Here is a 72,089-nt window from a genome sequence, read left to right as displayed (position 1 = left end):
GACTGTATATATCCAAGTCCAATAAAAAATTTTGCATATGCTCTACTAGCATTGCCTGTCATGGGTGTAGAAAAGATCTACATACTCTGCCAGGCCCTGGCATGGTAATTGGTAGACCAAAGATAAATGAGATGCAGTTGGTGTCTACAGGACACTCACAAATTATTGGGGAAAATAACTATAATATGTTGAATCATATGATAGTAAAGAGTCATACACTCACAGATAATTAAGGGAGCAAACACGACAGTTGATTCAGATAACAGTAAGAGTGGTGGGAAGGAAAGCTCTCTAGGAAAGATTAAGTAAAACTGCATTTTGAAGAAGGCATTGTATTTAATTAGGCCAATAGTGTAAGTAAAGAAATGTCAGGGAGTTCTCGTCGTGGCTCAGTGGTTAACGAATCCGCCTAGGAACCATGAGGTTGCAGGTTCGATCCCTGGCCTTGATCAGTGGGTTGAGGATCCGGCATTGACGTGAGCTGAGGTGTAGATTGCAGACACAGCTCAGATCCTTGCATTTCTGCGTCTAATCGTGGCTACAGCTCCAATTAGACCCCTAGCCTGAGAACCTCCATATGCCACCAGAGCAGCCCAAGAAATGGCAAAAAGACAAAAAAAAAAAAAAAAAAAAAAAAAGTCAAAGAATTTACAAAGGAAGAGAAAGAACATGTTAGAAAAAAATGTAAAAATAATTCACAATGATTGAGCGTGAAAGGGAAGCAGCACAAAGTGAGGTTGGAGAGGATAACCTAGGCACTACCATAAAAGGCCTTCCATATCACACAATGGATTAAGACTTTATCATAAACCCAGTAGAGAAACATTGAAGAAATTCAGGAACATTGAAGAAATTTGGGCAGGTAGAATTATAATACTCATTAACCAGACCAATAAAAAAATCACTATGGTAATAGTAGCAAACAAATCCTGTGCTAAAAGCATAACTCATTTATTCTTAAGACAGTGCTCTGATATACACATTATAATATCAATTTACCAATGAGGAATATGAAGCTTAGCAAATTTAAACATAACCTGAACAAGGTTACAGCTAGTACATATTGAAACTGGTTATAAATCCTATCTATCTCTTTCAAGAATCCAGAATCTTAACCACAATGTTCATATTTATGATTTAGAAATATCACTTTGTCAATAATGTGGAAAACTGATTGAAGGAGGTCAAGCATTGAGGGAAAGACTCTTTTTGGAAGACTATTGCACAAGTATAATTTTAAAAGTTTAAGAGCTCATTCTCAGAGAGTGGTAGTACAGGTAGAGTGAAAGAGATGGATTTAAGGAATTCGAAGAAGAATTAACAGGCAAGAGTTGGTAACTTGTTGGACGGGGGAGATGAGCAGGAGAAGTCAAAGGCAATAACCTAGTTACTTAACGGTTTTCATGATTGTGTCATTAATATAAGATGTGTGGGATGTAAAAAATGGGGTATGATAAAATCAATCTGAGATAAAGTAATTTAGAAATGAAAAAATCAGTGTCAAAGTTGTGATGCTTTTAGAAAATTCACATGGAACTGAATATTTGGAGAAAGACTTGACAGGCTTTAGGATATAGGTTGTGAATATAGCCATGAAGCTGGAAAAGAAAAAGGGGGACTCAGCCAGGGAGAATCTATGGAGTGAATTAGTAAGATAAGAACATAAAGCTGCCAACATCAATATTTGAGTGTATTTTGGATACTAGATTAAGGTTTAGCAAAGTCTGAGAAGGAACTTCCATAGGACTATGAATCTAAACAGAATAGTATTTAAAGAAAATTATAAATAATTTATGTTATAAATGGTGACAAAAGCCACAGAGAATAACTTTTTAGTTTTACATGGAAGAATTACAGGTGATTTTAAAATTATTTCTTCTAAGTTACTGTATTTTATTATTTTAAATATATCTATTTTTAAATAACAGGACAAAACATTTCACATAAAACTAGAAAGACCATTGGTTACCATACAATAGTAGGTTCATTGGAGTGCACTGAAGAGAAAAAGGCACACTGCAATTCACAGAGAAAGAAAAGAGTAAAAGCACATTTCTTTTTCAAATTGAATGTCTAGGAAGAGAGAGACAGGGTAAGAGATGGTCAAGGACATTTAAAGTGTAGGAAGAGTGAGCTTTGTGTTTAAGTTGGCAGATACTTGAACATGCTCATATTGTCAAATCATAAAATACATTCAAGTACAAAAAACAAAGCTGGTCTATCTACTTGCCAGTCAAGGAAGAACAATTCCACTCAAGAAATGTATTTCAGTGAGTCTTCCCTAACAGAAAGTAGAGATACTACACAAAAGGGTAGAGGTGGAATTTGTTCCATATTAGGGGGAATTGTAAGAATGAGGAGAACATTATAAATTTTCCCTTTATAATTCTGTTTGGTCATTCTGTTTTATGTCACAAAATATGGGCATAGGAGAAAGGCTCTATCAAGCTCAGAGTCAAATAGGGACAACTTTCTGTGAGCATTCTTGGGCTTAGCAGATTTTCTTTTAACACTAGCTGAGGGAACAGAGTAAATATATATGAATATATAGAAGATATAGCACAAAGAGATTGCCAATGTAGTCATGTCCTGGCTAGATACATTTTAGTGGATTGAACAGGGATTTGAAGTTTTTTCCACCTCTATTTTTTTGTGAAGTAAGAAATTGGACTTTTCATTGAAGGTATGGGAAATGCAGTCAAAAAAACTTCTGATAGCACCTGAGTGACGAAGTTAGTCCACTTTTCCTGAGATTTTCTGGCTCTAGCACTGAAAGTCCATGTCCTAGAATCCTTCAGTCTTGGGTAAACCAGAATTTTGGCCACCCTATATAAGATTCTGTTAGCTATTGGAGTTCCCATCGTGGCTTAGTGAACCCCTGAGCAATTTCCTTGCTTCTATTCCTTCCTTCTCTGTCTGGCAAACTCCTCATCCCTCACCCTCAGTAGTCCTTCTGGCAGAAAAAAACAAGATGTCGTATTTTTTGCAGAGCTGTTTGCTGTCCATATTCTAAAGCTGGAAACTGATTTCAACTGAAGAGGTGGTGCTTCTCTTTGTGGGAGGGGGGCAATTGAACAGGCATTTGATTATGGGAAAAAAACATTTACAACTGTTTGTCACTGAGTCACTTCCTTCTTGATTTTTCTCCTCTCTGTGTTATTCTTGCCTGGGTTATTTTTCCCAGTCTCTTTCAGCCCTTCCCTGCTGCAATGCTTCCCATCTTCCCTGCTGCCATGCTTCAAGATGCACCCTTGGTCCTGCTTCTATGTCTTTAGCTCTCTGTTGAATACTTCCTCTGAACAAGTTTATCCCTCCCTCCTCTAGGCTCAGGCTACTGCCCATATCCATTTGGTTCTCCAGACTCCATCTGTCCAGCTCTTGATACATCTAGGTCCTATTTCTAATTGCAATGGAAATAGTTGTAAATAGCAATAATGAAAATTACTACAACTTAAGGTTGTTGTTGGGATAAACTGAGATAGTGGCCTTGGAAAGCTTAACACAGTGGTGAGTGCTCCATAATTTTGAGCTGTTTTATCCTTCACAAAAGCAAGAGGATGACAAAAGTCATCATCACCCATGATGGCTACCAAAGAAAAGCACAATATATAAGGCAATATCAGGCAGATTAAAACTCCACGTCAGCTGTGGCCTTCAAACTGTCAAGGTCCACTGAAAGAGTCTTCTTAGTGATGTGGAAATTAATTCTATTGGAGTTCCCGTCATGGCTCAGTGGTTAACAAATCCAACTAGGAACCATGAGGTTGTGGGTTTGATCCCTGGCCTCTCTCAGTGGGTTAAGGATCTGGTGTTGCTGTGAGCTGTGGTGTATGTCACAGACATGGCACGGATCCAGCGTTGATGTGGTTGTGGCGTAGGCCAGCATCTACAGCTCCTATTTGACCCCCTAGCTTAGAAACCTCTATATGCCATGGGTGCGGCCCTAAAAAGCAAAAAAAAAAAAAAAAAAAAGCAAAAAAAAAAGAAAGAAAGAAAAAGAAAAAAATTGTATTAGCTATAGTTATTGAGGATAATGAAGAGATAATGATGATAAAATACTAACAAATAAATAGTGACAAAATAATAATTAGGACCTAACCTAGACTAGAGATCAGAAATTTGTAATAATACCAATCTGTTTGTTCCTATGATTTAGCAAAGTTATATGCAAGCACCAAATATCTCTATTGTTTGTAATTTCTGTGCTTCCTGGAAAGGAGGTGGGGTAAGCCGAGGCCAGGTTAGATGGAAGAAAGGCAGACATAAAAGTTCTGGTGTTTAATCTTCCCCAGAGGGAAAAATTTCACATGGAACTCTCTGCTACAATGCTATTACTAGAATTTCAATTTTCCAAAATGGTAAAACAGATATTTATCCCTTCGATAGGAAGAAACTAGGTGAGAAGAGTTTTAAAGACTTGGATATTATTGAGTTATTGCCAGCAGAGTATATAAGAAAGAAAAATAAATTCTTCCTTGTTTTTAATTCTGGAGCAGAAAATATACAGAGCAGAGAAAAATAACATTTCAAAGTATACAAATGCATCTGTGTTAAAACTGCTTCAGACAACTGAACATGGTTTTGAAAACTGCCTACATGTGAATCACCTGGGCAGCTTGTCAAAATTACAGGTGCCTAGGTGTACTTCAGACTTCCTGTCAGAATTTCCAGGGGCTAAGCCCTAAAATCAATACTTGCAGCAGACTTCCCAGAGTGTTTCTGATGCACCACTAGCTTTAGCACTCAGAGAGTTAGGGCAAGACCTGAAACTATATACAACACGTGGAAGTTGCAGTCAGATCTCTAAGAAAAGAAAAAGAAATTAGAGCCATTCTTGATTCTAACTAGAAATAGACTTCTTTCTCCCTAATTCTTCTTTTATAATGAGTTTTCATTTTCTCATACAATTTTTTTTTTAGTTCTGCTCTTTTGGGGTCAAGGAATGGAGACTAATTCAATCTGCCTTCTAGAAGATGGGTGTTTATTTTAGGACTAAACGTAGACTAGACCTAGGACTAAACAATGTTGAGGGACTAAATCTAAAGCAGTTCTAGGGAAAAATAACAGAAGATTGCTCTCTCCAGGCATCTATGCTTCTCTCTTTAGAGAAAAACAGTAGAAATAAAGGACTATGTGCTATAAAACATGATTCTCTAAAAGGAGAACTTGGAAATAGGCCATTTTCATTAGAAGCACTTGTAAGTATTGGGGTTTGGTGAGAATTTCCAGTGAAAATACCTGTGGGTTTTGTTGTTGCTGTTAGGTATCTTTTTACAGTAGAAAACTGAATAATATTTGCCCCCCCCATATCTTTAGAAATATGTGAACATTGAATCCTATTTATTTCTTCAGATTCACTTCACTCCATATGCATCACTCCTGTTGGTACAGTGAGAGCTCTTTTTAAAAGACCTTTAAAATTTTCCCATTAAAGAAACTATACCTAAGTATTTCAAACTTAACTTGGTGTCTGAAGCATATACCCAGGTAGAGTATAAAGTACTTGAAGTTAGGTTCCTTTCCCATTTCTCCTAACCACATACCTTCATGACTAGGAGAGTCATACTAGATACCTTCTTAGGATATTAGAAATGATAAAGGAGACTCATTGGAATGAACTAAATAATTTTAATGATAAAGAATGATTATAAACTAGGTCTTTTTCATATCTAATGTTTTCCTACTCCAAATTCCCCATGGACTAAATATCAATTTGAGAAAAACCTAAATTTATAGGGCATGGATAAAATCAAATTTTTAGATTAGAGGATAATAAACAGATTTTAATAAATATTATTTGATTCTAACACTCTGAAGTACATCTAAAAAGAAATTGTTTTGTTTGGTATATATTTACATTTACATTATCATTTAGATTTAAAAATTTAAAACAAGTAATTTTATGCTTCTTACAGATTAATATGCAGATTAATTTACTAGCTTATTCTTTAAATTGTTTCCTTTTAAACTGTTGTTAGTTTCCATTGTGATTCAGTAGGTTAAGAACTGGATATAGTGTCTGTGAGGATACAGTTTCTATCCCTGGCCTCACTCTGTGAGTTAAGGATCTCTGTTGCGATAAGCTGTGGCATAGGTTGCAGAGGAGGCTCAGATATGGTGTTGCTATGGGTGTGTAGGCCAACAGCTGCAACCCCAACTATACCCCTAGCATGGGAACTTCCATATGTCACAGGAAATTCCACTTGCAGCCCTAAAAGGAAAAATAAATTAATTAATTAACAAAATACAAACTGTTGTTTGAATCTGCTTCCTCCACCTGTTCTTTTCCCTTAAAATATTAAGGGAAATATTTAATATTAAAATTAAATTAATTTTAATTTAAAATTAAAATTTTAAATGTTAAATTAAAATATTTAATATTAAATTTTAAATTAAAATTAAATATTATCTTCTCAATAACCACATAATTGTGCCAAATTCAAACTGAACCCATCTTTCAAAAAATCATTATTCTGGTTCTATGAGCAAGAAGTGACATTGATGAATATGGTCTCTACCTTCAAAGCACTCACTATCTGTTGGGCAAACAAACACATAAACTGGAAATTGCATTACAGCATTTAAGTGTAATGTCTGATATCCTTGGGTATTATGAGAACACTATATAGGGATTACTTACCACAACCTGGAGGCCAGAGAAAACTTCCTAAAGTAATGTGGATCTGAATCACAGATTTCTTCAAGCTCAGTCCATAACCTGTATTTTTTTTAGGGCCTCACCCTAGGCTTATGGAGGCTTCCAGCTAGGAGTCAAATCCGAGCTACAGTTGCCAGCCTCTGCCACAGTCACTGCAACTCAGGATCTGAGCCACACTTGTGACCTACACCACAGCTCATGGCAATGCCAGATCCCTAACCCACTGAGCAAGGCCAGGGATCAAACCTGCATCCTCATGGATACTAGTCATATTTGTTTCCCCTGAGCCACGAAGGGAACTTCAGTCCCTAACCTATCATAACAGGCTTATGTCTCTATGGGTATTAGCAAATCCTGGTTAAAAAAAAAAAAAAGTGTTGACTCAGAGTTTCCTTCATCCTCAGTGGTTAACAAACCCAACTAGGATCCATGAGGATGTGGGTTCAATCCCTGGCTTCACTCAGTGGGTTAAGGATCCAGCATTGCCATGAGCTGTGGTGTAGGTTGCAGATGCAGCTTGAATCCAGTGTTGCTGTGGCTGCAGTGTAGACTGACAGCTATAGCTCACATTTGGTCCCTAGCCTGGGAACTTCCATATGCTGTGGGTGCAGCCCTAAAAAGCCAAAAAAAAAAGAAAAAAAAGGGTTGACCCCATAAATTATCTCAGTTGAAGTCACCCTAGTCTAAACCACTGTCATTTCTCACCTAGACTACTACAGTACCCTCCTGTCAATGTTCCCTACTTGTATTATTTATGTCTGTACATTTAGTTTCCAAATGGTACCCAGAGTAATAAAATAGATCATGTTATATTTCTAATTCAATCATGACTTCCCATCACATTTCAAATAGAAACCAACATTTCCGCTGCAGATAAGCTCTTATGTACCTCTTTAGTCTCACACCTCATTCTACTTTTCTCCCTCCATACCTTCTATTCCCACTTTCAGTTACTCAAACACAAGTTCTATATACATTCTGGGCTTTTATGCATGTTATTGTCTCTATTTGGAGCATTCTTCCTCCCTCAACCTCTTCTTTCCTTCTCTGGCTACTTTTCTTCTTTCATTTCTGAAGTTAAATACCCATCCTTCATGATTTCTGGTATTAATCAGAAGTAGATCTCCTTGTTACTTATTTTACATCTTCATCCTTTTTTTAATACCTTTGTAGCTTTACTGTAAGTTGAAACAATATGTTGATGACATGTTTAATGTTTATTGTCCATCTCATCACCAGGTTATGATTTGTTACATAAAGGAACACACTAAGTCTATTTTCTTCACCACTATACACTTGATACCTAGTAGCTATAGCCTCCTAACTAGGTGTTCAGAAAGCATTTGTTCCATGAGTGAATGAATACATACACCCTTGATTTACCAAATCTAGACCACTCACTATTTTTCAAAAAACTTCACATTCATGCTCTCACATGTCTCATGAACTCCCTGCACCCTGCCATTGAATCTTCTTATAAGTGGGAGCCATTTCAAAAATCCACTTCCTTCATGAATTCTTCCCTAATATCTCCAATATTGTTCACTATTCTTTCCCATAAATGCACATAAGGATTTTTGCTTCATTTAGACCTAGTAGTTTTTGTGTTCTTGTCTATCTTTCTTACTAGATCATAAGTCTCTTAAAGCTAAGAATCATGGCCTGATCGCCTTGAACCTACCAGAGCACCAGCCTATGTTTACCAACAGTGATCATTCTGTAATGGTGATGAGTGGGCCAAATAATAAGATAATTTTGAAGTTAAAAAGAGAGGATTTTGGAAATATAAGTTAAAGTTAGAAACTGGATAAGGCTCTAGAATCCTTTACTGTGTATCCTGAGATTTTAATCAGTTTTTATTTTTATATTCACTCTAAATGTTTGTATCTTGATCACATTTTGACCTTTCTCAGTGAGGCTGTCAAAGTCCATCTGGGCTTGTCAGCAAGATATTGGCATTGCTGTGACACATTGTCAACTACGACAATCTCTGTACCTGCCATTAAAAAATTAGTGTGTTATATGAAAAGGAGAACTATATAAAATAATATGAAATGATTATTCTTAAAAGAGTCTGTACAATATTTGGAAACAGCCCAAGAAAGTTAAGATTGTATAAATTTCTATTATTTGCTTATCTCATAAACATTAAGCCGAGATTTCAAAACTAGAGATACTAAGATATATTAGTTTTAGATTTAAAAGAAGCATCCCAAAAGGACTTTAATTAAAGAAAATTGAAGCAATAATTATTGTTCAATAATTAAATGTAATTGAAGAAATAATGTGTACACATGTCTACAATATAATTCATCTACCACATACCTTATATCATGAAATTCAATTTATATAACTTAAGTTTTATTAAATAAAAATGTTAGTCACAGTTATTTACAGCACAGTGAATATTGTTAAAGTATAAAACATGACAGTGACCTTTACATTATCCTTTAATACCACCCAGAAAAGGCAATTTATTTCATAGCCTATTTAATGTAAAAGCCCTTTTCAGATACATCTAGTTTAAGTGGTAAAATTGCAGAAAATTACACATACATCATGATAGCTTTTTTCCCTCTCTAAGGAAAGCACCTAAATACTTTCAAGTTCTGTAAAATCATTGCACTTTTAGAATCAATGGTATCCTAAATTATCATAAGCTGTCAAATTTTGCAACCATATGAGATTAGTTTATGGTTAATACATATTTAGTAATGACCATTGATTTGACATAAGCTATAATGAGTATCACACATTGGACCTAAGCAAACCTCATGCAATGGCTTCTAGTGCCATTCTATTAAGAGGGAAAGGGAAAAGAGCAATAAGTATATATGAGAAATTATCCCTCACAAAAATACTCATCATGAAATTATCAGTAAAGAAAACCTGGAGGAAAACATGACCCAGTCGCTGACAGTTCCTAGTTCCTTGTGGGTCTTTCATCTCCAAATTTAAATAAATTCTCTGTTTAAAATATTCTTATTGAAGTAGTATTGGTTTATAACAATAAGTATCATGTGTACAAGAATATAGTCCTGTTTTGTATACACTACCGCATGCTCACTACCAAATTTTAATTTCTGCCACCATGCAGTTTACTCCTTAACCCATTTTACACATGCTTTCCCCCCAACCACTTGCCCTTTCCTTCTGGTAACTACTACTCTGGTCTTGGCATCCCCACGTTAGTTTGGTTTGGCTTGTTCATTTACTTTATTTTGTCTGTTTTCATATTCTACATATAATGAAATATACTGCACTTGTCTTTCTCTATCTGACTTATCACACTTTATCACAAGATATTCAAGAGCCATCTGTGTAGTTGCAAATGTCAATAGTTTTTTTTTTTTTTTGTAAGACTGAGTAATATTTCATTGTATGTATATACCACATCTTCTCTATCATCTGTTGATGGGCACTTAGGTTGTTTCCATATCTTGGCTATTATAAATAATGCTGTGATAAGCATAGGGGCACATATATATATTTTCAATTTAGTGTTTCCATATTCTTTGGATAAATACCTGGAAGTGGAATAGATGGATCATATGGTAATTCTATTAATACTCTGAGGAATCTACTTTTTTTTTCATAATGAATACACCAACTTTAAATTCTATAATTTTATTAACTATACTTTGGTACACACTTCCTCTCTTAATTCTTTATAATTTGTGCACTTGATAGATACCCCATAATTCTAATATTGAGATTTTTCCCCATTAATCCTTCTCAAATTTTGATGTATATTTTGATTTTCTTTGTCATTAACTAATATTCGACTCTTCATTTTGAAGTTCAATATTTCTTTTCCATCACATTTCAGAGTTTAAACATCTCAATCTCCTTTATCACTTAAGTTGCCCTTCCTGGGAACTTTCAAGCTGTAAGGAGTTTCAGTTACGATTCTTTTAACTCAATCGAAGCCAGGTAATTTCTGCTATCTGGGATCTAAGATCATTAACATGTGTACATATCCAGCACAAATGAACAACATCTCCTCAGAAAAGAAAATCATGGACTTGGAGAAGAGACTTGTGGCTGCCTGATGGGAGGGGGAGGGAGTGGGAGGGATGGAGAGCTTGGGCTTATCAGACACAACTTAGAATAGATTTACAAGGAGATCCTGCTGAATAGCATTGAGAACTATGTCTAGATACTCATGTTGCAACAGAAGAAAGGGTGGGGGGAAAACTGTAATTGTAATGTATACATGTAAGGATAACCTGACCCCCTTGCTGTACAGTGGGAAAATAAAAAAAAAAAAGATTTATATATTTTCTAACATATGCAGAAGTTAATGGAAACATTAACTTGGAAATTGTAGATTAAAATTATACATCTCACTTGTAGCTATATAGGCTGCTAATATTTACCACCTGGTAGCCTAGTCCTATCTTAGTGTGTCAGACATCTGTCTACATAAAAATCTCTTCTAATTTTCCAAATCTTTTGTTGGAAATTCCCAACATTATGATCACTTTTTTAAACATGCAAATACTTTATATGAGAAGAATTCTATTAATATATTGTGATCTGGTTAGAGAACAATACATCCTTTAGACTTGAGATATTTCTGTGCCAACAGGTAAAATTTGTCAAGAAATATCTGAGTTTAAAAAAATATGTACAAGGTAGACCTAAGTAAGAGTTTTCAGGGGATAATGTATTGTCAAATACAAACAACCCGTAAAGAGGGTCTCAAAGAAGGCCAAATAAAAAAGGCAAAAAAAAGGAGTTCCTGTCACGGATCAGTGGTTAAAAATCCAACTAGGAATCACAAGGTTGCGGGTTCAATCCCTGGCCTTACTCAGTGGGTTAAGGATCTGGTATTGCCATGAGCCATGGTGTAGATTGCAGACATGGCTTGGATCCCACATTGCTGCGGCTCTGGTGTAGGCCAGCAGCTACAGCTCATATTTTTTAATGTTATCAGTTTGTAAGAGTTAAGCATCAAGTTTAAATTATCATTTATATATATCCCAGCTACTTGTACTATGTATTTTGGTTGGGGTGTTTAGTCCATTCACATTTAAGGTAATTATTGATATGTATGTTCTTATTGCCATTGTATTAATTACTTTGGATTTGTTTTTGCTGCTCTTTTTCCTTTCCTTCTTCTCTTGTTCTTTTCTGCCTATAGAAGTTCCTTTAGTATTTGTTGTAAAGCTGGTTTAGTGTTGCTGAATTCCCTCAGCTTTTGCTTATCTGAGAAGGTTTTGATTTCTCCTTCAAATCTGAATGAGAGCCTTGCTAGGTAGAATAATCTTGGTTGGAGGATTTTTCCTTTCATCATGTTGAGCATATCATGCCACTCCCTTCTTGCCTGCAGCGTTTCTGTTGAAAAATCTGCTGATAGCCTTATCGGGGTTCCCTTGTTCCCCTTATGTGATTTGTTTCTTTTTCCTAGCTGCTTTCAAGATTTTCTCTTTGTCTTTCATTTTGGTCAGTTTTATTAGTATGTGTCTCGGGGTGTTCCTCCTTGGGTTTATTTTGTATGGTACTCGTTGTGCTTCCTGGATTTGAGTGAGTGATTCCTTCCCCATGTTAGGGAAGTTTTTGGCTATTATCTCTTGGAATAATTTTTCTGTCCCCTTCTCTCTCTCTTCTCCTTCTGGCACCCCTATGATACGGATGCTGGTGCTTTTAATGTTGTCCCAGAGTTTTCTGAGACTCTCTTCATTTGTTTTCAATCTTTTTTCTCTTTTCTGTTCTGCATCCGTAATTTCCACTAATCTGTCCTCCACCTCACTTATTCGTTCTTCTGCCTCCTGTATTCTGCTGTTGACTGCTTCTAGTGAGTTTTTTATTTCAGTTATTGTATTTTGTATCTCTTCTTGTTTAAGTTTTATATCTTGTATCTCTTTGGTCAGTGTTTCCTGTAAGTTATCCATCTTTGCCTCCAGTTTATTTCCAATGTCTTGCATCATCTTCAGCATCAACAATCTAAAGTCTTTTTCCTGGAGCCTGAGAATCTCCTGATCACTTAGCTGTTTTTCTGGGGTTTTATCTTTCTCCCTCATCTGAGTTATAGTCCTCTGCCTTTTCATTTTTATAGGTTTTTGGTGTGGTGACCTTTTTACAGATAATAGAGTTGTAGCATCTCTTACTTCCAAAGTCTGTCCCCCTGTGGCTGAATTCAGTATGGGGGCTTGGTGTAGGCTTCCTGATGGGAGGGGCTGATGCCTGCCCCCTGGTAGGAGGAGCCAACTCTAATCCCTCTGGTGGGTGGGGCTTAGTCTCTGGATGGTATTAGAGGCAGCTGGGTGCCTGAGGGGTCTTTAGGTAGCCTGTTTACTGAGGGGTTGGGCTGTGATCCCACCTGGGTTGTTGTTTGCCCTGGGGCTTCTCAGCAGCTGGCTGACAGGTGGGGTCAGATTTTCCCAAAATGGCCACCTCCAGAGAAAGGCACGGCTGCTGAATATTCCCGAGAGCTTTACAAGCTATATTCACCCCTGTTTTCCCAGGATGTCCTCCAAGAACTGCAGTCAGGTTTGACCCAGATTCCCTTGGAGATTTTGCTTTGCCCTCTGACTCAGTGCATGTGAAAGTCTGTGTGTGCCTTTTAAGAATGGGGTCTCCATTTCCCCCAGTCCCATGGAGGTCTTGCGCACAAGCCCCACTGGCCTTCAATGCCAGATGCTCCAGGGCTCTTTCTCCCTGTTCCAGATCCTAAGTGGGAATTTATTTCTGCTATTAGTTTGTTATTGGGAACCCTCATGAATAAATATTCATTGAATAAAGGAGAGACATTGACAGATTTGGATGACATGAAGGACAGAGCCACTAGCTCATGCACCTGCTGCTGGTTCCTGTATCTTCATCCTGTACCCTGGATCCAGTCAGCCCTGACTACAAATGATAAAACACATCATGGATGCCTGTTGTGCCCACCCAAGCTATAACCATGGTGGATATCATAGACCTCAGATAAAAATATGTAGCCCTATTCTGATGGTGACTTGATGCCCAGTGGCCCAGTTTTCAGTTTCTGCTAGCTCCCAAGAGCATGGTATAAGCTTTTTTTCAAGTAAATAGCTGCTTCTCTTCTGAATAAGACATTGTCTTGCTGTACAGCCTACTCCAGCCCCTCTCAACCTCTGGGTTCCTCTCAAAACTGTCAGCATGGAAGGTAATTGATAAATGAATCAAAGAGATATTCCTCAAAAATACTAGGAATCCAACAGAAAAATTCACCTGTTTTTTAGTAGTAATAAGTACAAAGTGAAATAACTTGTCTTTTTCCTTACAAAACTGTCCTAGCATAATCATTGGACCCCTAAAATCTTCACTAATCTGATAAATCTCTGAATTATTGTAGGGGATCTTCCCCATCCTCTGTAACCCTTGTATTTTAGAAGGGCATCAAAGAGAGAAAAATTGGAAAGATACTAGAATTTTTATGGCAGCTAATTTCAACTTTTAAATAATTTCTTCCTATGTTACCATGGGGATCTTTCAGATATAACAGCCTACAATGTGTTAGTAGTTGGGTGACTTGAGCATGCTATTCTTTTTTTTTTCATATTTTCTTGAATATTTAATAAAGCCATTCCACTCAGTAATCTATAAAATGACCATTACTTCTACGTTTTCCCACATGCCAGATATTTCCTGAGTCATTACTTTCCCTTCCACTCGTACATCATCCCAATCTATCAAGATGTAAATTCTTAGTAATTGTTCTGTTACTATAAGCCACCCTACTCACCAGAAAAAAAAAAAAATGTTTTTTGCTACTATCTGATGAACAGTGGATGCATTTCTAGGAGTCTAGCCTAAGGTTGTGCTTTCTAAGGCAACTACCAATACAAACTATCTTAATTTGGGTTACTCTGAAAGTAAATACCAAGCAAAGGGCCATGGTTGCAGATAGTTTATTTGGAGGAGATCTCAGGAAACACAAGTGAAGGAGTGAGGAAAAGATACAGAAAAGAGAAAAAAACAAATTATACATTAATGAGTGCAACTGGGCCTCAATCCCATTGGGGAACCAACTGGAAAATCATTTAGAATTTGCCTCAGAATTTTTTCTCAATGATGGAGTATTTATCCTTCTCTTATTTATTGAAGTTCGAAGACTTGCTACAACCTGTTACACCAGCTTTTATAAAACAAGATATTCTTATTATTTATATGTTCATATATATATATGAATATGTTATAAGAAGTACTCAATAAATCACATGAAATTGTGTATTGACTGAATTAGAAGGAAACCACATTTTCAAAGAGGATATGAATATGAACTGCTACTTATTGCCATTAATCTTGCTGCCTACACACTTGAGTCTTTGCCTCTGACTTCAGATAGAGGGCCAGAGTATATGGTCATATAAGAAAAAGAAGGAATGGCAGTTGTAACATGGGCTACTATCTGTTTAGGTGATCTAGTTTGTATTTAATGCCAGGAAAAGCCAGTGAGATGGTTTAGATCCTAATAATTTCAACTGCCTTGCTACATACTGTTCATCATGTGAAAAATGCCAACACTCTTTAGTGATCAGAGAAAATTGGTTGGTCACTATTTCTTGATCAAGTGGTGAGAATTTATTCAAATCTTTGTTCATCAAAAAGTGTATCAAAAAGAAACAAACATGAAGGATAATAACAACAAAATGCTGAAGCAGAAGCCTAATTGCAACATTAAGTGACAAATGTAAACTGGGTTGGTAGTTTTTACCAGTTTTCCATTTCCTTTCATTCAGTTGGAAGAACAGAGAATCTAGAATATTTATATTACATTTGAGAGATGTAAAACATTTTGGAACACAGAAACTCATTAAAAGACAAATTAAATTTCATCAAAATTTAGTCAATACAGTTTCAGGAGAGTTAATTTATTAGGAAAAACTACACATGAAAACACCCAATTCAAATATCTTAGTGCTCAAAATACCTTAGTGTTGAATTTTCTCTTTTTAAGTTTAGAAACACATTTAATGTATTTAATAAAATCTAGTTAGTAATAGATTAGCTCCACTAATATTAAAGTATATGTTTCCCCTTACACTGTGGGTGGGAATGTAAATTGGTGCAACCACTATGGAAAACAGTATGGAGCTTCCTCAAAAAAATAAAAATAGTATTACCATATGATCCAGTGAGTCCACTCTTGGTCATCTATCTGGACAAAACCATGACTCAAAAATATACATGCACCCCAATATTCACTGCAGCCCTATATACAATAGCCAAGACACAGATGAAACATAACTGTCCATTGACAGAGGAATGGATAAAGTTATATATGTGGTACCTATATATAATAGAATATTATTCAGCCATAAAAATGAAATAAAGGCATTTGTAACAACATGGGTAGACTTAGAAATTATCATACTAAGTGAAGTTAGTCAAACAGTGAGGGACAAACATCCGATATCACATATGAGTGGAATCTAAAAAAATATACAAATGAACTTATTTGCATAACAGAAACAAACCTCACAGACTTTGAAAAACTTGTGGTTACCAAAGGCAACAGATGGGGGAAGGAGTGGTGGACTGGTGCTTTGGGATGAAACATGAAGTTGTGATGATATGTGCATAACCATAAATATAATAAAATTTATTTAATTTTTTAATATAGATAGATAAGCAAATATCTAGATTCTCAATACATATTCATATATTTAATGTAAGCAAAGTTATGGCAGGCCACACTGACATCATAATTGTTAGCTGTTTATATCTAGTATCAGCTGCCTTAGGACCCTAAAAGAATCTGAGTGTATTATCCAAAATTCCAGATTAGAAAAGAGGCAGGATTTTAAAAGAGAACATCTGGGCATTTTATTGTGGTAGAATTGGCAACATCACAAGAAAGGAGACCTAAAATACCCAGATTCCAACACATTTATAAATATTATTTTACTGAATGGATTCTTGCCCATGGAATTCAACTGGTACCATAGAAAGTAGTTCATAAATGTTCCATTATTCCCCTAAAGTTGGTTGTTTATTTCTAAGAGCCCTAAGAAATGTTTTTACAAGGTGAGGATAAATAGAAATGTTGAAGTATAGTTGATTGACACTGTTGTGCTAATTTCATCTTTATAGAAAAGTGATTCAGTTATATACACTTTTTTATGGAAAAGAATACAGTAGGACATTGTGTTTATCTATTCTATATGTAATAGCTTGCATCTGCTAACTGCAAAATCTCATTCCATCCCTCCCCCTTCAACCTTTTCCTTTTCCTTTGGCAATCAGAACTCTATTCTCTATGTCTATGAGACTGTTTCTGCTTCAAAGATAGTTTTATTTGTGTTGAATTTTAGATGCAACAAATAGGTGCTAATATATGGTATTTGTCTTTCTTTTTTGGTCTTACTTATGATAATCCATGTTGCTTAAAATGGTGTTATTTCATACCTTTTTATGGCTGAGTAGTTATTCCATTGTATATGTAGAGAGAATGTTATGAATACATTATTTTACATGTAGCTATCCAGTTTTTCCAGCACTGCTTTTTGAAAATACTGTATTTTCTCCATTGTAGATTCTTCCCTCCTTTTTCATAGATTATTTGCCCATGTTTGTACCTTGTTCTGTTGATCTATGTGTCTGTTTTTATGCCAGTACAATACTATTGTGATTACTATAGTTTTGTATTGTAGTCTGAAGTCTGAAGTTTATCAGGGAACATGATTCCTCAAGCTCCAATTTTGTTTCTCAAGATTGCATTGGCTATTATGGGTCTTTTGTATTTCAATACAAATTTAAATTTTTTTTGACCTAGCTCAGTGAAAAATGGCATTGGTAATATGGTAGGGATTGCATTTATTCTATAGATTGCCACAAATAGTATAGACAATTTGACAATATTAATTCTTCCAATTGTGGTGTATCTTTCTGTTTATATCATCTTCAATTTCTTTCATCATCAGCATCTTATAATTTTCAGAGTACAGGTATTTTGCTTCCTATGTACATTTATCCTGCAGTATTTTACTTCTTTTTATTCAATAATAAATGGGATTGTTTGCTTAATTTCTCTTTCTTATTTTTCATTGTTAGTGTATAGGAATGCAATAGATTTCTGTGTATTAATTTTGTATCCTATAATTTTATTGAATTCATTGATGAACTCTAATAATTTTGTGGTAGCACCTTTAAGATTTTCTAGTTGTAGTATCATGTCATCTGCAAACAGTGACAATTGTTTTTTCCAATTTAAAGTATTTACATTTCTTTTTCTTCTCTGATTGCTATGGCTAGGACTTACAAAACTATATTTAAAAAAAAAAAGTAGCCACAGTAGTCATACTTATCTTGTGCCTGATCCTAGAGGAAATGCCTTCAACTTTTCATCATTAAGTTTGATGTAAGTGGGGGTTTATCATATATGGTCTCTATTATATTGATGTAGTTTCCCTCTGTGCCCATTTTCTGGAGGGCTTTTATCATAAATTGGTGGTGAACTTTGTCAAAAACTTTTCCTGCATCCATTGAGATGATCATCATTCTTATTCTTCAGTTTGATTATTGATGTATCACACTGATTTGTGGATATTGAAGAATCCTTGCATCTATGGGAAAAATCCCACTTGATCATGGTGTATGACACTTTCAATATATTTTTGGATTCAGTTTGCTAGTATTTAGTTGAGGATTTTTGCATCTATGTTCATCAACGATATTGGCCTATGGATCTCCTGCACTCATGCCCTGCTGGCTTTCAAAGCTAAATGTTCTGGGGCTTCCTCCTGATGCCAGACCCTCAGGCTGGGGATCCTTAGCCTGAGGGCTGAGAATTCTCACTCCTATGAGGGAACCTCTACAATATAATTATTTTCCAGTTTGTGGATTGTTAACCTAGTGGGTATGAGATTAGATTATATCATGATTGAGACCCTCCAACAATCTCCTCATGGCTTATTTGTTGTAGAATATCTTTTAGTAGGTTCTAGTCTTTTTGTTGTTCAGCAGTTGTTATTTTGGTGTTTTCATGAGAGGAGGTAACCTTGAGTTCTACTCCACTGTCTTGTATATAAATATTATAATCATACTTTCTACTCTGTTTTTATGTAAATTAATCTAGTAACTTCTGGCTTTATGAGGTTTCTTTGAGTTAGGTTGATGCTAATCTGATTTTTTTCTCCATGAAGACAATCTGTTTTTTCTGCTTAGAGGCCCAATAAGGAATACCTTGATGTTTAGCAATTTTTTGCAATTTCTCCTGTGATTGCTACAACTCTGGATCTCCCTTTGATTCTGTGACTTTGCTTAAGAAGGTTTCTTCTTTGATATTTTATATTTTTTTCTGTTTCATTTGTGTTTCTCTCCTTCCATAATACTATTGTGTATAATGTATAAATTTCATCATCCACATTAATGGTTTTCTTACTACTGAGAGGCAATTCTCCAAGGATCTCTCATGTTTCTGCACGTATTTTGAGCAGAGACATTAAGTTTCCTTTTGTTCTAGATTATTTTTGAGGTTATCCATATAGTATAGAGCCTTGGCAGATAGTCACCCCACAGAACAGAAGGCATATTTGCTTTCTGTCTAGTCTAATAAGGATAATGTCTCCCTCTGGAGAAGAATCAAGTAGTTTACATTTTAAAAGATTAAGATTAGTTAAATTCAAGATTCCTCATATGTCCTGTGAACCCAAAGCATTTGCAGCATACACCTGAGCCACTTCAGGGACTTGTGAATCAAGATAAAAGAATTATAAACTCATACTGCTTGCTCTTCTGTAAGTAATTAAGTTCTCTGTCTCCAAACCAGGAATCTTTGCCTTTTACAAGCATCCACAACTGACAGGACAAACAAATTGTTAGCTTGCAAGAATATTAAAATTTCAGACCCTTAACACTTTTTTTGACTTGTGTCAATCACTTTTAACTTTTTATTCTTTTCCATCAGTTTTTAATGCTTCTTTATGACAGTTGTCAATTGTCCGTACTCTGTTTTCACCAGCTTACTGAATCTCTGGACTTTATTTTTCTCATGTGTACAGTGAAAATAATAATAGTATTTACTTCATGAGGTTATTATAAAATTTAACTTACATATGTTCCACATAGAACAGTCACTGTCACATTGTAAGTATTCAATGACAGGTAGTTCATTATTCTTACTATATATTTATTCACATTGTTTCCATTGTTTTCATGTTTAATAGTTTTTTTCATTCCTTTCAATACTGACCAGCTTATTCTCTTATATAAACATGTCTTATCACTTGAAAATCTTGCATCTGATTTTGAAGTTATATTTTTTCAGTTTTGATTATGAAGTTGTTGTTGACTAAAATTATTTTCTGATGCCCATGAATATATCTTCTGATATGTAATCAGAATAACAGAAGGTATTCTGAGCAAAGAAGAAATAATGAAGATATTTTGGAAAAGATAGTAGATCAAGATAATTGTTTCAAAGTACTCTTATAGGACACAAATAATATGTCTAATGTTAGAAAATATATTTCAGTTCATTGTGAGAAACCTTGAATCTAAAATGAAAAATTTGAATTTTATCCTACCAGCAATGGATATTCTATGCAGTATTTTAAATGTATATACCAGAGGAGTTCCTACAGTGGTGTAGTGGGTTAAGAATCTGACTGCAGTGGCTCATATCACTGCAGAGGTGCAGGTTCTATCCCTAGCCCAATGCAGTGGATTAAAGAATCTGGTGTCACAGCCACAGCTGCAGCTTGAAGTCAATCCTTGGCCCCAGATCTCCCATAAACTGTGGATGCAGCCATAAAAAAAAAATGTATATAGCAGAATGTAATTAAACAATTAACTTAGGGTTATTTATAGTATATGTAGGGAAGAAATTTTTCTCCACCCTTCATCTGGCGTAATAATCAAATAGACATGACACAGATTAGCCAGAGAAAACTGAATTTAATTTTGTATGCTCGGGAACACCAAGAGGTTTAGCAACCCCACATATATAATACATTCAAAAACAGAAAGGTAAGATGAGGTATAAATGCCATCCTCATGGGAATGGGTTAGAAGACTAAGGTTTCAATGACAGGAGGTTCATTCACAGGATAAGAAGAGCAGATGTTTGGTAATCATGTTTGCCTTGCTGTATGTATGGAGTTACCTAGATAAAATTTACCTCTGATAGTAACTTTTTTTCTGGGAAAAATTTCCAAATTAAATTCTAGGTAGTTAAGAAAGGGGTGGTTGTTTCTTTTTGACCAGAAGGGTCTTGATTGCTTTAGCTCAAAATAATCCACATACCAAAGTGGCATATCTTGGGGAGGTCTGTATTGAATCCCTACATAGAACTTCCCAATCAATATACAGGAGAAACCCTTCTTTCCAGGGTTGTGTTTTGAAATATGTATTCCACTCAGCCCTCAATATGAATTAAGCCTCCTGGGCCGGTCTCTATCCGATGAACCACCTCATTTTTTTATCCTAGTATGCTTTACAAATTTATTTTTTTTTACATGAGCTATGAAGTAAAATTAATTGTGATGCCTAGGTTTGCAGAATGGTTTGAGAAGAGATAGACTGAAGATAGGGAAAAGAGTTAATAAATTAATACCTATGTGAATTATGATGAAGAGATAAACTGGATAACAAGCCTTGGGAATAAAGGGAAGAAGGCTAATTCAGGAGAGATCAAAATTTGAATCAAAATTCAAGCATTTTCTTTCTTTCTATTTTGGCCACCCCACCACATATGAAGTTCCCAGGCCAGGGATCAGATCTGAGCTGGAGTTGTGACCTACACCACCAATCCTGTTGCACCACAGTGGGAACTCCAAAATCCAAGTTTTGAATTTGGTGATTGATTAAGAGAGAAAAGATAATAGATTAAAATAATGTATTGAATTTCTTTCTTGGTTATCAGTCAGAGGATAATACCTACCAAAGGTCTGATTTGGGAGTAGAGAATCCAAGTAGAATGACTAACCCAATAATGAGGTAGGCATAAAAGATGTCTTGTAGACCTGGTACCATAGAGCTTAGAATGAAGAGTAAAATCCTATAAATGAATACAATGAGTATATATACATATAGATAGATAGATAGATAGATAGATTCCTATGTGTGTCAACTTGAAAAAACATAAACTTTCAATGTAAGAGCTATGAGTTGAGTTTATTTAGCATCTAACTGAAGTCTGTAGCCTAGAATCCTCTCAAATAGCCCTGAAAAACTGAAGAGGAAATGTAGGTGAGGAGTCAGCATATATAGTAAAGTTAAGATCTCAATGAAAGTTTACTGTTTGCCACACAGATCATATATTTCAGTAAATAATGTTCGTGTTTTTCTAAGTATGAGAAGATGCAAAAATTTGAGTATATAATAATTTCTCCTGAAAATATATCTGAGGGCCTGTTCTGTTGGTGTTTCCAGAGCACAGTGCCTCATTCTTGATCTTTGTCCTGAATTCTTTTCTAGAGTATGTTGTAGATCAGTGACTAGTGAGTGACTGCACTGGCCAAGTTCTCAATTCTGGAGGAATAGGATGTTGGACAACATTCTTTGTTTTACATGTGAAAACATGACTCTTAAAAGATATCTAATCATAACAGCAATGACCAGATGACCCTGTTCAAATGCAAATTGATGATCTAAACCAAGTGAACTGTCAGTACAATTTACAAGCAATTTATTAGCAATGCGAATTGTAAGCTGCCTCTGACTTTCCCAAAAGCAGGATAAACAAAATAAATGAGATTTAGGCAGCACAGGTGAGACACTCTCATGTTTCAAGAACTCTGCTTTGATTACTTTGAAAAGCAGAGAAAGGCAGGATAACAAGTTTCCACTTGAACAGAGTATGTTTATTCAGCTTGATGCAAGTCAGAGGAAATAGCCCTAATAGTTTTGAATTGCTGTAAAATGTTGTACACACTTGTCAGATTTATGCATTTAAGCCATAAAAGCAAAATAATCTTGCAGAGGCATTTTCTTAATTAAGCTTTGTAGGTATAAAATCAGGAAGAAAGAAGAAATACAAGCTTCACATACATCACAGCATGTGCTACAAATGACCTCGCTCTTATTTTTTCTCATGATTTCCTTTTCAGCTTCCCACAATTCAAATATTTCTGCCTCAACTGATGCATCTTTTGAACACTTTCACCCATTAATTCTGCCAACTAATGACTTCCAGCTAATTATTTGTACTTCTGTTGGGACACTAATTTTGTTTAATACTTATTTATTTACTCCCTCCTGTTCTGTGATGGTTTTCAAAGGCAAAGCTTATACACTATTTGTGTCACAGAACTTTTCACAGAAAAATTCTAACCATGTATGGTAACAAGCAAAACCAAGAATAGAAAATAAATTAACCCTAATTTGTTAAAGTTTGGGTATTTTTTATAGAGCTCGTGGTGGTTCTTATAAATCTGATAATACAATGCTGGATAACTGTGTTAAAAGATAATTATCCAAAAGAATATAATAAGCCTCTCATCAAGATAAAAAAAGAACATATATTAAATACTTTATTTAACTAATTATTAATGAGGAAGTGAATTGGTTCAAAGGAAAAGCAAACACAAATTTATATGGAGTAAATTTCCTCAGTGATGAAATGTAGAAAAAGAATTTTCAAATTGATTCAAAATTAGGTTTTTCACAAGGGAGAGGGGAGCAGAGGCAACTGAATCTCCACCAGAGAGAATTTATTTTCATCTCTAAGAACAGAATTATTTTGCATTATGATCAGTTATCTACAATTTGCAGAGTTGTAAAATTTCTCAGGCAATGAAACGTTAAACTGCTAGACTCAGATAAATCAGAAGGTGTGCTCTAATCTAAGCAATGCAAAGTTTCCCATTGGAGATATTAGTGATCTTTTCTGCTTATTCCAAATTGCCTTATGATTATAAGTATCATTTTAAAGATGGAGTGTGAGAGTTCCATGTTCTTGATTAAAGATGAACTTCAATCAAGAAATCAAACAAAACTTTGTTTTCTCAGTTTGTCAGAAAATATTTCTAACCTCCTCATAACACATTCAGTTATATTACTAGCTCCTTCTATTTCTTTTTTTTCTTTTTTCTTTTTTTTTTTTTTTTTTTTTTGACTGCCCCATGGGGCCCTGGGGCCAGATATCAGATCTGAGCCACAGCCGTGAACCAAGCCCAAGCTGTAGCAATGCTAGATCCCCAACCCACCATTCTGATGGGCATCAAACCTGCATTCCAGTGCTCCCAAGAGACCAGGGATCCCATTGCACCACAGCAGAAGCTCTAGGTCTTCCTTTTTAATACAGCGATAACTACAATGTTGAACATTCATTGAGGCACAAACTACTAGGTATAAAACAAATGAGGTACAATGATAACATGTATAGCACAGGAAATATAGTCAATATTATAATAACTACAGAGTATAATCTATAAAAATTTTGAATCACTATGTCATACATCTGAAACTAATATAATGGTGCAAATCAAGTGTACATTAATTAAATAGTGCTGAATAGTACACCAATATTATAATCTTATACTATGATTGGATAAACAAAACATATCTATAGAACAAGAACAACAACAAAATCTATTATTTATTAGAATTTGTTTTGCCAGGTAGTGTGATAAGTGCTTTATCTACAGAATTTCTTAAATCCTCACGTCAACCTGATGAATTTCATTACTCTCATTTTATAGAAGAGGAAACTGAACATTAGTTAATGTTCTAAATCACAAAGGTAGCATGTGATAGCACTGAATTTTGAGCAGAAAGCTCTAGATATGTGCTGTGCAATATGTTAGCCAATAGCCACGTGTAGCTATTGAGACTTCAAATGTGGCCAGTCCAAATCAAGATGTGCTATAGATCTAGACCACAAATTTGATTTTTAAGACTTAGTACAATAAATCATATTTTGAAATGATAATAGTTTGTATATGCAGGGGAGGAAAGAATTTCTACCCTCCTAAGCTTGATAGCTGGGTCTATGATATAAAGTAACAATAAGTAGGTTAACAGGAGAACATGTACACAAATGTATTGATTTTTAATATTACATGTAGAGGAACATAAGGAGGAAAAATTGAACACCCAAAAAGTGATAAAATGTAAGAGATTATACACTCTCTTAAAGGGGAAGATGAGGAGCCTGTAGGAAACTGTGAGGAGAGGAAATGATTTTTAGGAAAAATTAATGGGACATTAGAAGAATAGATGGAATATGTAATAGTTTGTGACAAAGTTTGTCTGAGTTTGATGTCCACTGCTAGTTTCCTCTTCTATGATAAGAGTCAATCTTTCTTGTTTGATGAAACTCCCTGGCAGTGACAATTGAGTTACGTTTGGAGAACATGTCATTAGGTAGGTAAAGGAAGTTCAGAAAAAGCATTTCCCTGAATATGTTGTTTCTCAAATGGCTTCAGCTCAAAATAATCAATATACCAAAGCAGTGTATTTTGGGAGTCTAAATTGCTTCAGATAGACTGGGTTAAATAAAATATATTAACTTTGCCACTCATTTCTTTTGAACTTTTTAAATAGGCTACTAGAATGTTCAAAGTCACCTGTGGCTTGAATTATACTTTTACCAAACAGCACTTCCTTAGAGTCTGCATTCTTAATAGTAGCCTTGAATGATAGAAAGTTGTGAACAAAAATAAGTTCTCCTCTTAAAACAACTAGATAATGCCAAAGAAACATCAGACTTGGACAGTAGTTAAAGTGGTAAAAACAGATTTTATTTAGGACTAATGCAATAGAGTGAAAGAGACCTCATAATAGATCTGGGCTCAATTCAGAATATAGCATGGGCAAGTGGAAATTTTTAGCCAATAAGCCAGATGAGGTTCACTAGATGGAAAATTACTAAGTGGGTAAGGAGTGTGGAGGTTCTAGTTAATCAAACTAGCAGGATCTTTGTTAAAGATAGACCAGGATTATCAGACATCACCTTGGGGCATAAAAAAAGGATAAGGAACCTGATTATATACCAGGAGCAATTAGATATCAAGGGTCAGGAATTCTTGCTAAACTGACTTAGTAGGGTTCCTGCTAAAACTGGAATCTATAAGGAAGTATACAGATGAGCTTAGCAGAAAACTCAGGAGCCTGACTCGGTCAAGCAAAAGTTTGATCAAGCAAAGAATCTTTGTAAATAGTATGATAAAGATATTTACTGGATCAAAAAAATCTATTGCCATAATGATAGTAACCACATATAATTTCAGAGAATTTTTACTTTAATTATAGAATATTTTAGTAGATTCACCCTGCTAAAACAATAGACAATCTCACACTTAGTCATCCTTAAATATTAATAGAGTTTATAACACCAAAGAGGGTAGCGGGGGCTTGAAGGATACTGTAGTGGGAAATAAAGCAATATCTGTACCTGAGACAAGAAGGCCTGACTTTGAGTCCCAGCTCCTACCAACTTTAAAGAGTAGCAATATTTGCCATGATTTTCTTAATCTATAAAAGAAGACATTTAACTTTGAGATCTAGTTGATAGAATTCATTGGCTCTGTAATTATTCTATACCTTCATGTGTTACCTTCCTTAACATGACTTAGAACCACTGTTCTAGAGCATCAGCAGAATCACCTGGAAGGTTTTTAAATCATAATTTGCAGAGCCACAACTCAAGACTTTCTGATTCTGAAGGTCTGGGGAAGAACTCCTAATGTACATTTACCCCCTTCCAAGTACTAACCAGGCATAAACCTGCTTAGCTTCTGAGATCAGACAAGATCAGGTACATTCAGGGTGGTATGACTGTAGATCTAATGTGCATTTCTAATAAGTCCCTGGGGATGCTGATGCTGTTGGTGTGGAAACCACAATTGGAAGACCACTGTGATGTGGCAATATGACAGTCAGTAAACCAGTGAGGGACCCCAGGGGCTGCTAAGCTCAGGGTAGAGGGGAGCCTACTCAAAAGATGAACCAAAAGTTTGGGATTTCTTAACCTTTTTTTTTATTTGAGGATTACTCTGATTTGTATGTTCCTATCCAAGGAGAGAGCTTGGATCAATAAAGACATTAATGACTGCCTTTCCTACTGGCCTTTTGCCTTTCTTTTATAGAATTATGCATTTAAAAAGGAAATGTAGGATTTCCCATTGTAGCTCAGTGGTAATGAGCCCAACTATTATCCAATGAAGACATGGGCTTGATCCCAGGCCCTGTTCAATCTCTGATCCTGGATCCATGAGCTGTGGTGTAGGTCACAGAGGTGGCTCAGATGTGGCATTGCTGTGTGGATGTGGTATAGGCCAGCACCTGCAAATCCAATATAACTCCTAGCCTGGCAACTTCCATATGCCATGGATGGTGCCAAATAAAAGGACAAAAAAAAGAAAAGAAAAAATAAATATAAGATCAGGTTCTAAGGGTTTTTTTTGTTATTGACTTGACTTTTCAGCATGAAAATATATTATGCTTTTAAATTGGTGATGGGCAAAATCTCTAACAATAATATTATATGAGTCATACCCAAACCTTATTTCTATTAATGATATGATACACAATATTTTATTTTTAATGAAAGTTCATCAATAGAATGAATGAATTTCCTCTTTAATTTGCCATTTTAAATTTTTATTTATTTTTATGTTATTATAAAGTCTGCTTTGTGCCTTTTAGGGTAAAAACATCTTGTTCTAATTACATTTATAAAATAAAATTTTCCCCATGCCCCTAAAGTTTCAACATTTTTATTTCTTCATGTCTGGATGTTTTTAAGGCCTAATGTGCAACTTCATGTTTCTCTGAGAATACCAACTGACTGTGAATGTATACATTAAAGTCGGGGAGTTTGGGTTACTTTGTCCAGACAATGCTGATGGAAGCATTGTACATATGAGATGGCAAATAGGACTTTTAAAATAATAGTAATAAAGTATATATTTACCTAGTTGAGAAAATAATGTGGATTGTTTTTTATTATTGTCTTTTGTTCTATTTTAATAAGTTCACCTAGGTATTAGTAAAAGCGCAAAGGCTAAGTTATCTTGGGTCCTCTGCCTTAATTTATTTTTTCAAAAAACTCTAACCTAAAGTTATCTATTGAAAATCTTTGTAGTTTTATGCTAATTTCCTCTAAAAGATTCTAATTATGCTTCATATCTGTGAGAGATAACACTGGTTGTTTTTTTAATTACAGATAATTTGTAAAGTGATGGTGTTAAAACAAAATCACTAATTTGTAATCATCAGGAAAATTAAAAATCAGTCAATTATCTAGATGAGATGACATGGATAAAACAATCAATAATGGATTTTGTTTACTCTTTATCTTAAATTTAGTTTATGTGTATATAATGTGTTCTTGGGTATGATTAACTCTGTAGTATTTTGATACTTCTTTTTAAGCTTCAGAGCTTTCATGATTATTGATCCCATCCTCATCATTAATAATGGCCATCTGTACTTCTTTCCCTTTAATGATTGGAGTGATTTTACTTTATTATCAGAATGTTCTGAAAATAATGCTGTTAATGCTATATTCAGACCAAGAAAAAGCACATGAGATAATTATGAAGCCAATCTGAAAATTTCAAATTAAAATATTTTCCACAAGCATTATAATATTTATTTCAGGCACAAGCTCACAATCATTTTTAACTAGCAAATATCAAGTAAAACACATTTACCAAACAATGATATTTTAATCTGAATGAACAAAATCAGTGAAAAAAATAACTTTTTACTATCCTGTTATTTTAACCAGAGCCCCAGTTAAAGTTAAGCTTTATTATTTGTTTTATAATGTCCTCTACTTTTACTCTTTCTTAAAATTTAAAGTAAACCAGGAAGTAAGGAGAAAAATGAATTTTATTTGGCTAGTTAATATCAAGAATCAGAACTAATGTCTATATATTTTGGATATGTTTGCAGAATCCTCTAAAGGGCAACTTTTTCTTAATAATCTGAATCCTCTAAAAGCTAAACGTGTGTTCTATGGCACCAAATAAGCTCTATATTTTCCATTGTCTCAAGTCTTTTTTCTTACATCTCTTAAGATCTGTTTCTACTCACAGCACTTCTAACACAAAAAGTATTGAACTTTTCTTCCAAGGCAATGAATGAACAACTCTTTATATGCCACTGGGTATCTTCCAATTCAATTCAATTCTGACCCTAACTACTTATAATTAAAACAGACCCCACAGTTTAAGAGTCCAATCCCATACGATTGCTCCCCACTTCAGATGCCAACCACAAATCCTGGACCTCTTATACTTCTGACCAAATGACTATATACCAGGAGGTCCCACGAATGCATCTTCAGGTCCCATAATTTGAAAGAATGGCTTTCAGAACTCAGGAAAACAGTTTGCTTACTATTACCAGTTATTATAAAAGATATAACTCATGAACAGCCAAATATAAGAGATGTGTGTACAGGGAAAGGCATAGGAGAAGGGCAGAGAGCTTCCATGCTCTTTCTGAGTAAGCTTCTCTCTCTGTAGTCTACATGTTCACCAACCTGGAAACTCTCCAAATACTGTTGTACAGTTTTTTTTATGAGGTTCCAATTCACAGGAATGATTGAGTAAATCACTGTCCATTGGGGATTAACACAATCTTCAGTTTATCTACCTTCTCTGGAAGTCAGGTGAGTAGAGCTGAAAGTTCTAAACCTCAACTAGCACGGTTGGTTCCTCCAGCAACCAGCCTCCATCGTGAAGCTATTTAGGGGCTCACTAGAATCACCGTATTAACTTAAACCCAGCTATGTTTGAAAGAGCTTATTATAAATAAGAAAGAAATCTCTTCTAGCCCCATCAACTAAACAAATTTCTAAGGTTTCAAATGATCTGTGCCAGGAACTAGGGATGAACACCAAATATGTGTTTCATATTATAAAACAATATCAGCATAACATTTATAGCATAAGTAGGCTAAGCCATCAAAGCCTCAGAATTACACTTCAAGGATTACTGGGCCCTATAAAGTCAAGCCTATGTTCATCCATTCTGCCTTATCAATAAATGGGGGTTATAATATAACTAATTTGATGTTATATCATACCCTATTATCCCTAAAATAACCACACAGAACTGATCAAATGTTTACTATTTTTTCTTTTTATTATTACTGTTTTGAATATCATTATTCTTCTTAAAGATAGTATGCAGAGTATATCACCTTTACTAGACAACAGCCTAGTTTCCATTTGAATTTAAGCAAAATAGCCTTAAGTGATAATCAGAGAGAAAAAATTGGAACAGCACATCCAGAAAATCTAGAGAGCTTTTAAAAACTGGCACTGTATAATTCTAGTGTTTCATGGACAAAATCTATGGCTCTGATTATAATTAGCATTGAAGTCTTTTCATTACTCATTTTAAATATTCCTATCTTCCAGGATTATCTTCTATGACTGATTTGATAGGTCTGGAATGGGGCCCAGAAATTTATAGTTTTGAAAGCTCATCAGGTGATTCTTCTGTGCAATCAATTTGCAAACTCTTTAATCATATAGCTAGAGATTAAAGGCAATAATGTGAAGTGACTCATCCTGTTAATGTCCCAAAATTTAACCATTACAATTTACTCCTCAGAACTTCAGGACTTCTTAGTCTTTAATATTTTAGTGAAAATATATTCAAGAAAGATTGTGTCAACAGAAGGACAGTAAGATCAAGAGCTAAAATCCAGAATAGAGCTTTCAGAACTCAGGAAAACAGTTTGCTTACTATTAATGGTTTATTACAAAGGATATAACTCATGAACAGCCAAATAGAAGAGATGTGTATATTACTAGAGGAATAAGGATAATGAGATTAAATTCATTTTCACTTGTATTATTGCACTGGAGAGTGCCAATGAGTCAGGAGAAAGGTATAATAAGGAGCATTTGCCCTATTTTAATGTTATAAAGATAAGTATAAGGATAATATAACTGAAGATCTGAACATTACAGTTACTTTCCACAATCATACAACTTTATGCCAGAACTGTGACATAAACCCCAAATCAATACACCAAACCTCATACCCTTTCTGCCATGTGACTATCCAATATCAAATTTACCTCATACTGACCCTTGTAATGGAGAATATATAGTTAAGGGAGCTCATAGCTAGAAAAAAAAAAAAAGTTTAATAGTTCAATCATTATCTTGCACAAATCTTAACATATATTAAGTGCTCAAAATATATTTGATATTTCAACTTCTCTTCTGAAAACAACAAAATTTACAACCACTTATGTCCCATAAATGTCTTCAGCTCAGTCTTTTTACTTATTTTTCCATCTTTCCTTTAATCAAGTTTACTTTAAAACTGTGACCCTATACCATCTGCCTGTTTTATGTTCTATATAGTGGACATTTTGTTTAAAACCAATCTTTGTCCCACCAGTATGTAATAATTTAGAAACCCAATATGCTAAACATAAAAATAAAGGAAAAAATTTTTCTTATATTTTGTTTTAGTTTCTAGCAGAATATGTCAGATAATAGCAACAGCAGGGTAGAATTCCTGCATTCCTAAAACTTCTTAGCTAAAATCCTTAACCTGATATTCAAGCTCTCCACAATTTGGCTCAAAACATTTTTTTTCTAATTCCTTTCTCACTAGTCCACTCACATCTATCACATTACCCTCATGAACTGAATATTTGGGTTCCCCTGCCAAATGCCAAAATTCATATATGGAAACTCTATGCCCAACATGATGTATTAGCAAGTGGTTTTTTTGGAAGGTAATTTTAGCGTTAGATGAGGTCATGAAGGTGGAGCCTCATGATTGGAGTTAGTGCCCTTATAAGGGTTATGAGAAAGTTTTTTTTTCCTCTTTTTTTCTCCACCATATGTGAATAAAACTAAACATCAGAAGTCTGCAAACCAGAAGAGGGCTCTCACGAGAACCAAAGTTTTGCTGGTGCCCTGGTCCTAGATTTTGAGTCTCAGAAATGTAAGTAACAAAATTTCTGTTTTTTACCTCCTACTCTGTGGTATTCTGTTATATAAGTAGGCAGAGAAATTATTATTGTGCTAAACATCTGAATTAAGACATTTCACTGTTCCCATGCAATTCGAGCTCTTTTTTTACAAAAATAGGTTTTGCACATTCTGTTCATCTCAATTTCTAAGATATTCAAATGCTTCTTGTCTTTCAAACATATTGCAAACCTCACTTTCCTATTCCCCACAGTGGGAACTATTCTCTTCCTCTTACATATTACATTCATAATTGTTACCCTAAACTATTGTTATTTCTGAGCATTGTCTCTCCTACAGGAAGATGTTTTACCTCCTGTCTCAGTGGTTCCGACTAGGAACCATGAGGTTGTGGGTTCGATCTCTGGCCTTGCTCAGTGGGTTAAGGATCCAGCATGGCCATGAGCTGTTCTGTAGGTTGCAGACGTGGCTCAGATCATGTGTTGCTATGGCTCTGAAATAGGCTGGCAGCAAGAGCTCTGATTAGACCCCTAGCCTGTGAACCTATAAGCCATGGGTTTGGCCCTAGAAAAGACAAAAAAAAAAAAAAAAAAAAAACGACTCCATGAATAAATGATTAAATTTATGAAAACAATATTGACCAAATTTTTAAACTTAGGATTCAATTTTAACTAATTTCATCATTATTAAACATCATAGCACAAGCCCCATTTTCCATGCACACACACTCATACACACACACACACACACACACACAAAACTATTGAAAGAAAATAAATCTCCACAATTTCCATCATTTTTTATTTCATTTGATTCCTATGAATGTTACTAGTACCTAATTATTATTAAAGACTGTAAAGAAGAAAGTGATCAATTCTCATCCTTAATTATACTCTTTGAATTAATATTTTCCAATTCCTTTTCTAATAGCCACATTCAAATTTATTAAAATACCCAGCAACATAATAATTTATTTAAGGTAAAAACATGTTGTCTTAGGAATTATTGGAGATTAAGATGGCAGAATAGAAGGACTGGAGCTCAACTGCTCTTCTGAAAACAACAAAATTTACAACCAAAGGCTGAGCAATCTTCAACCAAATGGACTGGAAAGTTTCAAAAGATATCCTACTCCAGAAGACAAAGAGGAGGCCACATCAAGAGGTAGGAGGGGCAATTACATGACATAAGCAACCCCATACCTCCCAGGTGGAAAGCCCCAGAGAATGAAAAATAGCAATTTCACAGAGACTCACCTACAGGAGTGAGAGTTCTTAGCCCCACATAAAACTCCCATGTGTGGGGATCTGGCACTGGGGGAAAGAGCCCCCAGAGCCTCTAGCATTGAGGCCATGGGCCTTGGGCACCAGAGCTCCATGGGACTGGGGGAAATGGAGACCCCATTCTTAGAAGGAGCACACGGATTTTCACATGCACTGGTCCCAGGGCAAAGCAAAGTCTCCATAGGAATCTGGGTCAAACCTGACTTCAGTTCTTGGAAGATCTCCTGAGAAAACAGGGGTGAATGTGGCTTGTTATGAGGGAAGGACATTGAAAGCAAAGCTCTTATGAATAGTCATCAGCATGCCTTTCTCTGGAGGTGGCCATTTGGGGAAATCTGGCCTCACCCATCAGTGCTGAGAAGCCCAAGGCCAAACAACAATCCAGGTGGGATCATAGCTCTAGCCATCAGTAAACAGGCTGCCTAACATCCCACCCCAACCCCAGGAACACATCTGCCTCTAATCTCACCCAGATACAAAGCCCAACCAGCTGGAAGGACAGGAATCAGCTCCACCTGCCAATTGGCTGGCATCAGTCCATCCCATCAGCAAGCCCACAGAACAACTTAAGCCACAAGGGAAGCAGACACCAGAAGTAAGAGAGGCTACAATTCTATTATATGTAAAAAGGTCACCACACCAAAAACCTATAAAAATGAAGGCAGACAACTATAACTCAGATGAGGGAGAAAGGAATAAAAACAGAAGGTCAGCTAAGTGATCAGGAGATTCTCAGGCTCCAGGAAAAAGACTTTAGACTGTTGATGCTGAAGATGATGCAAGACATTGGAAATAAACTGGAGGCAAAGATGGATAACTTACAGGAAGCACTAGGAACAAGATACAAGCTATAAAATTTAAACAAGAAGAGATGCAAAATACAATAACTGAAATTAAAAAATCTCTAGAAGCAGCCAACAAGAACACAGGAGGCAGAACAATAAATAAATGAGGTGGAGGACAGATTAGTGGAAATTATGGCTGGGAACAGAAAAGAGAAAAAAGATTAAAAACGAAGCGAATCTCAGAGAATTCTGGGACAATGTTAAATGCAAAAACATCCATATTATAAGAGTGTCAGAAGGAGAAGAGAGAGAGAAGGGGACAGAAAAAATATTCCAAGAGATAATAGCCAAAAAATTCCCTAACATGGGAAAGGAACCACTCACTCAAACCCAGGAAGCACAAAGAGTACCATGTAAAATAAAGCCAAGGAGGAACACCCTGAGACATATATTAATCAAATTGAACAAAATTAAAGACAAAGAGAAAATCTTGAAAGCAGCTAGGGAAAAGAAACAAATCACATACAAGGGAACCCCGATAAAGTTATTGGCAGATTTTTCAGCAGAAACTCTGCAGGCCAGAAGGGAATGGCATGATATACTTAACGTGATGAAGGGAAAAAACCTCCAACCAAGATTACTTTCCCAGCAAGGCTCTCATTCAGATTTGAAGGAGAAATCAAAAGCTTCACAGATAAGCAAAAACTAAGAGAATTCAGCAACACTAAACCAGCCTTACAACGAATACTAAAGGAACTTCTCTAGGCAGAAAAGAAAAGGCTGCAACAGGAAACAAAAATGCTACAAATGACATGGGTCACCAGGAAAGGTATATATACAGTAAATATACAAAATCATCCATGCACAATTATGCCACCAAAATCAGAAATCGTGAGAAGAGGAGGGTACAAGTGCAGGACACTGGAGATGCACTTGCTGTTAAGAGCATCTTAAAATAATCTCATATGTTTATAGACTCATATCAAAAATTTAAAATAACTGCAAACCAAAAATCTACAATTGATACACAAACAAATAAGAAAAATAAACTCAAATACAACACTAAAGATAGTCATCAAACCAGAAGAGGAGAAAACAAGAGAAGAAGAGAAGAAAAAAGAGCAACAAAAATGAATCCAAAGTAATTAATGAAATGGCAATAAGAATATACCTATCAATAATTACCTTAAATGTTAATGGAATAAATGCCCCAACCAAAAGACATAGGCTGGCTGAATGGATACAAAAACAAGATCCATATATATGCTGTCTTCAAGAGACCCACTTCACTTCTAGAGACACAAAAAATTGAAAGTGAAAAGATGGAAGGAAATACTCCATACAAACAGGAATCAAAAAAAAAAAAAAAGCTGGAGTAGCAATACTCATAATAGATAAAATACATTTTAAAATGAAGAATATTTGAAGAGATAAGGAAGGTCACTACATAATGTTCAAAGAATCAATGCAAGAATAAGATACAACAATTTTAAATATCTACGCACCCAACACAGGTTCACCACAAAATATAAGGCAACTGCTAACACCCTTAAAAGGAGAAATTAACAATAACACAATAATAGTGGGGGACTTTAACACCCCACTTACAGCAATGGACAGATCATCCAGACAGAAAATCAATAAGGAAATACAGGCCCTGAATGAAACATTAAACCGGATGGACTTAATAGATATTATAGTCAATTCCATCCAAAAGCAACAGAATACGCATTCTTCTCAAGTGCACACAGAACATTCTCTAAGATTGATCACATCCTGGGCTACAAATCAAGTCTCAGTAACTTTCAGAAAATTGAAATCATATAAAGCATCTTTTCTGATCATAAAGCTATAGAACTGGAAATCAATGACAAGAAAAAAACTGCAAAAAACACAAATACGTGGAGACTAAACAAGCAATTGATCACTGAAGAAATTGAAAACTACCTAGAAGCAAATGACAACAAAGATACGATACTCCAAAACTTATGGGATGCAGCAAAAGCCTTTCTGAGAGGAACGTTTATAGCAATATAAGCCCACCTCAGGAAACAAGAAAAAGCTCAAATAAACAAGCTCACTTTACATCTAAGCCATTCAAGAGAGAAGAACAGACAAGACCTAAAGTAGGCAGAAGGAAAGCAATCACAAAGACCAGAGCAGAAATCAATGAAATAGAACCAAAGAGAACCATAGAAAAGATCAATGAAACAAAAATGTGGTTCTTTGAAAAGATCAACAAAATGGACAAACCCTTAGCCAGACATTTCAAGAAAAAAAGGGAGAGGACTCAAATAAATAAAATTAGAAATGAAAAAGGAGAAGTAACAATGGACATCACAGAAATACAAAGGATCATAAGAGACTACTATATGCAACTATATGCCAATAAAACAGAAAGCCTAGACGAAATGGACAAATTCTTAGAAAAGTACAATCTTCCAAGACTAAACCAAGATGAAAGAGGAAATTGAATGGACCAATCACAGGTACAGAAATTGAAACTGTGATTTAAAAACTTCCAACGAACAAAAGTCCAGGACCAGCTGGCTTCACAGGCGAATTCTATCAAACATTTAGAGAAGAGCTAACACCTCTCCTTTTGAAACTATTTTAAAAATTTGCAGAGGAAGAGATATTCCTAAACTCATTCTATGCAGCCACCATCACCCTGCTACCAAAGCCAGACAAAGATACCACAAAAAAAGAAAACTACAGGCCAATCTCACTGATGAACATAGATACAAAAAACCTCAACAAAATACTAGCAAACCGCATCCAACAATACATTAAAAGGATTGTATATCATGATCAAGTGGGATTTATCCCAGGGATGCTAGGGTTCTTCAATATCCGCAAATCCATCAGTGTGATATACCACATTAACAAACTGAAGAATAAAAACCATATGATCCTCTCAATAGATGCAGAAAAAGCCTTTGACAAAATCCAACACCCATTTCTCATTAAAAAAAAAAACCTTCAGAAAGCGGGCATAGCGGGAACCTACATCAACATGATAAAGGCCATATATGACAAACCCACAGCTAACATCATTCTCAATGGTGAAAAAATGAAAATTCCCTCTGAGATCAGGAACGAGGATGTCCACTCTCAGCACTACTAGCCACGGCAATCAGAGAAGTAAAAGAGATAAAAGGAATCCAAATTGGAAAAGAAGAAGTAAAACTATCCCTATTTGCAGAAGACATGATACTATACCTAGAGAATCCCAAAGACTCTATCAGAACTGTTGGAGCTCATCCATTAATTTGGTAAAGTTCAGGATACAAAATTAACACACAGAAATTGATAGCATTTCTATATACTAACAATGAAAGATCAGAAAGTGAAATTAGGGAAACAATTCCAGTTACCATTGCTTGCCAAAGAATAAAATACCCAGGAGTAAACCTACCTAGAGAGACAAAGGACCTGTACTCTGAAAACTATAAGATGCTGATGAAAGAAATCAAAGATGACACAAATAGATGGAAAGACATACCATGCTCTTGGATTGGAAAAGTTAATTTTATCAAAATGAATATACTACCTAAGTCAGTTTACAGAGTCAATGCAATCCCAATCAAATTACCAAGGACATTTTTCAAAGAACTTGAGCAAAATATTTTAAAGTTTGTTTGGACGTACAAAAGACCCAGAATAGCCAGAGACATCCTGAAAAGGAAAAATGGAGCTGGAAGAATCAGGCTCCCTGACTTCAGTCTATACTTCAACGCTACAGTCATGAAAACTGTATGGTACTGGCACAAAGACGGAAATATAGATTTGTGGAACAGGATAGAAAGCCCAGAATTCAATGCATGCACCTACAGTCAACTAATCTATGACAAAGGAGGCAAAAACATACAATGGAGAAAAGATAGCCCTTCAATAAGTGGTGCTGGGAAAACTGGACAGACACACGTAAAAGAATGAAATTAGAACACTCCCTAACACCATACACAAAAATAAACTCCAAATGGATTAAAGACCTAGATATAAGACCAGACACTCTAAAACTCTTAGAGGAAAACATAGGCCAAACACTCTCCAACATAAACATCTTCTCAGGTCCACCTCTTAGAGTAATGACAGTAAAAACAAAAAGAAACAAATGAGACCTAATCAAACTTAATAGTTTCCACACAGCAAAGGAAACCCTAAACAACACAAAAAGACAACCCACAGAATGGGAGAAAATCTTTGCAAATGAATCGACTGACAAGGGATTCATCTCCAAAATTTATAAACACCTTCTGCAGCTCCATACTAAAAAAACAATACAACCCCATCAAAAAATGGGCAGATGATCTAAATAGACAGTTCTCCAAAGAAGACATACAGGTGGCCAAAAAACACATGAAAAGATGATCAACATCACTCATACTTAGAGAAATGCAAATCAAAACCACTCTGAGGTACCACCTCACACCAGCCAGAATGGCCATCATCCAAAAGTCTACCAACAATAAGTACTGGAGTGGGTGTGGAGAAAAAGGAACCCTAGTACACTGTTGGTGGGACTGTAAACTGGTGCAACCACTGTGGAAAGCAGTATGGAGATGCCTCAGAACACTAAAAATAAAACTCCCATTTGATTCAGCAATCCCATTCCTGGGCATCTATCCAGAGAAACCATGACTCACAAAGACACATGCACTCCAATGTTTACTGAAGCACTCTTTGCAATAGCCAAGACATGGAAACAACCTAAATGTCCATTGACAGAGGAGTGGATAAAGAAAATGGTGTACATATATATACACAATGGAATATTACTCAGCTATTAAAAGGAATGGAATACTGGCATTTTTAGCAACATGGATGGACCTAGAAATTTTCATGCTAAGTGAAGTCAGCCAGACAATGAGACACCAACATCAAATGCTCTCACTGACATGTGTAATCTGAAAAAAGGACACAATCAACTTCTTTGCAGAACAGATACTGACTGACTTGTAGACTTTGAAAAACATGGTTTCCAAAGGAGACAGGTTGGGGGGGGTGCCAGGGTGCACTTGGGTTATCAGACAGAAATCCTGTGAAATTGGATTGTGATGATCATTGTACAACTGTAAATGTAATAAATTCATTGAGTAATAAAAAAAATATTAACTTGCAAAATCCTCTCTTTCTATGTTGCTATTTTACCTACATATGATAAAAGATGAACAACCACCTTAATTAAAAACAAAAGATGAACAATATTTATTTTTAAATATGTAAAAGAAATTCAAAGTTATTTTTTGGCATTTTATCTTATGATTTTTCTTGGTTTATCTGCAGTTAAGGGATATATGCTTTTATAAACTAAATATATTTCATCAAATTTATTCTTGCAGTGTTTATATTTAACAATAGAACAGGTTGTTGGATTTGGTTTGCTAATATTTTTTTGAGGATTTTTGCTTCTATATTCATCAGTGACACAGACCTGCAATTTTCTTTCTTTGCGTTATCTTTCATTTTGGTATCAGGGTGACGGTAATCTCAGAATGAGTTTGAAAAATGTTCCTTCCTCTGTAGTTTTTTAGAATATTTTCATGAGGATAGGTGCTAATGTATATAAGTTTTTAATGGAATTTCCTCTAAATCCACCTGGTCCTGGATTTTTTTTTCTTAGGAATTTTTAAATCACAGTTACAATTTCAGTACTGATAGTTGGTCTATTAGTGTTTTCTATTCCTTTCTGATTCAGTTTTGGGAGACTCTGCATTTCTAAGAATTTTTCCATTATTCTAGGTTTCTCATTTCATTGGAATATATTTGCTTGTAGTAGTCTCTTATGGCCCTTTGTAGTTTTGTGGTTTCCATTATAACTTTCCCTTTTTAATTTCTAATTTCATGCATTTGGGCCCTCTCCCTTTTTTCCTTGATGAGTACAGCTAAATGTTTTATCAATTTCGTTTCTGTTTTCAAAGAAAAATCTTTTAGTTTCATTGATCTTTTCTATTGTTTCCTTATCTCCATTTTACTTATATCTGCTATGATATTTCTGATTTTTTTTCCTTCTATTAACTTTTAGTTTGTTCTTCTTTCTCTAGTTATTTTAAGTATAACATTACTTTTTGTTGTTGTTTGTTTGTTTTTTCCTATTTTTTAAGGGCCACACCCATGGCACAAGGAAGTTCCCAGGCTAGGGGTCAAATTGGAGCTGTAGCTGCTGGCCTATGCCACAGCCACAGTAACGTCAAATCTTAGCCATGTCTGTGTCCTACACTACAGCTCATGGCAACACTGGATCCTTAATCCACTGAGGAAGGCCAGGGATTGAACCTCCATCCTCATGGATACTAGGTGGGTCCATTGTTACTGAGCCACAATGGGAACTCCAATATTAAGTTGATTAATTGAGATTTATTTTTCCTACTTCTTGAGTTATACTTTTTTTCTATTGTTATTTCCCCCAACACATTTTTTCCCCCACTGTACAGCATGGGGAGACAGTTACACATACATTCATACATAATTTTTTCTCCCATTGTCATGCTCCATTGTAAGTATATAGACATAGTTCTCAGTGCTAAACAGCAGGATCTTATTAACCAAGACATGGAAACAACCAACATGTCCATTGACAGATGATTGGATTAGGAAAATGTGGTGTATATATACATAATGGAATACTACTCAGCCATAGAAAATGAGGTAATGCTATTTGAAGCAACATAGATGGAACTAGAGGCTCATCCTGAGTGAAGTAAGTCAGAAAGCAAAAGACAAATACCATATGATATCACTCATATCTGGTATCTAATATACAGCACAAATGAAACTTTCCACAAAAGAGAAAATCATGGACTTGACTTAAATTTTTATTGCTATAACATGATGCACTCTTAGAACTGCTTTTGCTTTAACTTATATGTTTTTGAATGTTGATTTTTCATTTTAATTTGTCTCTAGGAATTCTGATTTCTTCAGTGATCCATTGGTTGTATAGCAGTATATTGTTGCACCTCCGCTTGTTTATCTTTCCTGCAGTTTTCTTTTCCTTTCTTTCTTTCTTTCTTTCTTTCTTTCTTTCTTTCTTTCTTTCTTTCTTTCTTTCTTTCTTTCTTTCTTTCTTTCTTTCTTTCTTTCTTTATGTCTTTGTCTTTCTGTCTTCTTAGGGCCATACATGCAGCATATGGATGTTCCTGGGCTAGGAGTCAAACTGGAGCTGTAGCTGCCAGCCTATACCACAGTCACAGCAATGTGGGATCCAAGCCTTGTCTCTGATCTACATCATAACTCATGGTAATGCCAATCCTTAACCCACTGAGTGTGGCCAGGGTTTGAACCTGCATCCTCATGGATACTAGTCAGATTCATTTCCACAGAGTCACGGTGGGAACTCCTGCAGTTTTTTGTTGTTGTTTTTGTTGTTGCCATTGTCCTTTCTTTCTCTTATTGTGGTAAGAAAGATGACTGAGGCAAATTCAATTTTCTTCATTTTTTTTTTTTATCAAAGATTTCTTTGTGTCCCAGCATATGATCTAATCTGGAGAATGTTCCACGTATCCTTATAAGAATGTAAGTTCTGCTACTTTCAGATAGAGTGCTCTATACATATCAGTTAAGTCCATCTTGTCTAAAATGTTATATAAGACCTGAGTTTCCTTATTGACTTCCTGTCTGGATCATCTATCCATTGATATAGGTGGGTTGTTAAAGTCCCCCCACTATTACTGTGTTACTGTGAATTTCTCCTTTTATGTGTCTTAACATTTGCTTTATATATTGAGATGCTCCTATGTTGGGTGCATATACATTTAAAATTTGTTATATCTTCTTCTTGGATTGATCCTTTGATCATTATGCCAATTGATTATTATCCTTCTTTGTCTATTGTGACCATCTTTATTTTGAAGTCTATTTGTCTGCTATGAGTATTGCTACTCCAGCTTTCTTTTTATTTCCACTTGCATGGAATATATTTTTCTATCCCTTCACTTTCAGTCTGTATGTGTATCTAGATATGAAGTGTGTCCTTTTTTGACAGCATATATATAGATCTTGTTTAGTATCCATTCAATCATTCTATGTCTTTTGATTGGAGAATTTAATCCATTTATACTTGAGGTAATTATCTATATCTATGTTCTTATTACCATTTTGTTAATTTTTTTTTATTTATTTTGGTAGGTCTTTTTTCCTCTCTTCCTCTTTTGTTCCTTCCTCTTGTGAATTCATCTTTGGTGTTGTGTTGGGATTGCTTTTGTGTGTGTGTGTGTGTGTGTGTGTGTGTGTAAATCTATAATAGATTTTTTGTTTTAGTCATCACGAGTTTTTGATATAGCTGTCTATATATATAATATATATGTACATACATGATTCTTTTAAGCTGCTGATTTCTTAATTTTAAATGTACTTTCAACATGCTGCACTTGTAACTTTTTCTCTCACCATTACTGGTTTTCATATCATGAGTGCATATGGATGATTTTCTGCCTTTACTATATGCTTGCCTTTACCAGTGAGGATTCACATTATGTAATTTTTCTCTAGTTGTGGCCTTTTCTTTTCCACCTTATGAAGTTCCTTAACATTTGTTGTAAAGCTGATTTGGTGGTGCTGAATTGTTTTAGCTTTTGCTAGTTGGTTAATTCATGTAATTTCTACCTTAAATCTGAAAGAAAGCTTTGCTTGGTAGAAGATTCTTGGTTATAGAGTTTTCCCTTTAATCACTTCAAATATATATCACATCTCTTGCTTTTGGTCTGCAGAGTTTCTGCTGAAAAATCAGCTGATAACTTTATGGGGCTTCTTTTGTATACTATATTTTGCTATCTCTAGTTGCTTTTAATTTTTTCTCCTTCTTCAATATTTTTTGTCTTTTTTTGTCCTTTTAGGGCTGCACCCATGGCATATGGAGATTCCCAGGCTAGGGGTCAAATCAGAGCTGTAGCTTCCAGCCCGTGCCAGAGCCACATCAATGCCAGATCTGAGCCATGTCTGCAATCTACACAACAGCTCATGGTAACACTGGACCCTTAACCTACTGAGGAAGGCCAGGAATTGAACCCACAACCTCATGGTTCCTAGTTGGATTCATTTCCACTGTGCCATAACAGGAACTCCTTTCTGTTTTTAATTTTTATCAGTTTCATTATTATATGTCTTATGGGTTCCTCCTTAGATTAATTGTGTTTTCTGAACTCCCTAGACAGGAGTGAATATTTCTCCTCCCATTTAAGGGAAGTTCTCAGCTCTAAATTCTTCAAATATTTTCTCAGACTCTTTCTCCCTCTTTTCCTTCTGGGATCTTTATGATGGGAATGTTGATTCATTTAGCATTGTCCCAGAATTCTCGCAAGTTGTTCTTTTTTCTATCATTCTTTTTTCTTTATTCTGTTCCATTGAAGTAATTTCCTTCACTCTGTCTTCCACTTCACTTTTCAATTTCTGGCTCATTTATTCTTCTATTGATTCCTTCTACAGTGTATTTCATTTCAGTTATTTTATTCTTCAACTGTCTTTGTCCTTTATATTTTCTAACTCTGTTGAAAACTTGTAATTTCTTGTTCTATGCATCCATTCTTTTTCTGAATTCTTGAATCTTCCTTGGGATCATCATTCTGGACTTTTCTTTGGTAGATTTCCTAACTCCACATTACTTAATTGTTTTTCTGTTCTCTCATCTGAAACATATTTCTCTGACATCTCAATTTGTCTAAATTTCTACTTTTATTTTATTATTATTGTTATTATTATTTGTATGTGGAAGGTTAGTTATGTTTCTCAGTCCTGGAGAAGTATAGGGGACACTCTATAGGGGATGACATAGGTGTCCCAGGAGCACACTTTCCTCTCATAACACAAAGGCCCAATATCAACTGGCCCAAGAATAGGTTCTGACCTGTGTTCACACAGCTAGTTCTGCAGGCTGCATGATTGTAGTTTCCTTGCTTCTGATATCTGCCTTCTGGTAGATGATGCTTGTATAGAGACTTGAGAAGGCTTACTGATGAGTGGGGTGTGTGCCTACCCACTAATAGGGGGTGCTATGTCTTGGCTCACTGGTGAGAAAAGCATAAAAATGGGCATGTCTAGATGTGGCTGTGGGCTAAGGAAGTCTTTAGGCAGCCTGTCTACTAATGGGTAGGTCTGTGTTCCCACCCTATTGGTTGCTTCCTCTGAGCCATCTCAGCCCTGGACCCTATAGGCTGTTGGGTGGGGGCACACCTCAAGATCCTCCTATTATGCCCATCTTGTCCCCAATGTCAATGTTGTATTAATATTCACATCAGATTCTAATATAGCTTTGTGATTATATTTTTAAAAAATAAATTAAAATTCAGTATTTGTTAGGATTCAAACTAAACTGCTGTAAAAAATAAACCCAGGGGTAGAGCCAGATGGCAGAGGAGTAAGAGGTCACACACACCTTCTCCCACAAACACATCAGAAAAAACACATCTACATGTAAAACTACTCACACAGAATATCAACTGAATGCTGGCAGGAGAAATTAAACCTCCAAAAAGGGCAAGAAACTCTTGAAATAACTGGGTAGAACAAAAGAAAAAGAGAGACAAAAAAGGAATCAGGATGGGACTAGCATTCCCAAGAGGGAGCCATGAAGGAGAAAAGGAATCCACCTCCTAGGAAGCCACCTAACTGAAGAAAGATCAGCTGAGTCAGTGGGACCTCAAAGACATCAAGAAAAGTTCAGCAGCTGGACTTAAAATGGCAAAGCAGAGTGAGAGCTGTGGGACCTCAAAGTCGCCAAGAAAAATGAAGCAGATGGACTGAGAACAGCAAAGCAGTGTGAGAGATACACAGACCATCTGAACCACTGGCCTGGACAACACAGCCTGAGACCTTGAACAGGGGATGGGCACTGAGACTCACAATCAAGAGAAAAAGAAAAATATAAGCAAGATGAAGAAGCACAGAAACCATTCCCAGTTAAAGGAACAGGAGGATTCACCTAAAGCAGTAAACAATGACTCAAACTTCTGCAATCTGACAGGCATTGAGTTCAAAAGGGAGGTATCAAAAATACTGAAGGAATTAAGAGACAATGTGAATAGTAATGCAGATTCCCTCAGAAAGAAAATAGAAAATATAAGGAGGAGCCAAGAAAAACTAGAATATTCATTTGCAGAGATACAAACTGAGCTTAAGGCTATAAAGAGCAGAATGAATAACGTAGAAGAATGAATTAGTGATGTGGAAGATAAAATAATGGATATCACCCAGTCAGGACAGCAGACAGAAAACCAAATGAAAAAACATGAAAGCAATATAAAAGATTTATGGGATAACATAAAGTGGGACAAACTACACATAATAGGAATTCCAGAAGGAAAAGAAAAAGAAAAGGGATTGAAAATATATTTGGAGAAATTGTGGCTGAAAACTTTCCAAATCTAAAGGATACTGATATCAAGATACAGGAAGCACAGAGGGCCCCAAACATGTTGAACCCAAATAGGACCACACCCATACATATAATAATAAAAATAGCAAAAGTTAAAGACCAGATCCTAAAGGCAGCAAGAGAAAAGCAAAATATTAATTATAAGGGAACCCCAGTAAGGCTATCAGCTGATTTCTCTACAGAAACAATACAGGTCAGAAGGGAGAGGCAAGATAAATTTAGAGTTCTGAAAGGAAAAAAATTCAGCCTAGATTACTCTATCCAGCAAAAATGTAATTTAAATTAGAAGAGGAAATAAAGAATTTCTCCAACAAGCAAAAGCTAAAAGAGTACAGCAATACAAAACCCATTCTGAAATAAACACTAAAAGGGCTTCTCTAAATTAAAAAAGAGAGAGAGAAGAGAAAAAGAAGAATTAGGATGGCAGAAACCACAATTGGAAAGCAATCACTTAAATAAGCCAGCATATAGATCTAAACATGAAGATGTTAATTTAAAAAAAAAGACATCAAAATCATACAATGTGGGGAACAAAAGTAAGAAAATATAGATTCTTTTATTTATTTTAATGATGTGTCTGAGCGTATATGACTATCAGGCTTATAGGAAGGGCTTAACGTGCTTAAAAAACAGGGCAACCACAAATTAAAACCAAACATTACATTCACAAAAACTAAAAAGTACTGAAGCATAAAATAAACGGGAGGACTCCAATGCAAAAAAAGAAAAGAAGAAAAGAGAAACATAGAATCAACTGGAAAACAAGGTTTAAAATGGCAATAAATACTCATCTATCAATAATCACCTTAAATGTCAATGGACTAAATGCTCCAGTCAAAAGACACAGAGTGGCAGATTGGATAAAAAAGCAAAAAACTTCAATCTGCTGCCTATAAGAACTAACCTTAGAGCAAAGGACACATATAGACTGAAAGTGAGTTGACGGGAAAAGATATTTCATGCCAATGGACAAGACAGGATAGCAGGAGTTGCAATACACATATCAGACAAAATAGACATTTAAACTAAGGCCATTAAGAAAGACAAAGAAGGACACTATTTCATGGTTAAAGTATCCATTCAGGAAGAGGATATTACTATCATCAATATATATGCCCTTAATATAGGAGCACCCAGATACATACAACAAATACTAACAAACATAAAAGGAGAAATCAATGGGAATACAATCATAGTCAGAGACTTAAACACCCCATTCACAACAATGGACAGATCCTCTAGACAGAAAACCAATAAAGCAACAGAGATCCTAAAGGAAACAATAGAAAAGTTTGACTTAATCAACATTTTCAGGACATTACATCCAAAAAAATCAGAATACACATTCTTCTCAAGTGCACATGGAACATTCTCAAGAATTGATCACATCCTGGGGCACAAAGCTTACCTCAAGTAATTGAAGAGTATAGAAATTATTTCAAGTATCTTCTCTGACCACAATGGCATGAAACTAGAACTCAACCATAGGAAAATAAATGAGAAATATCTTACTAGATGGACACTAAAGAACATGCTACCAAAAAACCAATGGGTCTCACAGACATTGAAAAACTTACGGTCTCCAGGGGAGACATTTTGGGGGGTAGGGGAATGTGCCTGGGCTGTGTGATGGAAATCCTGTGAAATCAGATTGTTATGATCATTATACAACTACAGATGTGATAAATTCATTTGAGTAATAAAAAAAACAAAAAACAAACAAAAAAAAAACAATGGGTCAATGAGGAAATTGAGGAGGAAATTAAAAAATACCTTGAGACAAATGATGATGAAGACACAACCTATCAAAATCTATGGGATGCTGCAAAAGCAGTCCTCAGAGGGAAATTCATAGTAATACAGGCCTTTCTCAAAAAAGAAGAAAAATCTCAAATTGATAACTTTATCCAACACCTAAATTAATTAGAAAAAAGAGGACCAAACAAAACCTAAAATCAGCAGAGGGAAGGATATCGTAAAGATCAAAGATGAATTCAATAAAATAAGGATTCAAAAAAACAATAGAAGAAATCAATAAAACAAAGAGCTGGTTCTTTGAAAAGGTAAACAAAATTGACAAACCTCTGCCTAGACTCTCCAAGAAAAGGAGAGAAAAAACCCAAAGAAAATAACAAATGAAAAAGGAGGAGTTGTTAGGATACTATAGAAATACAAAAGACCATGACACAACACTATGAACAAATGTATGCCAACAAATTTGGCAACCTAGAAGAAAGGACAACTTTCTAGAGACTTACAGCCTGCCAAAACTGATTCAAGAAGAAAGAGATCAAGTGAACACACTGATCACCAGAAATGAAATTATATATGTCATAAAAACACTCCCTACAAATAAAAGTCCAGGACCAGATGGCTTCACAGGTGAATTCTACCAAACATACAAAGAGGATGTTTATAACGATCCTCCTTAAAACTTTTCAAAAGGTTGAAAAAGAAGGAACTCTCCCAGTGATATTCTATGACACTACCATCACCATAATTCCAAAACCAGACAAAGATACCACCAAAAAAGAAAACTATAGGCCAATATCATCGATGAATATAGATACAAAAATTCTCAACAAAATTTTAGCCAACCAAATCCAACAATTTAAAAAAAAATATCATACACCACAACCAGGTGGGATTCATCCCAGGTGCATAAAACATTAATCTAGGAAATTAAAGAAGACATAAAGAAATGGAAAGATGTTCCAGGCTCCTGGGTTGGAAAAATTAATATCGTAAAAATGGCCATACTACCCAAAGCAATCTACACATTCAGTGCAATCCCTATCCCATTACCCATAACTTTTGTCACAGAACTAGAACAAACAATCCAAAAATTTATATGGAACCACAAAAGACCCAGAACTGCCAAAGCAATTCTGAGGAACAAAAACCAAGCAGGAGGCATAACTCTTCCAGACTCCAGGCAATATTACAAAGCCACAGTCATCAAGACAGTGTGGTACCTGTACCAAAATAGACATACAGACCAATGGAACAGAATAGAGAACCCAGAAATAAACCCAGACACCTATGGTCAATTAATCTTTGACAAAGGAGGCAAGAACATAAAATGGGAAAAAAAAGACAGTCTTTTCAGGAATTCTTGCTGGGAAACCTGGGCCATTGCATGCAAATCAATGACACTAGAACACACCTTCACACCATGCACCAAAATAAACTCAAAATGGCTGAAAGACTTAAATATAAGACAAGATACCATCAAACTCCTGGAAGAGAACATAGGCAAAACATACCCTGACATCAACTTTACCAATGTTTTCTCAGGTCAGTCTCCCAAAGCAACAGAAATAAAAGCAAAAATAAAGCAATGGGACCTAAGCCAACTGACAAGCTTTGGCACAGTAAAGGACATCATAAAGAAAACAAAAAGACAACTTGAAGAATGGGAGAAAATACTTTCAAATGATGTAATGGACAAGGGCTTAATCTCTAAAATATACAAGCGACTTATACAACTCAACAGCAAAAAAGCCAACAACCCAATGGAAAAATGGGCCAAAGACCTGAATAGACATTTCTCCAAGGAAGAAGTACAGATGGCCAACAAGCACATGAAACAATGCTCAACATCCCTGATTATTTGAGAAATGCCAATCAAAACTAGCACAAGATACCACCTCACACCTGTCAGAATGGCCATCATCAATAAGTCCACAAATAACAAATGCTGGAGATGGCGTGGAGAAAAGGGGACACTCCTGCACTCTTGGAGGGAATGGAAGCTGGTACTACCACTGTGGAGCTCAGTATGGAGATACCTTAGAAACCTACACATAGAACTACCATATGACCCAGCCATCCCACTCTTGGGCATACGTCCAAAAAATACTTTCCTTAAAAAATACACATGCATCTGCATGTTCATTGCAGCACTATTCACAATAGCCAAGACATGGAAACAACCCAAATGTCCATCGACAGACAATTGGATTAGGAAGATCGGTATATATACACAATGAAGTACTACTCAGCCATACAAAAGAATGAAATAATGCCATTTGCAGCAATGTGAATGGAACTAGAGACTCTCATACTGAGTGCAATATGTCAGAATGAGAAAGGCAAATACCATATGATATCGCTTATATCTGGAATCTAATATATGGCACAAATGAACTTTTCCACAGTAAAGAAAATCATGCACCTGGAAAATAGACTTGTGGTTGCCAAGGGGGAAGGGGAGTGAGTGGGGTGTTTAGGGAGCTTGGAGTTAATAGATGCAAACTATTGCTTTTGTAATGGATTATCAATGAGATCCTGCTGTGTGGCACTGAGAACTATGTCTAGTCACTTATGATGGAGCATGATAATGTGAGAAAATAGAATGTGTACATGTAAGTATAACTGGGTCACCACAATATACAGTAGAAAAAAATTTTATTGGGGCAATAACAATAAATAATAATAAAATGAAACTTAACCCCCAAAAATTAATACCTAGGAATAAACCTGACCAGGAAGTGAAAAACATACCTGCTGAGAACTAGAAAACATTAATCAAGGAAATTAAAGAGGTTTATAAGTATTGGAAAGATATTCTATGCTCCTGGTTTAGAAGAAATAATATCACAACAATGGCCATACTACTGAAAGCAATCTACTGACTGAATGCAATCCCTATCCCATTACCTATGACTTTTTTCACAGAACTAGAACAAAAAATCCAAAAATTATATGGAACTACAAAAGACCCAGAACTGCCAAAGCAATCCTGAGCAACAAAAACTAAGCAGGAGGCATAACTATCCCAGACTTCAAACAATATAAAGCTACAGTAATCAGGACAGTGTGGTACTAGTACCAAAACTGACATACGGACCAATGGAACAGAATAGAGAACCCAGAAATAAACCCAGACACCTATGGTCAATTAATCTTTGACAAAGGAGGCAAGAACATTAAATGGGAAAGAGATATACTTTTCAGCAAGTGATGCTAGAATAACTGAACAGCAGCATGTAATCAATGAAACTAGAGCACACCCTCACACCATGCTCAAAAATAAACTCAAAATGGCTTAAAGACAAAACACCATCAAACTCCTATAAGAGATCATAGGCACAATATTCTCTGGCATCAACCACACAAATGTTTTCTTAGATCAGTCTCCCAAGGAAACAGAAATGCAAACAAAAATAAATTAATGGGACCAAATCAAACTTACAAAATTTTGCACAGTAAAGGAAATCATAAAGAAAACAAAAAGACAACTTAAAGAATGGGAGAAAATAGTTTTCAAATTATGCAACTGACAAGGGCTTAATCAGTAAAATATACAAACAACTTAAACAACTCAATTGCAAAAAGACCAAAAGCTTAATTAAAAAATTGGCAGGAAACCTGTATAGACATTATTCCACATAAGATATACAGATGGCTAACAGGCATGTGAAAAAACACTCAACATCACTAATTATTAAATGCAAATCAAAACTAAAATGAGGTACCACTTCACAGAAGTCAGAATGGACATCCTTAACAAGTCAACAAATAATAAATGCTGGGTAGGGTATTTAGAAAAGGATCCCCTCCTACACTGTTGGCAAGAATGCAAATTGGTGCCACCACTATGGTAAATGGTATGGAGGTACCTCAGAAAACTAAATATAGAACTGCCATGTGACCCAGAAATTCCACTCGGGCATTTATCTGGACAAAACTTTCCTTGAAAAAAAAATACATGCACCTGTATGTTCATGGCAGCACTCTTCACAATAGCCAAGACAGGGAAACAAACTTAATGTCCATTGACAGATGAATGGATTAAGAATACTACTCCACTGTGTATCTATAAAAAGAACCAAATAATACTATTTGCAGCAACATGAATGAAACTAGAGACTCTCATTCTAAGTGAATAAAGTCAGAAAGATTAAGAAAAATACCATATCACTTATGTCTGGAAACTATTATATTGTACAAATGAAACTTTCCACAGAAAAGAAACTCATGGACTTGGAGAACAGACTTGTGGTTGCCAAGAAGAAGGTGGAGGGAGTGGGATCAGCTGGGAGTTTGGTGTTAGTAGAAGCAAAGTAGTGCATTTGAGTGGAGAAGTAATGAGATCCTACTGTATAGCATAGGGAACTATATCTAATTACTTGTGATGGAGCATGATGGAGAATAATGTGAGAAAAAGAATATACATATAATAGATATTTGTATATACACATATGACTGCATCACTTTGCTATACAGCAGAAATTGACAGAATATTATAAATCACCTATAATGGAAAAAATTAAAATCTTTTTTAAAAAGTCTGTCTATAATCTAAAGATTAAGGTCTTTAAGATTGTCCTTATTTGAGTGTGGTTAAGAAATTAACTTCTATAATTTCTTGGAAACTTAAGTGTTTTTTTTTTTCTTCATTTGTTTGTTTTTTTCCCTAAGAGCACTATCCCTGATAAAAGAGATGTTCTTCTTTTCTAAGAGATCTACATCTCTGTTCTTCAGTTTCAGCACAGCTGTTAACAGTGGAGGTTCACTTTTGGAACTTTATCAGGACCCTCTCAAAATTTTGGTTGCCATTTCCACTGTTGTAAAGTACTGTGGAAATTGACTGTTCACTTTTACATAGCTCAGCTGCTAAAATAAGACTTAGACACCCAATAAAGCCACAATCACTTTCCACTTTAGTTTCATCACCTGAAAAATGAACTTGTGTTTGTTCTCTTTCTTCCCTAAAATTCCATTCCCATGTTTAGAAATAAACCATATTTACTTTTCCCCAGGTGGGAAATTCTTTTGTGCTTAGAGTCAAAACATTCAGCCATACTGTGCAAAGATGTTTTTGAGTGTCTCAGGGATCAATCCAGGGTTTATGGGACCTAAAGATCATACAATTACATTGGGAAATACTTTAAGTAAAAGAATATAAATATATAATTAAGTACAGAGGAAATATTTATGTACAATGAGATGGTAAATCAAATACATCATAAAATCAAAAAAGTATAATGTTTGTATTAACTTCTGACACACTTCTTATAACACTCTTCTATATTTTTAGCTTTATGCTCTTTCATCATGTGACAATGTATTACAATTTTTTATGTAAAGAAAATAAGATGAAAATCCAGTCTTTATCTGTTTAATCAAAGTTGTCTTTTATTATCGATGGTTAGGATGAATAAAACATGTGACTTCACACACTTGTATACTGTTCTTGTAGTTTTGCTACCAAAGAATGCCCTACAAATGCATAAACTCTGGTAACTACTTTATGTCTTATTGCTGTGAATGTTACATTGCGGTGTACATTTCTGTCATGGTGAGACATTGATATGGAGAAAAATCCTCCACTTACAACTTTGTCCACCTGATGAATTGAAGTTATGGAAGCTATTCTTCTATTAGCATAGCTAACAATAACTTCACTATAATGAAATTGGCTTTAGGTCACATAAATATATCCCACTGAACCTAACGTAAATGTGTTGCCAGTCAAGTTTTCATTAATGAATTCCAATACTGCTTATGGTCATTTCAATGCCACCTAACAAGATGAGTACTTTGAGGAAAAGTAGAAGTGGACTTAACAAATTGTTAACATATAGAGGACTTAACAAATTGTTCTTGTGATATCTTAATTTTGAAATGTTACCAAAAATGCTCTTTTTGGGGCTTTGGAAGAAACTAGATAAAAGCCCCTGAAGGTTACACTTCATTAGCATCATGGCAAATCCTTTGTCTCTCCAAATGGCCTGAGCCTGTCTCTGTCAACAGCAGCCTGAGTAGAAAAGAGACCCAGATTATGATCTAAAAAATGACACTTGTCAGTTGAACTTTAAAAGTCATGGTAAGGAACAAATTCTAGAGTTCCTGGAAAAGCTCCAAATGTAGTGTGAATGTAGTTAAAACCTCCATCCTGCATTACTGACATGTCCATAAAAATGGACATCCGCTTTCCTAGATAGAGCATGGGAAATGGCCAATACTGGGCTAAAACTAGATTCTGCTAAAGAAGCCAGAACAGTTGCATGCACCAGGAACTGCTGCCAATTGCAAAATGGAGTGAGAGTGTTGGGAGCCATGATCAATTAACTATGTCTGTAAAGGCACTAAGTTCTAAGTTGACCCAGATATTTAACACCCTTGGTTCTATGTGTCAATCCAAATCAGAGGACATGTGCAAAGTGAATTTGAGATAGTGTATAGAGATGTAAACAAATTCTGAGTATAAATAGTGGTCTAGAGACCAATACATACATATATACATATATATACATATGTATGTAAGTACATAAAATTTTAGGCATGTAAGAACATGTAGAGAACATAGTTCATATGGAAAATATTATGTATGTCCAAGTCAGATACAGATGGGAGAAATTTAAAAAGTTCATAATCAAAAAAAGAGGGATTTCCTTCCTTCCCTCTCTCCTGGTTTTCAGCAACTCAGTGGTATAAGCAGATAAGAGCAGTCAATTATATTCTATTCCTTAGTCCTAAGAAAGTTTTACCAAATACTTGTGATTTATAACCAAAGCAGCTCTGGAAGAATCTGGCAGATCTTCTAGTTCTAATAGATAAAAAATATAAAACACAATATTTACCTTCATGGTATACATACTTACATGGAAATCTACATTAGGTCATAGACCCTGACATGAAGATTTGCTTGTGAAAATCTTATTGAGGAGACATCTCAGGAACAGTATCAATAATAGAATGAGGGCAACAGAATTAGAAGATAAGTTGATTCAATGCAGTTGTAACAAAGCCCTCATCCAACTCCACGGAGTACTCTGGGGTAGGGACAACTCTAAAGAATTGCCTTTAAATTAGGAAGTGAAGTCTTTGAACCCCTATAATAGACCAATCTTTGGCTGGAAGTTGTCCCTGGGAAGGGTGACCTCAGTGAAGCAGCTCTCTGCAGGTCAAAAACAATTCTCAGAGAGAGACACAGCCCTGTTTCCTCTGCAGAATGAACCCATCATTATGAAGAAGAAATTAAAGTGTTCACTATAGACAAATTATAAATAAATAAAAACAAAATCTAAATGAATGCTTGACCACAGCTTATGGGCCCATTATAATCAGTGGCATAGACAGCAGGGAGAGAGCATCTTTCTGATCCTTCTACCCTATTTGAGTCTCTTCTCTAAATTGAGGTTATACATTTCTCAAAACTTATTAAAATGTAAATGGGTCCCTTGAAAATTATGAGGCACAGATCTAAAGACATCAATGATCATTTTGAGAATAGAATGAAGATAGCTATGTATGTTTAGATGGACTCCAGTATAAGTGAGTATTCTCACTGGGAAATAACAGTGGAGGACTGTGGTTGACCAAAGGGCACTGTGAGAGCATTGGCTATTCTAGGAGAATACAGCAAATTGCAGGAGTCATCTACAGGAGAAAAAGAGCATTTAAGTCAAATTTGCTATTCCTTCCTATTTTACTAGGCCAGCTCTGCCACTCATGTCCTGTTTTGAATATTCTATTTCTGTTTGACTACATTCTGTGATTCTGTCCCCTGATAGCAGCTGCTCCACACTTGGCAAACTCTGTGGGTAATTCAAGGATTTGTTTACCTTTGCTCTGAAGCTTTGTGACACTTGTTCTTGCATTCTGATAGAGGCAACAGAAGGAGATTAAATGCATAACATAGAGAATCAACTACCATTCTCAAAAATAGACTGGCTTGGTATGTTTTCCCTTAACAGCAATTAAATATTTTTTTGTAATAGTGAATGCCAAATAAGTGCAATGGTCCAAGAGAAAATAGAGAAAACAAATGCTAATAGTGGCCATGTGGCAATCCCAATTGTATTTGGATAGAATCATTAACTTTGATTTTTGAGAATTATCAGGGAAAATTATGTTATTCTCCAACATTATTCATAAACCTTTCAAATGAAAGCAAGTGCTTTCCAGATTCATACTTGGATATTAGGAATAAGGATTATGAAGTATTCAGGGTGGGCTTGAGGAATATCATCTGTTTTTCAAAACATACTCAGTATATCTTCTAAAGAAAACTGAGGCTACTACAGAGTAAAAGTTTTCAATCCATAATCTATGGTTTTATAAAGATGTTTTTCCTTGGACACCATGATATGAACTCGTCATTTCGATGTTATGTGGATTCTTGCATAAATTTTCTATTTCCAAATACACACACAAATCAGTTATTTAGAGTAGTATAACATATTGTTGTCTTTCCTTCCTACCATTGTACCTTTTTATTTTCACAAACCCAAATAGATCTGCTAATGGCCTAAGTTCAAATACTCCTATTGGGTTGCTGGACAAAATAAGAAAAATCTGTTTGATGTTATGTATATGAAATAAAGCCTATGCACTGCTTGCATTTTTGTTACTAATAAAAGGTATATTATAGGTTCTGCCTTAATTATTTATTTTGATTTAGTTTTACTATTCTATTAAGTATTTGCTTCCCAGAGAGACAGATATTTTCAAGTCATTACCATTGTATACACCTCACCCCAAACTAGGTAATTTTGTTCGCTTTAGGGGATCCTGATTATACTCTGGGTCATTATATATTTCACTTCAGTTGATATTTTGTGTGTGTGTGCATTTTTCTTAGAGTAGATAAGAATGACCACTCTGGTCCAAATAGGACTTTAAGAAGAGAATACATACATAACACTTGTTCCAAGACTAAATAGGCACTTGTAATATAAAATTCCTTTTGAAATAATTTCCACTTTGTGTTTTTGAATTATTTCATAAGTTTGAAGTACATTTCTATACTAAAGGCAGGCCTTAAAGTTTTTCCCATCTCCCTTAAATGTGTATATTAATCATGAGACTATAATTAAACATAAGCTTTTCATGAAAAAATTTTTAGCATAGAACGTCTCCTTTAGACATGTTAGATAACACTTAATGAAGCATTTTATATCCCATTAAGACTTTATTCCATGCAGGCTGTGTGTAAAATGGTAATTAAAATGGTTTTAAATATTTTTAAAATCACATAATTCCTCATCTAAATAACGAAGTCTGTATTGATGCTATAAAACAGGCCACAGGCAAGTAATATGATATGTGTTACTCTTAGTCATTATATTGATATCAATAATACTCATAAGTAATTAAGCTATTAATTTTTCACTAGAACCAAAAAAGTCATAATATTAGAGTAATTCAATCACAGGAAACACAAGCAATCCTGGCTACGAGCTAAATGCACATAGAATTTAAATATGCATTATACAATTTAACCTCATTGGTATAGGCTCTGGCTTTTACTATATATTTATTTATAATTAATAATAAATAATTTATAATGAATAATTTATAATAAATGTATATATGTATTTATATTTCCTAGCTTTTATTTTAGCTATAGAAAATACTTCAACCTTCTCTCTTCTTTGCATACAGAGTGAATATATGTCCAATATAATTTTATGTTCATCTGAGCTGAAGAAACTTCTTCTACTCTGTTTAATCCATTTTTTGAGACATGCTTTAGACAGTATGAAGTGAACAGCAGTGTTTCCCTAACTCCAAAAAGGCAACTTTTTTGAGCTTACACATACTACCCAGAGAATTTTTTTTGTATAATGATTTTTATTTTTTTCCATTATGGCTGGTTTACAGTGTTCTGTCAATTTTCTACTGTACAGCATGGTGACCCAGTTACACATACATGTATACATTCTTTTTTCTCATATTATCAAGCTCCATCACGAGTAACCAGACATAGTTCTCAGTGTTATACAGCAGGATCTCATTGCTAATCCATTTCAAAGGCAATAGTCTGCATCTATTAATTTCAAGCACTCCATCCATCCCATTCCCTTCCTCTCCCCCTTGGCAACCACAAGTCATGTGGAGAATTTTTAATTACAAAGTTACTGGCCTTACCATAGACACACCTAACCATACCCTCTTTTTAGGTCTTACAACTACTGAGATAAAGTATTCTACTAGGGAGCAAATGTAACTGAGTCCTGAGACCCCTAATTGTGAAAGGAAAGGTTAAAATGTATAGTGATGCCAGAAGTTAATTGATCTAAAAGTTAATTCTTTCTACTTACCTCTTTTAACACTGCTTAAATCTAGGTATCTGTTGATGATCTGCTAAAGTGGTATTCAGACATGATTTGCCTGGTCTTCAGAAGTCATTACTGTGTTTCACTCACTAGCATAAGGCCTGCCTCCAGGACTCTTGTAACAAGCCATTCCCCACCTGATACATCAGTAAAGAATTTCCTACTTTATTAGCCAGAACAAGTAGGTTGGGCATGGTAATAAGCTGACCCTGAAATTCCAGTGGCTGAACAACCCAATGGAAATCAGGTGATGCTCCAGAACATCTGTCCTCCGGGCATGAACTCAATGATACAGCCATGTCCATCTTATGACTTTGCTTTCTCAACAACTGCAGAGGAAGCTGTCATCTAGAGATTACACAGTTCCTCTTCTGCACTTTGGCCAGGAGTGAAACAGACAATTTTTTCTTCTTAACTTATTGGCTAAAATTAGTCGTACAGTGTTTGATCTGAAGCCAGGGAAGGTGGGCCAGGATGTCTTTTTCTGCTGGCTGAATTCTTGTTATACTCATCATTTCACCACTGTAAAAGTAATAACATGAAAATTTACAAATACAGATTTCTTCAGACACTTTAAATGAAGAAAAGATCAGAAGTATAGGCATTTCTTGAAGTGATTCTTTAGTTTTATACTACCTTGTTTTATATTTTTATGAAATAAATGTAGCTATTGAGTTAAATAAATAGCTTATATAATTTGAATGTTCCATTAGATATGAAATATTATTTATAGATTATTTTTAAATTCATTAGGTTATTAAATTTACTTTTAAATTTTACTCAGAAATGTAAACACTAATATTAATGGATATTGATGTTGCAGAGCATCCTTAAAACTTGTTCTCTTTCCCACAGCCCCAGCTTCTCATCTTTGTATTGCTACTAGCAAGTGATAAAATGATTATTTTTGTTTACTGATAATTAGTTTATAGTTAATTTATTTTTAAGTCTGCAATATATCTACCTATCCCAGCCTTAAGTTAAGGAGCCATCATGCTCCTTTGTCCTTCTCATCCTTCACAATAAGCAAACATTAAATTTTGTGAATTCATTTCCCGATGTCTCCATTGTCTTATTTCACATTCCTGCTCACCTCTTACCTGCATAACTGGAAACACTGTAACTGATTTTCCTGAATATCATATTGTACACTTCCGACCCACTCTCTGCACTTCATATAGAATTCTATAAATACAGCAATGTGTGTTTTTGTGTAAGTACAAATTCAAATGTGGTCATATTGTCATCACCCTGTCAATTGAGTCAAACTCCTAGCTTAGTGTAGCAAGGCATTATATGACCTGCTGACTTCTCTGGTTTAATTCCTACCAACCTTACCCCTTACAGCTATTGAGATATATTTGTTCTTCCCAGGATCACACTTCTCTTACCATTGCAGAGATTCATATGCACTTCATAACTCAAATACTCTGACTTCATGGCTCCCAATCTTGACTCTTCTATCTACCCTTAGGACTTGAATTGGTAATTATTTCTAAACATACATGGGATCCTCTTCTTTAAGCTTTCATATCTTGGTACTGGCTTCATCATAGCTTTTGTTGCATAAATTGGTTAATTTTTCCCTTGTTTTGTGCGTCTCTTCAGCTATATCAGCATTGTTCAATTTAGGATCCAGGATGCAACTTGATCTGAATTATTTGGGGAGTTTGTTAAAACTGTAGATCCCAAGACGCCACTCCAGACCTACTGAATCAGAATCCCTGGGAGTGAGGTACAGAACTCTGTTTAAACACATTACCCAGATGAGGCTGAGGCCTTCTGAAGTTGGAGAACCTTTAAAACAGGCTGTAGGTTCATTTGGAGACAGACTGACTCAGCTGTTTTCTCCATATGCATCACTTTATGCCCAGCACAGTCCTCGGCATGGTAGGCAGGCAATAATGAATTATGAAAGTCTTATCCATTTGTAATGTGTTTGTTAGTCAACACACACAAAAAAAAGGCCTTCAAAACTCAGCCAAGACTCAGCCTGTGTTTACTTACCTGTCTAAAATTCTAAAACAATCTGAGGTTTATGCATTTACCAATAAACTTTTTTACCAGGTATTTCTAGTTTCTCATTATTTTCTTTTCCTTATGTTTCTATCTAAACTTTATTTCTAATTATTATTTAACATGTGAAATTTTAAAAGGAATTCTAATTTTTACTTCCAGAATTATTTTGCATTTTTCTTACCATGAAAAGATGACTTCTAAAAACATTTAAAATTTTCCTTGAGGAGTTCCTATTGTGGCACAGCAGAAACACAACTAGCATCCATGAGGATGCACATTCAATCCCCAGCATTGCTCAGTGGATTAAGGATCCAGCATTGCCATCCATGATCTGTGGTGTGGGTTGCAGAGGTAGCTCGGATCTGGTGTTGCAGTGGCTGTGGCTGTGGCTGTGGCTGTGGCCTGTGGCTGAAGCTCTGATTTGACCCCAAGCCTGGGAACTACCATATGCCATAGATGTGGCCCTAAAAAGCAGGAAAAAAAAGTATTCTTTGAAAAAGGTCTGCTGAAGTTCTATTATGTAGTTTCCATAAGTAATCTGTTTACACTTGATACAGATAATTTAGCTCTTACTACACTTATTTTTAAGGTCTTTTTTTCACTGCACTATTTAGGAAGCGCTTTCCATGTATCAAGCTAATGTTAGATGTTGGGTATACACTGGAAAATAAGAGATATAATTATGTCCTTATGGAGCTTGTACATATTATTGTCAGGACACAGGTATTAGGTAAAACAAATATGTACATTGGTGGAGATGTGTATGTATATGTACAATACAAAAGTGTCAAGTGCTAGGAAAGAAATTATGTGAGAATAATGAGATAAGGAGGTAGGGACTTACTTGATATCCAGTACAGGCTTATCTAGAGAAATATCACTTACAATGAAGGTGAAAGATGGGTGGAGTCATTAATGAAAGATGCTGAAGGATGAATGCTCCAACAGAGAGCAATAGGTGCAACATGTACAAAGGCCGTAGGGCATGAACTTGGGTGGTCAGGACCCTACATAATCCTGAAATGTCTGGAGGATAGTGAACAAGAGAGAGGGTTGTCCCAAGTGAGGTTGGAGCCACAGGTATGGATCAGGTTCAAGGCTGACTTTGTTTGAATTTTCTTGTGATTGCAGTGGGAAGTTAAAGCAGGGTTAGACGGGGAGGCATGTGATCAGATTTTTTTAAGAGATAATTCTGAGGTATAGACAATGGAATTTAGAAAAGGAAGAGAGACATGGAAGAGAGTAATTATATGGATATTTCAGTTGTTCAGATAAGTGAGGTTGGACTCTGTTGTTGACAATGAAGAGTGAGCAGATCAAGGCATCTTTTAATGATTAAATTAATAGTAATTGCCAATGGAGTACATGGGAGAAAGTGGTGTGCATGACCAGGCCACTTAGGAAAGCTGTTCTCTTGTTTTCTGTACGTGCTTTGCTTGATCAGTGCCTGCTTCACCCTCACCCACCCATATGACTGATCTTTCTATATACTTTCCCTGTCCCCAGCTAGTGATTGTTCTGAACTTTCCATCAGAACATCTTCTCCATGATAGCTTATCAAAAGATTAGTGAGGGCAAGCCCTTCTGCTAGCTTCCATGGTCATCAATGAACCAACTTGATATTAATTCCCCCTATAACTGGTAATCTCCTCTTTCCCCTGGTAAAAGACTGCTGACATGTCCTGCCCACTATCTGCTTCACAAAGTAGGGTGTTGTTCCAGGATATTGCTTCAGACATGTAATTACTCTGTTGCAGACTCTGGGTTCTTTCTTCAACTTGAAGGTGGGCAAGCACAGGGCTTGTAGGCTTGCAGGGTGCAGCCCAATATGGGGCAAGGTGAAATTAGGGAGAATGAAACCCATGTTGTGATTTAAAACTTCATGACATCATGCGCTATGAGAAGAAAGGCTGAGAGAGATACAAGTTGTGAAGTGAAGGAGATCACAGAGTTCAGCTTATGACATTTATGTTCTAGATGCTTCTGAGACACTTGAGTGGAGATTTCAAGTAGGTACTTGACTAATTCATATAATACTTAAATTAGAGGAGACTCAAAAAATGTTCCCAGAACCTCAGTTGTGTTCTTAGATTAACTTTAGGAGCATCTCAATTTTGTTTATTATTATTATCTTAGATATCAGTGATCATTTTTACAATTCATGTACAGATAACCTCTGAATTTACCTCTTTATCCTGCTATGTCATTCTGCTCTAAAGAAACACAGAAAGCAGAACAAATGTATTCAAATTCTAAAGTAATTTCTTGTTCAAACTGAAGTGAAAGTATCATATACATTTAACCTCCAGACATGTCTGTGAGAAAAGTATGAATAAAAGAAACTGTCATTATAATTCAAGAAATTGTATGTATTTTTTCTCATTTTATTGTTGAATAATCTTTTTTTGGTCTTTTTTGTCTTTTCTAGGGCTGCACCTGCAGCATATGGAGGTTCCCAGGCTAGGGGTCTAATCAGAGCTGTAGCCACCAGTCTACACCAGAGCCACAGCAGCGTGGGATCTGAGCTGCATCTGTGACCCACACCATGCTCACGGCAATACCAGATTCTTAACCTACTAAGTGAGGCCAGGGATAAAACCTGCAACCTCATGGTTCCTAGTCAGATTCATTAACCACTGAGCCACTCCAGGATCTCCTATTATTGAATAATCTTAATGTCTCTTCTTGCTGTTTTAAAGATTCTAAATTAACTTTGAATTTGCAGTGACAACTGCTTTACAGAGGAGAGAATAAATTAGTAATTGAATTCAAAAAGTATGTATTGAGCATAATCTTTATAGTATATAATAATAGTATGAATAGATAAATTTTATTAGTAATAATGGATAAATCTTATAGACACTGGTGCTTTTTCATACTATTTTTATTTTGACTCTCATAAAAAGCCTAAGAGGTAGTTCTATTTTAATCCTCATTTTTCAAGGGATGAAACTTAGTCTTTGAAGCAATCAAATAACTTGCCTGAAAGCGAACAGGAAGTGCCAGAGAGAATTCTTAAGTGTAGTTCAACTGATACCAAAATTTATATTAATCGCAAAGTTATTTTGTCTAAAAATTATGGAGGAGATGAAAGAATATAGAACTTTAAGTTCTTTATAATCCAATCAAAGAAGAGAATTTGAAGGAGAGGATAAAGATTTGCTGAGTGCCTATCACCACTTTTGTCATATCTAAGGAACAGTGGACTTCCTCCTCCTGAAACCACCCTCCCGCTCCTGTTCAGCTCCATATCTAATAATATGAACATGGAGCTAGAATTGGTGGACTATAGACCACTACAGAGGCTATAATTTACAGAGATGAAGCTGGAACCCCAATAAGATTGATTGGTTTCCAATCTCAGGCTGGACATTGATGGAAAAAAAAGAAAATATATTGTAGATTGCATAGGAGTCAAGGGATCAATGCCTATGAAACTTTGGAGTTTTCCTGTGCACTCAAGCCTCACTCACTGGAAATCTTCATTGGAATCAAAGACTAAATCCTAGGTGAAGCGTGTTATTTTGGCTGGCCTTCCTTCCTATTTATGAATCTTCCTCAGGAATTTTAACGGAAGAAGAAGTAGCAGGATTCATAGATGTCTAAGGCCCTGGTTTATTAATAATAGTATCATCCTTAACAGAACCCCATTCCATTAGCCTTAACACCTTCAACATGCTAGGACCTCAAATCCAGTTTATCTTCTGCTTCACAGAGCATATTTTGTTTGATAGTATTATTGTTCCTGAATATTTGGAGTCTCCTATTTTAGAACTTTAATAAGTCAGAATTTAAATTTCCCAACACTTTAGGATTCTTATATACTCAAAAACTACCTTCTCCTAAATGAGCACTATTAATATGGGTGGATGTAGGTATATTGAAGAGTTAAGAGACTAGCTTCTGGTTTAAATCTTGGTACTACTGCGAGCTAAAGCTAAGCTCATGACCTTGAGCAAGTCACTCAAATTTTTTTTTGCCTCAGTAACCATATCCATAATATGATAGTAATAATATGATAGAGTCATGGTAATGATTGGATGACATATACAATGGAGTGCTTGCACAAAAGCCTGACCTTCAGAAAATACTCTAGGTGCTGGAACATACATCCATCCTCACTTTTCACAAAACCTTTTACCTATAATTAATAGCCTGTTAGCAATTCTCTTAATTAATTCCTTGTCTTTATCCCTGGAATATTCCCTATGTCACTGAAATATTCAACAAATTCCATTAAAAGAATATCAATAATTTCATTATATTGTCTTTGCATCTCTCATTTTGATCTTCTCTCTACCCATTTAGATAGATAGATATATAGAAGATAGATAGATGGTAGATAGATCATAGATAGATCATAGATAGATAGATAGATAGATAGATAATTCAGCTGTATTTCCCATGATATCCAGGAAAATCAATTCTGCATAGCCAACATAGTTTCAATATATACCTTTGTCATTTCATCTTCATAAAAACCCTTCAAGACATCTTTTACTATACCTGTTTTACAAGGAAGGTAAATATATACTCAAGGCCATGTATTAAAAAGTCATCATCAGGATTCAGTTCAAAACTATACTTCTCTCAAAGTTACTCAAGATAAAATAGTGATTGCCAAATAAACCAGACATATTAGTTACATGCTAATTTAAGGGGTGCTTGCCTTGAGTGCAAATGTGATTCCCAGAAAGAGAAGCACAGTAAAGGTAAAATTCTGTATGGAAGGCTTTGAAGGGAAAGTGAAGCCTGAGCTTGTCCTGAGGGTCAAGTTTGATTAGAGGGCATGTTAAAGGCAGCTTTCCCTAAGAGCTGTCATGGAGCTTTTGCTGTGAAACATGAAAATAAAAAATTGACAAATGTAGACACAATGAAGAATACTCGAGCAAAAGCTGTTGGGAAGTGGGAGGAAACATGGTTAGGACAAAAAAGGGGCAGTTTGAGGAAGGCTATCAAAACTAACTGAAGAATCTTGAAATTAGTAAAATATAACTTTTTCTTTAACACTTTTCTTACCTCTACTGATATAATGCTCATTCTACTTGAGTTCATTACATTTCTCATATCCCTTAAATTTCAGCTGAAATGTTTTCTCTCCTAGAATGTCTTCCCAAGGAAAAGTGAAGCACATCCACATCCCTTAGGACTTATCTCACTAATTGAATAATTTCTCACCTTTTTGTGCCCCCACGGAATTGTGGAAGCACCAGAAGACAGGAAGTATGTTATATGCGTTACTGGATTTACAGCATTCATCTTAGTGTCTAGCATATAGTAAGCAATTAATAAATGTTTGTTGCTTGAATGTATAGATAAATAAATGGTTCTGAAAAAGAGAAATGACAAAGAAAACATTATCTAATGAAAACATGCAGAATGGGCTAAAGTAGGAGACACTAAGAGACAGTAAAATTGTTTATGTAAAAAAATATATTAGAAGTAAGATTTGAACAATATGTAGGAAATACCCTATATTACATGCTGTTGCTGAATCACTGTATCATATAAGAAGAATTTAATCCCATGACCCTGATTCTCTATGTTAGCCCATCAGAATCAATAACATGAAAACTTTACTTCAATTTCAATAGATTTGACAAATGAGGCAAATATGATTTCATTTGAATAAAAATTTCTCAGGCAAAAGTTCTTCAACATTTTTTACAATGAGGCTCATGTGCATATGATTCAACCAGAAGATTTAGAAAGTGAATTGTTAAACTAAATTGTTCAAATATTTTGCATTTTTGGCAGGCATGGTCAAGAACAATTATTTTAATTTACCATGAAAAGTCCATTATATTTGAAAACTGCAAATAAAAAATTGTATAGCATTATGAGACTATACATTCCCATATCCATTTATTATTTCTTGTTTACCCTAAAATGTGCCTTGAGAATGCAGCATTCTTTGGGAGAAAAGGGAAAAGGGGTGAATTTCCATGGTCTTATTTCTAACTGTGACATTAAGCAATGGAAGCTTTTGTATATACCAAACAACAAAAACTCTTCCTTGCACCAAATGAATTGGGCTAAATAAATTCTATCTATCACACCTGGTGAAATCATTATATCTCCCTTCCTGAGGAATGAGCCAGTAGTTATTAAGAATAGATTGAATGTGGATTCAAGATAAATTATACAGTAATGGTAAAATATATTTCCCTTTAAAACTTTTTTTACATTTATGAATTCATAAATTTTTACAGGGAAAAAAAGGATAATTAAACCGATTTCCACCATTGCTCAGTGAATACCACAAGCTGCAGGCAAAATCCATTAGAAGAACATCTCAAATCTAATGAACATTTAGATGCAACATTTGGGAATCCAGGCTTCAGACTGATGAAGGTGATTCAAATGACTGACTCTCATTAAAAGCTGAGAGCAAAACAGAGGTGCTAGGCCACTCTAAATGAGTAACTCTTTCAAATTTTATAAAGAAAGGCAGTAGAGTAAGTGTTTTAAACATTCAGTGTCATAGCTCAAGCATTGCATAAGGCAATGAAGATAGGCTTAACCAGGGAATGCATAAATTTGTATATACAGCCACACTGCTAAAAATAGAATCAATGACTACCATAACAAGATAACTTTGCCCACAGTAATACAAAGAGCAAATAAATCTAAGTTTATTTTTGTTGTATTAAAGTGGTATAATATGTTTTTAAAGTTTTTTTATCATAACTGATTTTTAAATTTATTGCATTGTTGGAAGCGATGCAACACATCTCAAAGAATAACAATTTATTTTCCATTTTGAACATTTAACCCCAAATCCTCTTTTATCTTCTAGATTATCTCAATGATATTGAATCCAATTAACCTGAAGAAGAAAGAAGAATAAACATTGATCAGCTCATATATAAATAGTGGCCAGAGTATGACTTAATGACAGAGGTAGTTTATTGCATGGGTTTTGATATAATATATTTTCATGTCCATCAACAAAGTGAATTATGGAAGATAGTTCTCCCTAAAATAACAATGTGAAGAAATGGAAGAGACAGAGGTAGGAGTGGTTTGCCCAGTGTGACAAATAAAAGGAGCAGTAAGATGAGCAATGAGAATAAGGAAAGAAGTAATGATGTAAGTGAGTATCAATTTTAGAAGAAGGATCTTGACAGAGTGCTCAGGAAGTTCACCCTCATCTCTTGAAATTCCACCATCCTATATATAGGATACAAAAATATCCAAAGATTTTATAATGCTTTTCATTGTGGGGATTTTTTTCCTCCACATTTTTCATAATATTCACTGGAGTATTTCCCTACCAGTAACTCTCAAAATTTTCTAATTATGCCCCATATATATTTTTCTCATGCTTAAAAAACTACCAACAACAACAAAGATATATATCACAATTATTAGGTCATCATAAAAATAGCTAAGAGGATTCATCCTTGTGCAAGAAGTCTTTAAGACATTGATCAAGAGAGATAATTCAGACTAGCTAAAGTAGTTATGAGGAAGCAGGGGCAACTTGGTGGAAGAATGCTGGTGGGACAGTTGGTGTCCTTTGCTCCCCCACTCTCACCACAAGATCCACTATCTGTCCTTAACCAACATGCTTTCTGCCAAAGGAAGTTGCCTTCTATTGTCACCTAGGCTTCTTTACCCTCTAGTTTCCATTTAGGTTTGGTTAATAAGATATACCCAAAGGAAAATTGGAAGGTGGAAGGAGAAAGACTAATTAGGCATTTCTGTTCCTCCTTACCTGATTTGCCACTCTATGGGCAGAGCTCTGACATTTGAAGGTCAGAACTCCCATCATAGCAGCCATTGCTCCCTGGATCCAAGGTCTCTCCAAGATCCAACATAACATTCTCTGCCCTTGCTTCTTCAAGCATATGAGATAATGTGTCCATGATACTTCCATAGTCTTTGAACATTCATTTAACTCCACCCATATTACAGTGATTGTTCTACTCTTTAGTTAACTCCTCTTTTTAAAAAAATTATTATAGTTGATTTACAATGTCTCTCAATTTCTAGTGTACAGCAAAGTGACCCAGTTATACATGTGTGTGTGTATATATATATACATACACATTTTTTCTATTATCTTCTGTCCTGTTTTATCAAAAGTTATTGGGTATAGTTTTTCGTGCTATAGAGCAGGACCACATTGCTTAGCCATTATAAATATAATGGTTTTCATCTACTAACACCAAACTCCCAGTCTTTCCCACTCCCTCCCCATCTCCTTTGGCAACCACAAGTCTGTTCTCTATGTCCCTGAGACTATTTCTGTTCTGTAGATAGGTTTGTCTGTGCCATGTTTTATATTCCACTAATAAGTCATATCACATAGTATTTGTCTTTCTCTTTCTGACTTACTTCACTTAGTGTGAGAATATCTAATTCCATCTGTATTGCTGCAAATTGCATCGCTTTCTTCTGTTTATGGCTGAGTAGTATTCCATTGTGTATATGTACCACATCTTCTGTCAATGTGCATTGAGGTTGTTTCTATGTTTTGGCTCTTGTAAATAGTGCTGCAATGAACACAGAGGTGCATGTATCTTTCTTAATGAAAGTTTTGTCCAGATATATGTGCAGAAGTGGGATTGTATCATATGGTAGTTCTATATTTAGTTTTCTGAGGTACCTCCATACTGTTTTCATAGTGGTAGCATTCCCACCTCTAGCATAGGAGGGCTCCATTTTCTCCACATCCTCTCCAGTATTTGCTATTTGTAGACTTATTAATGATAGCCATTCTGGCCAGTGTGAAATGGTACCTCATTGGGGTTTTGATTTGCATTTCTCTGATAATTAGTGGTGTGAGCATTTTTTCATGTGCCTGTTGGGAATCTGTATGTCTTCTTTGGTCTTCTGCCCATTTTTCAACTGGGCTGTTTGTTTTCTGTTGAGTTGTATGAGTTGTTTGTATATTTGGGAGATTAAGCCCTTGCCAGTTGCAACATTTGCAACTATTTTCTCCCATTCCCTAGATTGTCTTTTTTTATGGTTTCCTTTTGTTTGTTTGTTTGTTTGTTTGTTTGTTTTTATTTTCCCACTGTACAGCAAGGGGGTCAGGTTATCCTTACATGTATACATTACAATTACAGTTTTTCCCCCACCATTTCTTCTGTTGCAACATTAGTATCTAGACATAGTTCTCAATGCTATTCAGCAGGATCTCCTTGTAAATCTATTCTAAGTTGTGTCTGATAAGCCCAAGCTCCCGATCCCTCCCACTCCCTCCCCCTCCCATCAGGCAACCACAAGTCTCTTCTCCAAGTCCATGATTTTCTTTTCTGAGGAGATGGTTTCCTTTGCTGTGTAAAAGCATGTCAGTTTAATTAGGTCCCATTGGTTTATTTTTGCTTTTATTTCTATTGCCTTGGGAGACTGACCTAAGAAAATATTTGTATGGTTGATACCTGAGAATGTTTTGCCTATTGTTCTTTTCTAGGAGTTTTATGGTGTCTTATGTTTAAGTATTTAAGCCATTTTGAGTTTATTTCTGTGCATGGTGTGAGGGTGTGTTCTAGTTCCATTGATTTACTTGCATCTGTCCAGTTTTGCCAGCACCACTTGCTGAAGAGACAGTCTATTCCCCATTTTTAAACTTCTCTTTATTTAAAACCACCAAATGTGCCTTTTCTTTGCTGTAAGAACCCTAACACACCCTGGAACAGTTCTACATCACTCATCACAGTGCTCTCCCAAAGGAGCTCAGGGGAAGTCAGAGAGATGGTCACTCTAGAAGGGTAGAACTAAAAATGACCACTTAATAAACATCTCTCCACCTTCTTCTACTGACCAAGATGCATCTGTCTGGGAACTTTGTCAGAGATGGTTGCAAAATAAGTCCTGCAACACTGATCTTTGTGTCAATGACAAAGAAAAGGATATTTCTGATAAAAAATAATGTGAGAACAGTAGAGATATTTAAAATAAATACAAATGAGAATTCCCATTGTGGGGAATGCAACAAGTGCAACTAGTATTCATGAGGATATGGGTTCAATCCATGGCCTCATTCAATGTGTCAGGGATCCAACATTTCCATTAGCTATGGTGTAGGTTACAGATGTGGCTCAGATCTCATGTTGCTGTGGCTCTGGAGTAGGCCAGTGGCTACAGCTCTGATTATACCCTCTAGCCTGGGAACCTCCATATGCCATAGATGCAGTCCTAGAAAAGACAAAAATAAATAAATAAATAAATAAATATTTTACCCCCAAAAAATGTTCCCCGAAGAAATATGATCATTATATGACAGTTCCCTGTTTATTTCTTTCTAGCAATATTAAAAAGCTGTAGAATTTTTCTTAATTGTTTTTATTTATTTCTGTCTCCCTCACTGCACAGAAGCTACTAGAGTGTCCATGTGTGTACCCATTATTGCGTATCCTCATGGCAGGTGGTGCAGAGTAGTCACTCAATTAAAAATATTTGTGAATAAATTATTAAAAATAAGGTTTCTTGGGTAACTGTTGTATACTAAACACTGTAATAAGAGCTTTCATGGAGCTCATAGCCAAGGTAGAAAAACAAAAAAATAAATATTTGCAATAGGGTGCCATAAATGCTGTGTATCAGTTAATAAATTAAGAACTCTATATTCATTATGCCCCATAATTGTCCTCACATCCTCAAATGAGTTCTGTATTGCTATTATTACCATTTACAGATGAGGAAACATTATGTGAGAAAATAAGTATTTTGCCTAGTTTCACACATCCAGTAAATATTAAAGTTAGGTGTTGACCTTTTATCTATCTGATAACTACCTATTCTGTGTCATGGAAGCACTGAGTATGCAGTCATTGATTAATTTAATTAATACTTATAAGAGTGAATATTTTATATGTAAATGCTTATATCATGTACTAGTTATGGGAGCTAGGTATATTGTAGTAAACAAAAAAGTCTCTTCCTTCATTAAGCTGACACTCAAAATTAAAAAGACAAACAACAAAAACAAATCACTATGTTATATAATACCTGAGTCATCATTTTTGAAAAAATTAAAGCAGAGTAGGAGGATAAAATAGTGAGTAGATGGGTAAATATTGTATTGGGGAAATAAAAAAATAAATTTTTAAAGGCTACTTAAAATTGAATGGTCAAAGAAGTCCACTCTTAAAGCTCAGGATTTTCTGGCTTATTTAACATCTTTTGGGCATATTTAAAAAGTCAGACCTTTCTCCAGGCATACACAACCCTTTGAATGGGCACTAGAGTGGCTCTCTGTTTCCATGGCAATTTTCAAAGCCCAGCCTCTCATTTCTCATACTATACTTACTGCAAGAATTTCCCAATTTGTCTGTCTACCCCTCCTGCCCTCTGCTGTCAGATTAACCTTAATTAGCCTGGCCTAGCAAACCAAGCAGAGGCTGGATTTCATTCTCAATTTCAATCTCATTGAGACAAATTTTTATAGATGTTGATTCAAAGCAATAGCCTGTTTGAGAGATGATATTTGATTAAAGGTCTGAATAAAATAAGAGATCAAGCTGTGAGGACATGTGACAGGAAGAGAATTTTTAACCCCCTAAAACCAGTGTATGTTTGATATGTTACTGTAGAACAAGACAATGTGGTGGAGTGAGCAAGAAGAAAAGAGTAGGAAAGGAGTTGAAGAGGTAGCCCTTGTAAGCCTGGTGAGGACTTTGCTTGTTATTTTAAGGATAAGGGGAACCCATTAAAGTAGGAAGTTTATGAATTCTCTCTCTTAACATGAAAAAATCCTTCACATAAGGAGGTAAGATTAGATCTGAAGATATGGGAATGAGTTGGAATCATCTCATGGATAGAAGTTCCATGTAGAAAGAATCTGTAAGGTTAGATAGTATGATCAGAAATAAAAATAGTTAGGGTACCTAATCCTTGCTAGTGAAAATGTCTAGCACAAACCAGCAGCATTCACATCACCAGAGAGGTTGTTAACGATGCAAAATTTTTGGCTTTTCTCTAGATCTACTGAATCATAATCTGTATTATAAACAAAATTAGTAAATGAATTGTAAGCATAACAAGGGATAGTGGGTGAGAGAATATAATAAGTGGTCCAGTGTTCATAGATTCCAGGCATTAAGCAGGAATAGATATAGAGGCTTAAGAGCTTAGATTGGAGCTATTGGCAAGGGCTTTGAGTACCATAATTAAGGTTCTAGAACATTCTGCCAGAGAAAACATTCCCATAATAATGACTGCCTCAAAATGGTTGAATAACAGAAACTGCAAAATTCAGCATTTTTTTAAAGGAGAGAAATTTCTTCCATTATTTTGTGCAAAATTGAGTTAAAAATACTGATGGAGTTCTCATTGTGGATCAGTGGTAATGAACCCAACTAGTATCCATGAGGATGTGTGTTCCATCCTCAGCACTGCTCAGTGGGTTAAGGATTAAGTGTTTCCATGAGCTATGGTGTAAGTCACAGACACATCTTGGATCTGGCATTGCTGTGACTGTGGTGTGGACCAGTAGCTGTAGCTCCGACTTGATCCCTAGCCTGGGGACTTCCATATGCCAAGGATGTGGTCCTTAAAAAAAATGGCTATAGAAACATGTATTTTTTTTTCTTTAAAGGAGGCCACATTACCTATTTTAAATAAAAACTATTATCTGTTTATGTATGGATAATCACTCCATATTAGTTTATATATATTCCTCAGAAGTTTTAAATATGCTGAACAAAATGAGGAAAAAAATAGTCCTCGTAGGTGTATATCAATTCTTTTAATTCCTCCTGTTATAGAGGCCAGGTTAAATTTCAAATGTGGTCTTTCTAGGAATGTAAATGTGATCAATTATGGGGCTTCTCGTCATCTTTGATTTGGCATGCAGGCTGTACCACCTTTTCTTGCTTCCTATTAAATATAATAAATCAGGCCACTCAGAATTCATCAAAAAAAGGAATCAGAATAGCAGGTAAATTGAAAAATTGAAAAAATTACTTGAATATTAATTTTCCAGACTACAATGTTTCACAAGGTGATCTCTATTTTTCCTTATGTTTTAAAATCATTTTATTTTTTTATTGTTATTTCAGCAAAGTTGGGCCTCAAGAAGCATTAGGATAAACAGAAAGAGATGGGAAACTACCCAAGGA

This window comes from Sus scrofa, chromosome 4 (assembly GCF_054392235.1).
Source record: "Sus scrofa isolate SSC_HxYL_T2T_F1_AM1 chromosome 4, Sscrofa_HxYL_maternal_Yorkshire_Landrace_v2.0, whole genome shotgun sequence".
In the NCBI taxonomy this organism is placed as follows: Eukaryota; Metazoa; Chordata; class Mammalia; order Artiodactyla; family Suidae; genus Sus; species Sus scrofa.
This window is presented reverse-complemented; position numbering follows the sequence as displayed.